We start from the raw sequence: 70,477 nt of genomic DNA, 5'->3' as shown, positions 1-70,477 counted from the left end.
CTGGCAGTGTCTGTCTGATTAGGATCTAATGTAATTGTGTGCAGGTCCAGTGGTGTTGGTAGACTTAGACTGCTCTTGTGGTGTGTTGACTATAATCCAGCTTTTTCTGAACTATGACATTTTAAAAAGTGGTTTTAGTAAATTGTGCTGTGTCAGGTGACTTTAGGTTAGCCCGTTCTTGATATACACATTACACTGTGTTTGGCAAAAAAAAAACACACCGTCTCGGATGAAGATGATGTACTGAAATGATTCTTGCACTTCTGGGGATCTACCTGGTTAAATCCAGCAGTTAGAATGAAACAGCTGCTATTCACACTGTTAATAAGCCATCACAGATGTCAGACATCACGCTGATACGTTCCTCGGTTCAGAACTGTGGAACTGACCCAAGATCACATCAATCTGACATCACTGTCAAATGGATTTTTCTGATCCTGGTTTTAAGGGTCTGTATACTGTAAAAAGGAAATGTTAAGCTTTAATGTCATATATTACGACATGTGTACCAGGATGAACTAATAGGAAGTGTTGTAGTAAAAAGGTGGAGAACTTGAAGCTGTCATGGCTTTATTGTGTCGACTGGATGAACTGGTGTGCTCCTGAACCCAAGAGGCACATTACCGGCTCGTGCTGGCTGGGCCTGCTCTCCATTTCACTCACATTACATCACATGTATTTGTGCTCAACTAAATCTCACGCGTACCCACGGCATCAACCAACTGAGATTAATGCACCCACATTTTACATTGTTGTAGCTGAATCTAAAGGTTAAGTCGTAGACTCTGTGAAGATTAAATCAAAGTTTCTCACAGCGTCTCCAATACGTCATTCTGATGAAGAATGAGACGACATAGTTTTTCAGTGATGTCCCCCACCCTCACCCTGAAGTAACAAGCCTGTATGCTGTCGTTCAGTCACTTTCTAACTTAGACTTGTAACAGTGTGACATGCTGAAACAGTGGCCGTGTACATGGAGGATACTGTTGATGTGATGTCAGTACTAATGAGCTCTCTTGCATCTGTCTCTTGTCGTTGTGCAGTATTTTGTTTGCAGACATAGTGGGCTTCACTCAGCTGTCGTCGTCCTGCAGCGCTCAGGAGCTGGTCAAACTGCTCAACGAGCTCTTTGCTCGCTTTGACAAACTGGCTGCAGTGAGTTTTACACTGTCATCTCACAACAGTGATTTCATGTCATTTAGATGTTCCAGTTATGTACATGTGTGAATTTCTGTGATGTTGTGATGTGAAATGATCAAATATTCTGATTGTTATGTAGACATTTAGAATTCATAAGCAGCTTTTAGGTGAATCATTTTGGGATCATTTGTCCTTACTCCCCAGCGTGACTGTCCTGGGAGTAAGGTAAGGTGTGAGTTGTAAGCATCTTCCTCTCAGTACTGGCTCTGAAGAGATGAAGAGGCTGCAAACGCTCTTAAGCCAAAGTTAACCTGAGCTAGGAGACAGTTAGCCTCTGTCGCTCCTACCAACCCATCTAAGGATCGCCAGCTACCCTGGGATAGGTTTTATTAGTGTTAAAACTATTTTTCACCAAACAACAGCATGCAGTAACTTCCTGGAGCCGGTGATAAGATGAATCACCAGTCCTTGGCCAATCACATATATGCAAGCACACTTTCCTGGCAGATTATTTTGTAGTGTGAATGCTGTGTTTCTTCTGTTAACCTCAAGATTGTGACGTCTTAGAACTGTTACAATTCATGTATCTGTAACTAAAAACGGGTCTGGATTGTATGTCATGGCTCAGCGGTGCCTGAAGCAACATGCCCCCACCAGTGCAGCCCGCATTTCAGCACAGGGCTGGTTACTGTCTGAACACCCCCTAAAGGTCCCCTGCTCTCACATTAAAGTATGCTTACTGTGGAGCTCGTGCAGGAAGTGATAACAGCAGTATTTTAATTCAGCAATATTAGCTTATCACAGCAATGTAGTGTCCACATCTGGCTGGTGTCCAACCTGCTAGTCAGTATCACAATCCAACAGACTGGATCTGTGCATCCCTAAAAACTATTACAAAATGTATTAGTGTCATTTTCCATAAGTGCGACAACAAGCCCGATGGATCAGGATGTAGACAGCCAGCCTGCTCTGTGCACATCTCTCTGAGTAAACCTAATCTTCCTCATTAGAAATATCACCAGCTAAGGATCAAGATCCTCGGAGACTGCTACTATTGTATCTGTGGGCTACCGGACTTCAGGGAGGACCACGCTGCCTGCTCCATCATGATGGGCCTGGCCATGGTGGAGGCCATCTCGTGAGTACAGGGGCGAGGGGGTCAGGAGCACAGAGCGATGACTCACATCTTCAGAAGAGGCCAACACCACTGTCTGCTACATTTGATGGGATGCAGTCAGTCAGTCACTCGGTCCACAGCGGGAAATTGATCCCTCTGATGGACGGTTATTGACTCTCTGTGGACTACGGCTGTGAAGTCCAGTGAATTGAGTGAATTGAACACTGGTTGACAATGAGAGGTCAAATCAATTGTGATACAACATTTTAGTCAGACTCCAAACGAGTGTGCGTGAATGGACTTACTTTGGTGTCTGCTGATGTTGTAAATCTGATATATCAGAGACACAAAGTTGGTCCGGTGGCACACGGAGAGGGGAAATATTTCATTGACACTTAATCCAGAAACTTTAGAAAGAAGCAGCTGGAATAAAAATCTGACGCTGTCGATCATTTGTATTGTTTTCGGAGAGAGTGAGACGCCTGCTTGTGTTGTGACATGCACAGGTACGTCAGAGAGAAAACCCAGACCGATGTTGACATGCGGGTCGGAGTGCACAGTGGTACGGTTCTGGGGGGAGTGCTGGGTCAGAAACGCTGGCAGTACGACGTCTGGTCCACAGATGTCACTGTGGCCAACAAAATGGAGGCCGGGGGGATACCAGGGTAAGAACCAACAGTAACTCCATGCAAAGCCTTTCTGTAGATCAAGTTTTAGTTTTAATGTATTATTTCTTTACTTTGGGCCACTGTACATTACAATACCTATGTCATGATGGTGTGTTGAAGCTTTCATTCTATTCATTTGGCTCCCTGAGCCAGGACCAGCAAGGAAAAATCTATTTTGAAAACAATTTTAAATCCATTCTTTTTTTGCTCTCTTTCTTTACTTACCACTTTGTATTTCCATCTCCTGGTCTGAGGAATAAGACATTTACCTGCCATCAATTTAGGTTTTACCTGAAATCGGTTCTACCAATTTTCCATGCATCAGCTCCACTGACTTTTCAGAAAAGCCCAATTTAATGGAATTTGATAATGTGAATGGAGCCAGCTAACTACCACTTGAATTATTACCTTAGAGAAACATAATGTTATTAATGCCCAGGAACATTGGGCTGAAAAACATCTGAAAAACATAGCCGACCTTCCTACTAGCATCCCCTCAGTGTGACAGCTTGGCTCTGTTTTTGAGGATGTTCCTATTTGCCCCTATGTTCTGTTTCCCTGGGCTGGAGGGGTCAGTTTTGGGTCACCTGTAACTGCAGGACTGGACTCTGTAACATCTGCCTCTTCACTCACTCAGGTGTATTTTAGAGGTAAAAGAGGAGACTGCACAGCTCCTGAATTCAAACACAAAAATGAAAATGTACACCTTTGTGTGATCATCCTGTTGCAGAATAACTCAGCATCTCCATCGTTGTTCTCCTGGTGTGTCCCACGTTGTCTGTGTCCACCCAACAAATCTAGGTCCAGTAATCACTTCCTTTCTCACTCACCGTGTCCACCAGCAGCTCTTTCCCTGTGCCGTTTGTTGCTGAGCAGTCATTGTACGCTGGACTTATTTTACTGAAAACAGCTGCCGGCTGCTTGAGCTAAGGTCAAAGGCTCTGCAGGGTGGTACAAACTGCACAGATGATACGATTCACTCGGCTCATCACTGTTAGTGACACGTTTTACATTACACTTGGTAATTTAAACTATTTTCAATATAAAACTACTGGTTAGTGCTGTGTTCAGCTAATCCGAAACAAAACACTATGACTGAACATGGACGTTCATTCTTTACCATCTGACAAAGGAACCCTTTATTCAATGTCTATTTACTAGCGTTTTTCAGAGCTTTCAACCACACGGCTGTTTTCATCAGCACGTGTAGTTTGCTGTGTGTTCATTTAGTATATTGTTCATCACTCTGTGGAAGAGCCTCAATGTAAATTCAGTTTGAGTGTATGTAACAGCAAACAGTGCACCAAGTTTTCAAATGATGAGATGAGAATGTGATACGGACAGTTCACAGGCATTCGTGGCTCTGCACAAGTCTACAGGAGCACCATCATGGTAGCTGGTACATCAATGACCTGTCTGATCTTTGACCCCACTGTGTGTGTGTGTGTGTGTGTGTGTGTGTGTGTGTGTGTGTGTGTGTGGACCAGTCGTGTCCACATCTCACAGTGCACCATGGAGTGTCTTCATGGTGAGTTTGATGTGGAGCCAGGGAATGGAGGCGACCGCTGTGACTACCTGAGGGAGCGGGGCATCGAAACCTACCTGGTGGTTGTACCTAAAGGGCCTGTGGGAAAGAATGGCATCAACGGTGTAGTGAGTTAAACCTGCCACGGAGCTACGCTGCTCCTATTTATTCAAATGCTTCTGGCATATTGAGCCAGCTGATGCACAGGGAGGGATCGAATGTAGCACGTAAAGTCACATATGAATCTTCTCCTGTCTCTAGATTTAAATACAGCTTCAACATTCAAAACAAAGTGATATGTTCAAAATGTCAAAAGGAAGAAAAAGGCTCTGTCATAGTCTTTGGTAGTAATCACTCAGCTCGGCCTGTTTGCTTGTTTCATGTTAGAAACTGTCTGTGACCTCTTCCAATGGAAACTCCCCGCTGCTGATCAACACCACAGAGTGTAACGGCAGTGTGAACACAGCCTGCACCACCCCAGAGGAACCAGAAGAACTGGACACGAGGGTAACCAGGAGCTCACGGCTCAGATTAGGGCGTCTTTACAACTCACCACAAGTGTTGAACCATCAAACTGAAGCTAAATACTGATCACTTAGTTGGTACTAGGGCTCAGTCACAGCAGCACTGAGAGAGTGACGGTTCAGACCAGCTGTGTTTAGTGGGATCAGTTCAGTTGTGAAGTGAAAGTAAATCCATGTGGAGCTTTGTTAGCATTAGCATGTTCTGTGTAGATAACATGTTGGTAATGATAATAATATAATAATCCTTTATTGATCCCCATGGGGGAAATTCAGGTGTTGCAACAGCCAATGTACAGGTATACAACATTAGAAATACAAAAATAAAAGCGTAATAGAAAAAAGTAACACACGTTAAAAAGAAAGCATCAGTTTCTGATATGAGAGTGAAGCTAGCTACAGTGGCGAGAGACTACATTAGAGACTGCTGCTGCTCTGATTGCTTCTTTTCATTCCTGGATTCCTGTAAATGAGTTTAGGAGCAGGGGGGGGGGAGCCACAGGAGCCGTTCACAGACGACCTGTCTCATGTTCTACTGTCAGGACACAGGAACAGTTTCAGCCATCCATCCATTATCTGAGCCACTTCTCCCTCAGGGTCGCAGGGGGGCCACAGCCAATCCCAGCTGACACTGGGCGAGAGGCGTGGGCACCCCCTGGTACAGCCAGTCACAGGGCTGACACATAGAGACAGACAACCATTCACACCCACGGGCAATTTAGAGCCACCCATTAGCCAACCAAAAAACCCACACCAGCATGCGAACTCCACACAGAAAGGTTCGAGGCCCGCAGGTCAGCGGATCCAAACCAGGAACCTTGTTGCTGTGAGGCAGCAGTGCTGCCCTCAGGTTCAGCTAATGAACTAAAAGATGTCTCCTGCTGTGAAAGAAGTGATAGAAGGGCCGACCAGCTGACTGAATTGCTGACCGTGCATTCATGTAGTAAACATCAGATTACTGACACTGGAATACATGGGTGTTCTATTCTCCACTTTTTTGTTTTTTTGTGGACTTCAGGTAGTCAACCCCTCCTTCCCTAACCCTCGGAGAAGGCTGCGGCTCAGAGACCTGGCTGAAAGGGTCATCGACGCTCAGGAGAACGAACAGGAGCTCAACAAACTGCTCAATGAGGCTCTGCTGGAGAGGGAGACAGTCCAAGCGTGAGTGGACTCCCACGCTGTTTGAACCACAAAGCACTTCTTCTGTCTAGATGCAGAACAGCTCAGGGACTCTGCCTTCATGTCATGCTAGTGGTTCACACTGAGCCAGGATCCTTCACTCTTCTTGCAGTCACTCGTGGCACTTTGCCGTACACTAGTTACACAGATCAGTGAGACCACGTAATGAACAAGTGACCAGATCTCACACAAAGAGCTAATATTGTTTTGCTTCCTGAGCAGCCTTTGCTTTCACTCGAGTGAAGAGTTAGCTAGACATTATGCAAGCCTCGGCTTCTGCTGAAAGAGCAGCCCCCTTCCTCCTACTGTGAACCTCAAATGAACAGAGCTTGGTTTTGTTTGACATTTTTTAGTCACTGGTGCAGATGTGATGACACCAATACCAAAATTACACTGACTGTTAAATGACTTTGTGAAAGATAGAAATCTTCTGTTCTCTGATGTTAAATGTTGTCAGAAATGACTTTAACTGACAAAGCATTTACCATTTTTGCCTCTCATTCACCAGTTTCACACAGACACACTCACATGCAGGTGTGGGATTAACCATCAGGAGCGATTTGGTGTTCAGTGTCCTGATCAAGGACTCTTGGACATGTGGACCGGATCAAACTGGGTTTCCAACCTCCACCTCAGCCACGTCCACCCAAACTTGCCTCATATTTGGACTTTGATTGGAGAGATCATGACTCTGACACCACCCCCCCCCCCCCCCCGTCTACATTTAGTGACACTAAAGCCAAACTTGCTCCCGATGGTTGGCCAGCGCCCTGCGTGGTAGTTGCTGCTGTTGGTGTGTGAGTGTCTGTGAATGTGTTAGTGAGTGTAACACGCTTTGTTTGATAAAAGCACTGCATAAATGTGGCCATCTACCATTCATGCTACATTATCTGGTAAGCTGTAGATAACGCCAATATTTCACATTTAATGTAAGTGAGCATTTCTTGTCTAGCCTGAAGGGGAAACACACCAACCGGCTCTCCCTGAGGTTTGTGGATCCAGACCTGGAGACTCGTTATTCAGTGGAGAAGGAGAAACAGAGCGGAGCTGCCTTCAGCTGCTCATGTGTGGTCCTGCTCTTCACTGCTGTCATGGAGGCCCTGATAGACCCCTGGTCAGTTCACAAGGCCACCAGTAATCTCCTCACACCTTGGTGTCCACAATGTGGCCGTGTTTGATTTATGTCACACTTCTGCAGTTTGTACAGTTTGTGCAGCCCAACTCACTGTAGAACTGTTTTCTGCCCCATATGCATGCAGCTGTTAATGACTGAACACGTGAGAGTCAGAACTTGGACAGTGAATCTGGACTTGTCGGCTGCCAGCAGTGCTCTACATCTCTCTGAGCGTTTTTCTGTGTGTTCATGTGTTGTGAAACAGGCTGATTGCAAACTACATCACCTTTGCGGTGGGAGAACTCCTGCTGCTCATCCTGACGGTCTGTTCTCTGGCCGCCATCTTTCCCAGAGTGAGTCCCATCACATTTGTATACTTTTACGCTTGAAAGTTTACTCTTGTTTTCCCTACCTGAGGTACCAGCTAGTAGCACTTTATCCAGATATGATGACTGCCAACAACTGTCAGGTCAGTCTGACCGAAGCCCAAAACCATTTTGCTACTGGCTTCCCTTCTGAGAGTCAGGAAACATGACTTGTGTTCTATTGTCAGAGAAACTGCATTCTCATATTCCCCAAAACAGAGAAACGCTCGTAAGCTTGCTGACGGCTCTGATTTCAAGATGACATTTTATTTATCTCACAGCGGGGAAATTCACTTGTAAAGTGTCAGGAACAGAAGTAGTGCAAGAACAAGGGATATGACAAATTTAAGAATAAATACAACACATAGACATGTGTGTATCGTACAGGATATTGCAAGTATCACACTGTAGTAAGAAAACAAATGAGTAGTGACAAAGTGCAGGACGTGGCTGTGATATTGTTGTTGGAGTTCCTTAAAATAAACAGCACCTTGAGTCATCTTTGTAGGAAATATCTTTATTTAGATTTATTATTATAAGTGTGTGTGTGTGTGTGTGTTTGGCATGGAGCAATGCTTCTGATTGTCCCTCGTCATGGAAATTCTGATGTATTTATAACCAGCATGCAGGCCAGTATTGACTGCTGCTGTCACAGGCCTCACTCACATGGCACGCATGCAGTCAGGTAGTCGATCACGTGTACTGAGGGAAAATGTAGAGTTGCTGTAAATAATGCCCGGGGCTCTTCGGTACTTATCACGTCAAATATCTCCATCTATCTCAGCCTACAGTTTCAGTTCCATTCACATGGCAGAGTCTACCAACAGAGAACAGAGGCACACTCACTTCTACCAGCCACAGAGCTTTTCCACAGCCGACTAGTCACAGTCTGCTTGCAAGTAGGCTTCAACGTATTCTACACCACAGAGTCACTAATCAAATGACGCTGGCTTAAATCAGAGGGGATGTTTGACACATCTCTGACTTAGAAGTAACTTCAAAGTAATGTACCAGATTCGTTACGAAAGAAAATGAATGTGACGAGCTTTGTTTTTCACAATGAGAATGAAACAATCACTGAGTAACAATGAACTCTGATATGAAAGAGGCAGTGGTCAGTAGTATTTATCTGATGCTGCTCATGTGGGGAGTCTTGAATCGTTGGGTCTCTCTCTAATTAAAGAGTTTGGTCTAGACCTGCTCTTTATGGAAAGAGTCTTGAGATAACGCTGTTGTGAATTGGTGCTCTATAAATAAAGATCGATTGATTGATGATTGATAGTATGAACAGCTAAACACGGCTCCTGACCTGCAGCTGCTGTCTGCACTCAAAGATTTAAAGAGTGAGTGAAAAGACACAGTATGGCCACCAGTGGACGGTCACCGGGGACAGAGTGGTGGCTCTCCTGGAGAAATGACTGGCAGACTACTTTATGATATACAATATGATATGATATATTAATATCATACATATGATGTAGATTTCTATTATGTCAACATTTAGCCCCATTGGAGTGAGTAGCTTGAGGCTAAGTGGAGAACAGCTGGTTACATTTAACCAGCGTTCCATAACGATACTGCTCACCTCGTTCTCAGGTTCTACACGCTCTAAACATCAACTAGGTTGCCACTAAAAACAGTCTTTGTGCTTTCTCAGCCAACAAATGGAGGTTTGAAAGGACTGGGATTGGAATGGTGTTAAACTGCATCCTTCTGTAGCACTGTAGCGTGGAAGTGAAATCATCTGGTTTATAGGCTGCTGCGAGAAATAGTGTCGTGTGACATTCTTATTTGGAATGGTATTTGTGTCAGGTCTTTCCCAAGAAGCTGGTGTCTTTCTCCACCTGGATTGACCACACCCGCTGGGCTCGCAACACCTGGGCCATGGCAGCCATCTTCATCCTCACCATGGCTGACATTATGGATATGGTGAGCTGCTGTCTGCTCGTTCTTCCAACTGCAAAAGGACAAAGCAATGTGGGGATTAGTGTTCATTTTCTGAACGGACTTTGTGAGGAATGTATCATGTACACAGGTTTCACTGAGGTGTGTCTAGTGCACAGGCTACCCATCCTGCCACTGAGAGTCACACTAAATGGTGTATGTAGAGCGCAGATTTGGAAAGAATAATAGTTCTAAGATCATGACTCTGTTTCTCTCCACTGTCTAGCTGAGTTGTCTGCCTCAAGTCCCAGACTCAGGCAGCCCCACAGTGGCACCCTCCTCTCCCTCCTCCTCCTCCTCCTCCTCCTCCAGGCCTGGCCCAGATGGTTGCCTGGATAACCCCAAATATTACAGCTACATCGCTGTCCTGGCACTGATGGCCACCACCATGCTGGTTCAGGTTAGTCACATGGTCAAGCTCACACTGATGCTGCTCATCACAGTGGCCAGCGGCATCGTTAACATCTACAGCTGGAGGGACATCTTCGACCGCTACGACATGGCCCGCTTCCAGGACTACAGGTGAGGCATAAACGAAGCCACGACCACCTGCGTAACACACTCTTAACCCAAATATAAAGACTAACAATTGGCTGAACAAACAGACCTGGGTGCATGTCTTGGTTTCATGTTATCATGTGTTTGATACCTCAACATTCAGTGCTTGTAGTGTCCAGTTGCAGCAGAAATTGTGAATATGTCAGCACGCTCTTCTTTGCAGGTCATACCTGGTGCCTTCCAAGTTCACAATGACAGTTATGATCTTCATTATGATGGTCAGCTTCTATTATTTCTCCCGACATGTAAGTGAATGCGTGTTGTGTTCGTTGTACTTTAACAGCATACAAAAAGATAAGACATTAATCAGTGTTGTAATGGTCCTAGAGTACCCAAAACAAGTGGGAAACTATTATAGTACAGAAATAGATGGTAATACACATCTTTCTAAATAGGGTTGCACCCATCCGACTTTTTCAGTCCTGGTACCGATTGCCATACCTGTCCTTTGGGTATCAGCCAAATGATCCCAGTGTTTAGCTGATAGGCTGTAGCCTCACTCTGTGGGGAAAGACTGAAGAGACAGGGTCCCTCTTTTATACATGGGAGGCAACATCAAGCTAAAAGCAGATAAACATTGCTTTCTGTCCTTTGCAAAACAAAACTCACCAAATAAATACACAGATATAAATTTACTGACTATTTATTATTGAAATAATGAATCATTGTGTTCCAGCAGTCTTCAGAATGAACAGGAATCACAGTTCAAGTGTTCAGACCTCTCATGCTCTTGGTGTATTCTTGTCCTGCTTTGTTGGACCGTTTTTGCATTTAACATGTGAGTTTTTGTAACGCTGGGATAGTCCCTAACACTGGGCAGCAGTCAGGAAGTCAGGAGAGAGGAGGAGGCGTGAGAGTCACCAGAGGTTATTATCCTAAAGTAAATGATGTTACAGTGCTGGGTGCAGCAGACGATCACAGAAAGCCCCACAGGCTGCTGTCACACTGACAGAATGGAACTACTGGAATGCCATTTCTGTTTAGTGCCCAAATACACCAAGATCCCAATCCTAAAATCTAACAAAGCTTTAAAGACAGCTGCAGTATGATGATGATAATGATGATGATCAGCTGAACAGAAGTTAGTTTGTCTTTATTTCATATTTATTTTAGTTAGTTTCAGTATCATATTTAAGCTCCAAACTCATTCAGATTAATGAATTATTCCTCTGTGTGTACCAGTGGTTCATGCATGAGGCCCATTGTAGGCAGCAATGACACAGTTTGATTGATCTTATTAATCATTATTGCCTGGGGGTGTCTATCACTTGAACTGTGGTAGAAATGCTCTTTGGAGACATCTTTGCTGACATTATGTTACTTGAGCTGTCGCCTGCAAAAGGCAGAATTTCTCACTGTAGAGATGTAGTCACGAACAGCAGTGCAAGGAAAGAATAATGAACAGAGGAGCACCATATGTTACAAATGTATTTATTAATTATAGTCAGGCAGCCCCAGGGGGTTGTTAATATATGTGTTATATATAATACATGTGGTGTTGATATATGTGTGTGTGTATATGCAACACATTTGATTTGTTTGTATACGCCGGCATTTGCTAATAAAGTTTCATTCACAAAAAGAAATGCTCTTTGGGAAGCTTTTCCAGAAATACACTTCAGAGTGACTCACTTGTTGCAGTGCTGTGTAAGTGTATCGGTTAGCAGCAAAATGCTTACATCAGTCCCTGTTGCCTGAAGGTGGAGAAGCTCGCCCGCACCCTGTTCTTGTGGAAGATTGAGGTCCATGAACAGAAAGAGAAGGTTTACGAGATGAGGCGCTGGAATGAAGCGCTGGTGACCAACATGCTGCCTGAACACGTCGCTCGACACTTTCTAGGCTCCAAAAAAAGGGATGAGGTAAGATCGTCGCATCCTTAGACACCAGCTCGGCCCTGTGGGTGTGTGTGTGTGTGTGTGTGTGTGTGTGTGTGTGTGTGTGTGTGTGTGTCTGTGTGTGTGTGTGTGTGTGTGTGTGTCTGTGTGTCTGTGTGTGTGTGTGTGTGTGTGTGTGTGTGTGTCTGTGTGTGTGTGTGTGTGTGTGTGTGTGTGTGTGTGTGTGTGTCTGTGTGTCTGTGTGTCTGTCTGTGTGTCTGTGTATGTCTGTGTGTCTGTGTATGTCTGTGTGTGTCTGTATGTGTCTGTGTGTGTGTGTCTGTATGTGTCTGTGTGTGTGTGTGTGTGTGTGTGTGTGTCTGTGTGTGTGTGTGTCTGTGTGTGTGTGTGTCTGTCTGTGTGTCTGTGTGTGTGTGTGTGTGTGTGTGTGTGTGTGTGTGTGTGTGTCTGTCTGTGTGTGTGTGTCTATGTGTGTCTCTGTGTGTCTGTGTGTGTCTGTGTGTGTCTGTGTGTGTCTGTGTGTGTGTGTCTGTGTGTCTCTTTGTGTGTGTGTGTGTGTGTGTGTGTGTGTGTGTGTGTCTCTGTGTGTCTCTGTGTGTGTGTGTGTGTGTCTGTGTGTGTGTGTGTGTCTGTGTGTGTGTGTCTGTGTGTGTGTGTGTCTGTGTGTGTGTGTCTCTGTGTGTCTCTGTGTGTCTCTGTGTGTGTGTGTGTGTGTGTGTGTCTCTGTGTGTGTGTGTGTGTGTGTGTGTGTGTGAGTTGATCTTGCTCGTCACTTTGAACACTCTTCTAAAACAGTCAGGAGAAGTCAGGATGTCTTTCTTCTCTTCTTCAGATTATTAGAAAGCTCAACATGTTTATTTGGACTCCTCTTGTCATCACTCCTTTATTATAAAATCATACGATGACATTTCTTTCATGTGATTGTACTTCTGTAGTGTTTCACTCCTGCTCTCTGACGTCTTCGTGTTAACTGTTCCAGGAGTTGTACAGCCAGTCCTACGATGAGATCGGAGTCATGTTTGCCTCCATCCCCAACTTCTCTGACTTCTACACAGAAGAGAGCATCAATAATGGAGGGATCGAATGCTTACGCTTCCTCAATGAGATCATCTCAGACTTTGACAGTGTAAGCTGCGTTCCTCATTTTTCTTCTGTGTTTTAGTGTGCTGGGGGGCACATTATGAGACTGCAATAGGCCTCAACATGCCACATTTGACAATTGCCATTCAGTCTCTTCAGAAGTCATTCAGAAGTAAAAGTCATGTAACATGTTTCTAGATTCTGTGCCAGTGGTGTGTGTGTGTGGTAGTGACCACAGTCCCATTCACTGTCCTGCTGTGTTTGAAATAAAGCCACTGTGAGTCTGTGTAAATGGGACCTTTCACCTGTATCCCCGTCAGCTGCTGGATGAGCCTCAGTTCCGCTGTATCACAAAAATCAAGACCATTGGCAGCACCTACATGGCAGCATCAGGCGTCACCCCAGACATCAGCAACGGCTTCACTTGCATGAAGGTCAGCATGGTCACATGACTTCCACAGGCTTCAGGGATTTTCCCTGACTAACTGACATGAACATTCACTCTGAAACTATAATAAAAGAATTCTGTATCACCATGCAATTTAGATTAGAACAGAATGTGGAAAAAAAAAGGCCAAATAACGCTGACATGACACAAAACAGAATTTTGGTCCTGGACATCACAAACGGTCTGTGTGCTGGAAAGCTGCTCATTTTGCCAGTTGTCTTAATGGTGGTGTTGATGTGTAGTTTAAGTTGTGTGGTTTCTGTGTGACAGAAGGAGGAGCAGTCTGACAGAGAGCGCTGGCAGCACCTGGCAGACCTGGCAGACTTTGCTCTGGCCATGAAGGTCACACTCATGAACATCAACTACCAGTCATTCAACAACTTCATGCTACGCATCGGTATGTCCTCACCTTTCACACATCCCTCTGTGAGTGCACACTGTTGTACCGCTGTCCTTGAAAGAATCAAGAGCAAAGTCTTCACGATTCTAGAAATGGAAATATGATTTTGACGTAAAGATGCAGAAATACCTTTTCAATACAGTCCAGTACTAAGAGCAGCCCGACGTGTGTAACCATTAGATGGCTGAATCCAGACCCTCCCACACACAAAACATGGTTTAAAAAGTAAGGGACCTTCATCAGAGGGAGCAGATTACATAAAGCTTTCAAATGTATTGTGTATGTGTATTGTGTGAAAGCTTTAGAATCAATGTCATCAATCAATCAATAAGTGTGTGTGTGTGTATCTATATCAGTGTATTCTCGTGACACTTGACATTCATTCTCTTCGTATTTACTGTTCTACGGTGTGCAGCTGTCACTGTAGTCCCTGTGCAGTAGAAGACAGTAGAACAAGTAAATCAGCAGAAAACAGGGAGGAGGGAGAGGCCGAGAGCAGAACACTGATCCAACAGAACAGCACGCTCATTTTTATCCACATTACATTAAGACAGACTTCAATTACAACCCTGACAAACTCCTCTTCTTCAGTTCATCTGTCTCTGATTCTGACAGCTCACATATTTTACAAATACATTGATTTCATCCTTTACGCCGCAGTGTTGAAGTCTGAGTGGAAAGCATTTTGCATTTGTTTGCTAATCAAAGTATGGGGGGTGTATGGAGTGTTGGTCAAGGTGCTTAGCTCATATTCTTTTATTTGGAATACTACAGAACCATTTACCCAGAGCTGCTGACACAGGTGCCACAGTAGTTACTGGGGTCTGATGTGTCCCACTCTTATGACGGGGGGGGGGGCATCCTGACTGAAATGTGATGTATCTCTGAACTGCTGCATACTGTGTGGACCACAAGCTTCCCTTGGCCGGAGAGATTTTGTCTGTGTGCTCAATTCTTCTCAAGTAATTGGCAAATCAAGGGGGGGGGTTGGTTGTTTTTAATTGTTGCTTTTGTTGCTTGGAGTTTTTCTGTGATATTACATTAATTAGATCTATTGGTAAATGTGCTCTCCACATAGCAGGAATGAGGTTGGGTAAGGCTTGTGTTCATGGTGTTTTTAATGTCTTTTAGTTTCATGGGGGTGTATTTTTGCTTTTTGTTCCTAATTGTAAGTTTATGTTTGTAGAAAATAGAATATTTTTTTGTATTTAAGGCGTAAGGCTGGTTGTTTGGGTGACAAAGTTGTGTGTTGGTTGGCGAGGTCTTCTGTCATGTGATCGAACCATTTGTCGGTTTTATCAGGCTTCCTGTTTTTCACAAGGTCAGCTTTAATAGCCTCCACAGGACAACCTCACAAGTCTGCAGCTAAGCCATGTGTTTGTTAGTAACAATGAAAGTGAACGTTAAAGGGATGCAGACACTTTGTGTGTTGTCACTTCCTGTTTCACGTCCAGATGAGTTTAGATCATTAAACTGGGGTTCTTGTTTTAACTACAAACCAGGTTTAGTTTTCCATTTTTGCCAAACCTTTCCAATTGTGTGTTTTTAGATTTTTAGACATATTTTACCTTCTGTTCAAGACATCCTTTGTTTTTATTCATTTCTGTATAATATGAAAATCACTTAGCAGGCTGTTGAAACTTGCTGGAGTTTTAGAATCCGTTACAGTGATGTGATGTGCAGGGTGATGCGGTGCACACCCTTCAAAACAATCTGCACTCAAACAGTATTTCCATGTTTCCAGAGTCTGCTACTGGATTTTCATAGGTATGATGTTAAGTATGTGACACATACTAAATATACTAAAACATGCTAATTCAGTCATATGATGTGTTTTTAAAGAACCTTCTCTGCCCACGTTGCTCGTCCATTTGGATTTTATAATAGACCTGGCCCCAGCTGTTTGTAAAAATGTAAGGGTTCATGGTGAGCCAGGATCTCATGAGTATAGTCTTAACAGTCACTGATCTCACATAACACAGCCCTGTGAATCTTACGTGTCATGTGTCAACACTCTCCTTCAGGTCTGAATAAGGGCGGAGTGTTAGCAGGCGTGATCGGTGCCCGAAAACCCCACTACGACATCTGGGGCAACACTGTGAACGTGGCCAGTCGCATGGAGTCCACAGGGGTTATGGGAAACATCCAGGTACAGCACTGGGCTTACTGCATGTCTGTGGATCGCTCAACACTGTTCACGCAAGATAGAAATAAATACTGTTGACAGTTTAAAGCTTTGGTGCAAGAAAGTGATAAAGATAAACCCTGTTTAAATCCAGGTCTATCTTATAAGGCATCTAAATGCTTTTTTATCTGTCTTCTATTTTGTTAACAGTATGTTTACATATAATGAATAGAAAACCTGTTCATGCTACTCTTTGAAAATGCATTTAGTTTGGATTTGTTTTGTCTAAAATCTGTGTGAAACTAAATCAAGAGGAATTTCAAGAACTGTATGGCTATCACCCCGGCATAGAGTTCAGCAAATGACAGCTGTGATGCAGTAAGTGAGGATGCTTGTGATGGTGCAGTGGTAGAAGCTCAGCGGAATCAGAGGACTGATGGAATAGAGACCAAAAGAGGTCTTCAGCTGAAGACATGTCCCACTGATATGGATGGGTGTGTGTGTGTGTGTGTGTGTGTGTGTGTGTGTGTGTGTGTGTCTTCGTGGTGTTGAAGGCCACCTAGTGGTGCTGGTCCTCCTCCCCGGGGGCAGACTCATCATTGGCACTGATGAGGCCAACCACTGTTGTGTCATCTGCAAACTTGATGTTGATATTGGAACTGTGTGCAGGCATGCAGATTAGTGCATCTTAATTTCTACATCACTGACAAGCAGCCTGAAAGCATTGTGATTCACTATGTGTGTGCGTGTGTTGCCCCCAGGTGGTAGAGGACTGCTACAACATCCTGAAGGAGTACGGCTTCCGCTTTGTGAGGAGGGGGCCCATCTTTGTGAAGGGGAAAGGGGAACTGCTCACTTATTTTCTTAAGGGAAGAGACAAACAAGGCTCCTTTATCAACAACTCGTCTGTCACTCTGCCGCACCAGGTGGTGGACAGCTAAGGATCACACACACTCACGTACCATGTGTTGCTATCTTTGTGGGGACTTCCCATAGACACAATGTATACTGTAACTAAAAAACACGAAGGTATCCCAGACCCTGACTCTGACCCTCACCCTAACCTTAACCATCACCACACTAATATTCTGACACTTTTAGTTTTGTCAATAACAGCATAGTTCAGAAAAACCCTGCTCTCCATCCAAATGACCCCACAAAACACTGTGAGCCCCAAACTGTGGGTGTTCTCTGGCCCCATCAAGTATGTAATACAAGAACACATGGTCACTGTCTGTGGAAAGATATATGTGCCAATAGAGATTGTCTTTAGAGCTGAATGTCACGTTGGACCAGGGAACTAAAAACATTGATCTTTGGGATGACTTAAATGAAAAGATCAGAAAGTCAGTGCATCACAATAAAAGGCAGGCGCCTTACAAATACAGACTATATAAGATTAAAACAATAGAAATAAAACCTATTGGATTAGAGCACATGAAGGCCAGTCTAGACAGAATGGGCTGGTCATCATGTAGTGAAGAAATACTTCTTGATGTTGCAAATCCTGGACTTGTGCCGCCAAGAATCACCTGTTTACCTGTTTGTTGGCCGTTGATTGAACATTTCACAAAATGTAATTAAAGTCTGAGATATCCTGCTAACTAACAGATGAACTGGATCTAAAACATAACCCGTTTACTGGAGTGATGGAGTCACGTGTGGTATCACGTCGTGCAGGTAGTTCCAGCTGTTTGGGTGATGCCCTTTAACGTGCAGCTTTCCTGTAATTGTGCCAATCCACAAACTGACTGCACAGGCATGTTTAAACGTGCTCCACATCTTTAGGAAATCAACCTCTTGTGTCCTCTTTTGTACGTGCTGCATCATTCTCTCAAACAAAGCTTTGAAATCAAAGAACCTAATTGCGAAGTCACTTTCACAAAGCTGAACGATGTTAAAGTTGATTTCTCTTTAGGGCCTTTGTGTCTTTTTCTGATAGCAGACAGGAAATGAGGGGAGATCAAACCAGGGGTTATGTGGTTATGTGGTATGCTTCGTGACCATTCAACCAGCAAAACCCCCATAATAAACTCAACTGCAACCACATTCATTCATTTCATTCTAGTGGAAAAAACACTGGGTGCTGTGGTTAGCAATGTTGCCTCACAGCAAGAAGGTTCCAGGTTTGAATTCAGGTTGGAACCTGGGGGTCTTTCTGTGTGGAGTTCTCATGTTCTCCCTGTGCCTGAGTGGGTTTTCTCTGGGTTCTCTGGCTTCCTCCCACAGTCCAAAGACACGCAGGTTAGGTTAATCTGTGGTTCTAAATTGCCCGTAGGTGTGAGTGTGTGCGTGAGAGGTTGTCTGTCTCCTGGGATTGGCTCCAGCTCCCCCGCGACCCTGATGGATGAGCGGTACAGATAATGGATGGATGGATGGATGGATGGATGGATATATGTGTGTGTGTGTGTGTGTGTGTGGATTTTAAACTGGACCAATGAGAGGCCAGAGTGTGACAGTACAGATGCATGTGCCACCTGCTGCCGTCCATGAGTGGTCGTAGGTGTGTATAAGAGTGTTTGCATTCCTCAATGTATATTTTTCCACAGTGGAAATATAGGGAGCTGTCCTCTGTGTTCCCAGAGCTCAAGTATCACACACACACACACACACACACACACACACCACTGGCCTCTGGCATTTCTGTGCCTCGGAGCTGTGCTGAACATGAAGGATAACAGACGTCTGGGTGCTTTAGGTGGGGGGGCGACAGTGTCCAGAGGGGAGCACACATGGCAGAAATATTTCAACTGATTTGTCAAACTGATTGTAGATTGATGGAAGTGCCTATCACAGCTGTGATCGCCATGTTTTCATTTAATGGGATTCCACGGGCCTCTACAACACTGTGAAAGGACAATTCCAGTTTATTACGACAAGGGTTTGATTTGGGCAGGTGGGACTGTAGGGTCCGTCTTCAGGTAGGATGGCTTAGATGATCTGATTCAAGCGCTGGTTTGGTTTGTCTGACTTTCCTGAACCAGTGTAGCCATGCTACCATGATATATGATCTTAGCATCACATGGTGAGCACAGTAATAGAAAAAGCCAAAAATCTGTAATAAACTGGAATTTTCTTTGAACTGCATGGCAGTCATGGAAAAATGAGGCTATAACAAAAGAAATTCCATTAAATTGAGAAAGTAGTACATTTCATGATGTAAAATGATTTGAGCAACAAAAAGTTCAAATACACTAAGTTGAACTTGTTTCAGCCTTTTCATGTTGTTTGCACAAGATTTGGATCAACCCCATTTCCACCTGGTCCGAACTAGCAGCCTGAGTCTGGATAAAGAGATCCAACCACAAGGGATATTCACACCTGGAACAGATACATGTTCTCTTTATCTCAACTCTGCCTGCACTGTGGTCAGGTCTTAACTCATAGCTTAGGTTGTGTAGGTGAGTCAGCCCACTGACAGTGCTGTCCACCCACTGTGCTATTAGGCTCTGGGTTCCATCTCGTTTCGTGGGCAAGTGTCATCCATTTTTAAATAACTACTTGTGGTGGAACGTATGCCAGATGCCACCTGTAGATTTTTGATGGGCATCTTGCGAAAGCATGAATTGGCCAGTGAGTGAAGTCAGGTGACCTTTCGGCTTGTTTTGCCAGAACGTGGTCAAACGGCACACTTTATTTACACCTGTCTGATCACAATGTGAGCGGAACCACCTCCAGATGAGGCGTCTGTGTACATCTACAGATACACTGACATGTTCCCTTATCTAGATGAGGTACAAAGACAATGATCTTCTGTTAATCCTGTGTGGAAATGGGGTCTCACTTTTCTAGTGAATTCTGACCTGATGTTGGTTATCAGTGTGTCTTTTTATTCTCTGCTTGCTTAGTCGTGTGAAGGGCTGCATATTCCAAAATGAACAAGGGCATATACATATTCTAATGTGTTACACTGCTATGGTCTGGGGGGGGTCAGACGGGTGTTTTGGGACGCGTCCTCTCACAGCTTCAACAGGTGTGACCACCAACCGACATGTCTTGGTCCGTCTAGCCAAGGCGGAAGGCGAGGACACCTAACTGGACAGATCCACTAGAAAAGTGTGTCAGGAGTCATTTGAAGCTTAAAACACACAACAGACACTGACCTAACTGCACGACATTTTGGACCAATTAGAGGCTGTACTGTACTGTACTGAACTGTTCTGTACTGTACTGTACTGTGCTGAACTGTATTGGCGAACAAGGCTGCACAGAATGTATCGCCAGGTCTAAGTGACCAGCCTGCTTACACGCAGGGATGAAGCCATTCTCTGTGCTTCTTGTCAGTCACAAACCTGCCATTTGGCTTGTGACAACACTAAATTTGATTGCATTTGGGGAACTTGTGACGTAACTCCTTCTAAAAGTTTGTGTTTCGGATGCAGGAGGCTTGGACACGACAGCCAGGACAGCAGGAGAATGAGCTCGCCCACCTGGCAGGAAGCAGCTGTACTCTGTTTTTTCTGGGGGGGGAGTATTTACACTGGTGTTTCCTTTGCCGACTGTAAAGCCCATTAGTGTTGCTGTAGAATGGGATGAAAGTGCAATAGTTTCTTCTTCTACAAACCTGATGCTCTCCTCTCTTAAGGAAAGTCTAATTATTCCTTCCCCTTTAATTTAGATTTTTTAAATCTAAGGTACGTTTTGCTCTATTTGAAGAAAGGGAACGGGGGCTGAATGGGTCCTCATTGTACATACGTTTTAGACAGTGTTTATTGGTCAGATTTAGTATTGGAAATGACAGGAACATAGTTTTTGTTTTCTTTCACAGATGTGAAAGTGCCAATGGTAAGGGATGGTCTCAGATGTAAAAACCAAAACATGGACCACGGCTCTTTCCTGATTTGTATTTAAAAGAATCTCAGGCTTGGGAAAAAAATAGCACTTTGAGTATTGTGTCTGGAGTCCAGGTTTTTGTCACAAAAAGATTTTTTTTAGCTAAGTACCAACACAAGAACACTGAAATGCCATCTGGTGAGCCAATGCTAGCAGGACCGGCTGATGGCATCAAAAGGATTCAGTCCTGTGGTTCTAGTTGTTGTCATTCATCATTGAGAACTGTTATTCCTTTTTCTCCGTTTCTGTGGATTGAATCAGACATATTGTACTGTACCTACAGTGCTCAGCCTGTTCTGAGCAGTTGATTCCAATCTTGGTTTTTAAGTTGAGGAATTTCTCAGTGTACCTTCTTTCATTTCAGTTGTTTGTCATCATGATGTGAGTTGATTAAAAAAAATCTTCTAAAGAGGAGCCCCAGTGTGATGATTACTGCACAGCCAGTGGAAACTATGGCACGTTGGTTCTGAAGGATCTCCAACATCTCAACATCTCTGCAGGTTGGCTGAGTTTGGCTGATAAGGACCCAGCTGATGAATCGAACACTAAAATGGTTACACGAGGCCAACCAAAAATTCAGACCATACTCACTGTACACAGATATGATGACAGTATATCTTGTACATTGTAATGTAATCTTGTTCACTGCCATCCACATGTAACTCTACATGAACACGAGGAGCTCAAACACTACACAGATGAGTGTAGGGATATCAGATGGCAAGCAATAATAATAATAAGTACCAAAATGTGCAGATTTTAAAGTGCAGTTAATACATTTTCAGCACTGAAGCTGAATATCAAACTTCTGCATGTGAACTTAAACGCGTGCAACTGAGGAGTTCATCTGATTATAGTAAAGGTGAGTGCAGGCCAAGCTAGAGACCGACCGACCGACAGATAGACAGACAGACAGACAGCGCCCCCTAACGGCGACGCAGCGCGCGTAAAAGACGTGAAGGAATTTCCGCTGACGTCACGGCGTATGTCCCTAACAGGGCTGCAGCTGTCTGAGAGCAACAATAACAAGCTCTACCAACTACTTCACCGCGGCTCCGACAGCAGCTGACAGCGTCGAAAACCTCCGAGCTCCACAGAATGCGGCTGTTGAAATAACCCCCACCTCCGTCTCTTCGTCGTCCGAGTCGAAAACCAGGTTGTCGTCGCGGTGACCGCGACGAAACAAGCACGGAGCCTCGGCCGCAGGGGGAGCAGGGCATTTCGGGGCTTCATCTGGGTCAGTGGGCCCGTCGGCGGCTGTAACCGAGGCTCGTTCTCCCCGCAGAGCTCCGTCGCGCCTGTCATTCGGTTCTGTGCTCGTCGCGTGCTGCGCTCTCACCGGGGGAACATGCAGGCTAACGGGGCAGGACGGGACCGAGATTCAGAACTGTCCTGCCGGAACGGTGCGCAGAACGGAGAGTCGTCCTCCGCCAGCGGGGTAGCTCACTCCAACGGACTGGTGTCAGTCAGCAACAATGGAAACACTGTCAGCAACAACAACAACGGAGTGTCAGCGCAGCCCGCCTCCAACAACAGCAGCGGCGCCGCGGACGCCAACTCGGGCGTCAAGAAGAAGAAGCGGCTGTCTCAGTCCGAGGAGGATGTCATCAGGCTCATCGGACAGCATTTACACGATTTAGGGCTCAAGTAAGTCATCCTCAGCCAGCTGGCAGATGATTTCATAACACAGTGGGGACACTTGTACTGAGCTGTACCAGTGCTGGGGGAGGCGGGGGGGGGGACATCGCACACCTCACCTCACAACCAGGCACCGTGATGCTGTCCTGTGCATCAGATCTGAGCACCAGTCAGCGATCTGCAGGCCTCGCAGGTGGATCTGGCCTCTAAATATCTCACTTAGCACAAAGTCCCCATCTGATTGGTCCGCAGTGGACCAGACGGAGTCCAAGTTTCACACTGAACCAGAACTGGCTTCAGTAGCTCTACTATGAGTTTGTGTGGTGTACACACGCCAAATATAGAGATCTGATAGATATATAGGTATATATAATATAAAGTTAGCGTATATATAATTAAATAATATTACTGAACAAATGCAGAGATGCTGGAATTAGTATGGAATAATTCTACAGCATGCTCAGGTTTGCAGTGACAATGATAATATGTACATTAGGCTACATGTTTAAAAGAACCTACAAATGATGCAGTACAGAGGATGTTTGCTGACACTATGACTGATTTAACTGTCACATATTTTTGTTTAACAGAACATTCCCGAGGACGGTAACAGTAAGTGCTTTGTGAAACATGCTCACCACAATGAAGAATTACTCCTCGACATTAACAGTCAGTTCTCAAGTTTGGGCATAAAGTAATCAGCTCAAAATTGCTTGACTGTTGAGCAGAGTTTGGCCTGTGTTCTCTCCCACGTGTCAGGGGGCTACAGTGCGTTGGTTGTGGATTAGTTTTGTAACTGGAACACGATGGGAGTGGACCACATACTGTATGTTTACAGGTCTAAGGAAAGGATGACATGAAGGGGAAACTAGCTACCCACCCCTCATGACCCAAATTCCTGTTATCATATACTGTCAGTTCATACCAAACCATGCGCTTTTGCTTTTGCTTGATGAATAACTAATAAAAGTAAAGAATAAATAGCAAAACGATATGAATTTTCTAACGGTTGAATTACATAATAAAGTTCTCATGAGCTCTTGGTCAGCTCTCCCGTTGTCCTCATCTCTGTCACTGCTTCTAGATAGTAGTGACTAAAGTGAGCTAAAATTGAAATCTGTGGGTCGGCCCACGTTGTGCACAGCATCACGCTCTCTATAGTCATCACAGTCTGTTATTTATCAGTTGTTCACATGACAAGATTGCACCATGACAAATTGATCGTAAGGGCTGAGGCATCCCAAGGTCATTGATTCTGACACTGACTGATTTGTACTCTGATGTGTGTGTTGTTGACAGTCAGACGGTGGACATCCTGATGCAGGAGTCTGGCTGCAGGCTGGAGCACCCCTCTGCCACCAAGTTCCGCAATCATGTCATGGAAGGAGAGTGGGACAAGGTGGGACTAAGTTATCTGAAATACATACCCATGATCCTCGGAGTCTTTTCCAACAGTAATCCGTGCACTCTGTTTAGACCATGTCGAGGACATCATATGGATTTAATCTGCCAAAAAAAGATTGTTTCTTTGCTTGAAACCTCTAGTATTCAGTGTTTGTCTAGTAATGGGTTCATCAATAGTGAAACCTGCCTCAGTGTGTGTTATTTATGCCCCCACTCTCTCTTAACTCAGGCTGAGAGTGACCTGAATGAGTTGAAGGCATTGATGCATTCTCCAAGTGCTATAGTGGTAAGTGGCAAGCCCAGCAGTACTATTTGTGATGCCGTGTTGTGTCATCAACAAATGCCCAAACACTGCACCCATGAGCACACAGCTCTGGCTGCTGGGACAAAGTGCAATAAACCAACAGGAAGTAGTGCTTGAGTTCATCTATTTGCGAATCCTGCAACTGTTTGGCATGAGTTGTGAAGTAATCCATTATATTTTATAGCTCAGCTTATTATTCACATTTTTTTCTTCACTCTGCCTGTTTTCAGTTTACTGCTGGTTCTTTTTATTTCATTTCATCTCAAAATGTACCTTTGTTTTTATTTCATACACAATTTTTACCTAGTGATTGTATTTCATAACTCAACAATGTAGACACTGATGGATAGATAGGTGAAAATGTGATTTGATATCATGCCACATTTGCAACTTTTGGAGCAAAGACTGGTTAGATGTGTGTTTACAGTTTTATTGACTGATGGACTCCTTCATAAACAGAACAGAACACAGTAGGTGAATGTTACACAAATATAGAAGGTGTACAGTCATGCATGTTGCTGATGAAGTAGTGGAACTTTGATGTCTAGTTGTCATATGGTCAGTGTTGCAGAACATGCAGCCTGTAATGACTAATGTCCTCGTTTGTCATTATTGGCCTTGTCCTCTCCTTGTCTTCCTGCACAGCGGATGAAGTTCCTGCTGCTGCAGCAGAAGTATCTGGAGTACCTGGAGGATGGGAAGGTCTTGGAGGCCCTGCAGGTCCTCAGAGCCGAGCTCACTCCTCTCAAGTACAACACGGAGCGTATCCACATCCTGAGTGGGTCAGTTCACAAGCAGACAGGGAAGCTGGGACATAATCTGGAGTATCAATGGAATTTGTAATATCTTTTATAGAGATTTTTTTTACTGCACTCAGTGTGAATGTTCCTTGTTTTTAAGTTTATGTTTAGTGAATGTGCGCTTTGATTGACAGGGCCTTTTGGAGGCCACTTTCAAACAATACTGAAGCTGTCAATAACCTTTGTGACAGAAGTTCATGATTCCATCCTCGTTAAGATGGAGAAATGTCTGTCTCTGCCTCTGAGGACAGACATGACTGTCAGAGATGCTTACACACTGCTGACGTCTTGCTTTTGATGAGGAATTCCGAGTAAGGCTGTGCTTAGGCTAACCACTGTGTTGGTGCAGTGGGGTGCACCCACAGAAGGCTCCTGCAACCAACGGCGGTAGATTGTAAAAAGTCAGTAGGAAAAACAAGGTGATACTGGTGCTGGTCTAGTATGTTTTTTTATGCCGTCATGGTGAGGGGGAAGCCGTAGTCGCATGAGATGAGATCAATACATTAGTGTAAACTGACTGTAAAACAGTTGTGAGTGTAACAGTAGCTGAGAAAATGTCATCATGTGTTCTGAAGGTACCTGATGTGCAGTCATGCAGAGGACCTGCGAGCCAAAGCAGAGTGGGAAGGCAAAGGCATGGCATCACGCACAAAGCTGCTGGACAAGCTCCAGAGTGAGTGTCGTGTGACTTACAGCCCATAGTTATTTCACTCTGCTCCCTTTGTGGTGTCATTGCCATGTATTGTATGTCTGTGTACTGACTTGACGGCAGTAAGTAATTATCATAGAATGTGTTTGAAATTGTTGCTTCTCTTGCCCACGTACATGCACTCCTTAAGATAATCTCTGTCACACATTGAAATCAGATTTTCAATTCAATTCAGTTTTTTTTTTCAATTCAATTTATTTGTATAGCCCAATATCACAACAGAGTGTCTCACAGTGCTTTACAAAGTTCACTGAAGTTCACTCAGTTACATTTTGACCTTTGTGAATAAGAACATGTAGTAGTATGTTGGTCTTGGTGTACAGTGTCATCTTGACTGTATGTATCACAGAATTCTCCGAAATGACACAGATGTCTCTGCAGAGAAGGGTATTATGGGTAACTGTAGGTTGCAGAAGCTCTCAGGGGAGCAGACACACACACACACACACACACACACACACACACACACACACACACACACACACACACACACACACACAGACACCTTCCAAATCTCAACAAGCATTGTGCAGATGCGTCTCAAGCAAGTTGGGAGGTTCAAAAAGGAGCTCAAAACAAAGAGCGTCTGAGCGTGTACGGCTGTGCTCAGCCCGTAGAGGCAGAATTCTAGCTTAAGTGAATATCTGCTGGATGTGTGTCAAATTTGTCTCTCTGGTTAATTCCCTACTCAGATGTTTGTCACTGTAGCAGGTCACTATATGTTCTGAAGTGCTCTGACGCTTTCTGTGTGTGCGCAGCATACCTGCCTCCATCGGTGATGCTGCCACCTCGCCGGCTGCAGACTCTGCTGAAGCAGGCGGTGGAGTTGCAGAGGGAGCGCTGTCTCTACCACAACACCAAGCTGGACAGCGGACTGGACTCAGTGTCCCTGCTGCTGGACCACGCCTGCAGCCGGTAAGAGTCCACGCATCCTGTATCACAGCAGGCTGATGGGACCTCTCTCTGCTTTGAAAAATACAAAGATTGTCATTTGCTACTGTGGGACACTACTGCTTTACACTGTGTGGCCCATAGAAGTGACTTCTGTCTGGATGGGAACAGTGTTAAGTCACTGAATGCTCTCTATAATCATCTCCATGATGGTGTTTGCATATATACCAGTAGAATCAGTTCAGATCAGGGTTTTCCCATTGCCAGTAAGTGTACTATTGTCTACTGTCTGTCTGTTAAATCTGAAATAAATCTCATTATTATCATAATATATTATCATAATCCACAGTATAGCCAGTCATATGAGATATTTGGCAAACCAATGTATGTGACCATATGTGTTGTCATGTTTTATTTGCATATGAAGCTTGATGTGTGTTTGTGTTCCTAATCTTTAGGAAACAGTTCCCTTGCTACACTCAGCAAATTCTCACTGAACACTGCAATGAAGTCTGGTTCTGCAAGTTCTCCAATGACGGCACAAAACTGGCAACCGGGTCCAAAGACACCACAGTCATTGTGTGGCGTGTCGACATGGTAATCGATCATTTATTTGTCATTGATTTCAGTGGGGTGCAGGAAAAATGAGTAGGTGTATGAGAGCTGAAATAACTGGATTATGGACTGGTTTGTCTGTGCGTGTACAGGAAACTCAGCAGCTGAAGTTGATGAAGACTCTGGAGGGTCATGCTTATGGTGTTTCATACCTGGCGTGGAGTCCTGATGATGCCTATCTGATAGCCTGTGGTCCTGATGACTGCTCTGAGCTGTGGCTGTGGAACGTACAGGTACAGCATCTCTCACAGTGACAGCTGCTGTCAGCTCTGTGCTGAATATAAATGAGCAGCAGGCCATCAGCCAAGACTCACAGACTCTCTGACTCTCTGAGAGAAGGCTGTTATAAGCTGGAGGGTCCCTGCAAGAAAAAGCAGCTTTTTATCAAAGACCGTAACCGTGTAATGATGATTAAAAAGTGTACTTAGATTTTTGATATCAGTGTACACTTTTTGGTCCTTTGGATTGTTCGCTTTCACTATTTACATGTTTACTTAAAATGATATGATTAAAAAGTTTTTGGCCATAAGATAATGTTGAATGTCAGATAGCACAGCTCCATCCTCTGTGCTCACTGTATGACATCCATACTCTGCAGCTCAAATCAAGGAAGAAAAGGAACTGAGGGAAAATTGGTCTATGTAATTAATTAATTGATTAATTCAAGCATGTGGACCTCTTGCTTGAACTAAAAACGTGTTATTCGAGTATTGGCAAATTCTGACGTGCTTATTGACGTAACAAAAGAAAACAAATATTATCTAATTATCTGCAATTAACTCTGCAGCTGTAGCTCAAATGTATTTTTTGCTCATAAGTAGAAACAGTGGGTTGTGGAACCACCAGCCAACCAACTTCTCCATGACAACCAGCTGTCGTAGCCCGTCCATGTGTCACATGCTTCGCACAAACTGTACTCCAAAGGAACAACTACCAGTCTTTGGAGCAGTGCCTACGGGGTATTTGTTGCTGTTGAATTGTTAAATGGCACTGGTTATTACTAATTAAAAAAAAAAAAAAAAAAGAGTAGTGCTTTAAACAAGTACCTCGTCAAAGAAGCCACAGTGCTGCTGCTCCGGTCACTTTGATGCAAAAAGGCACATGGACCGTGTGGATGCACATGTACTGTATTCTCCCTCCATCAAGTCTTCTTCAAACCCATTCAAACCTGAAGATCAGTAATTAGAGGGTCACATGACAAAAAAGATCAAACGAGTGATGTAGAGAGTGTCGTGTCTGGTGTTTGTAGTCATGTTTCTCTCTCCTTGTCTGTGTTGTGTAGACGGGGGAGTTGCGTACAAAGATGAGTCAGTCTCACGAGGATAGCCTGACCAGCGTGGCCTGGAATCCAGATGGCAAACGTTTTGTCACTGGTGGCCAGAGAGGACAGTTCTACCAGTGTGTGAGTATTCACAGCACTCACTCTGTGCTGTCAGCGCCCACAGGCTGTGAGGATCACATACAGTGCCTTTACATCACACTCTCTTACAGTTGCACTCAAAATGATTCAACCCCCATTGCAAATTTGGTATATTGTCAGAATTCACAAAATTTCAGCTGTGCTCAATGAACAATTCAAACAAGAACAATTTAAATGGCTCAACACAGCTAATATTACAAGTAGTTTCTCCACATTCAACACAATATTCCACTTTTACTGACTACTGCAGTCTCAATAATTCAACCCTCTGAATAGAATCCTTCATAGCAGCACTCATTTGCTAATCAGGTGTTGTCTCAAGCACATCTGATGCAACTAATCAGGGGCCTCATTAGATGCATCAGGTGTGCTTGAGATAGAACACATCAAATACCTGGACAGGCTGGGGAGGTTTGTTCACTGTGACGTGTGGTTGTATGTTAGAAATATGGGTAATTCAGTCAAAAGAACTGTCCAAACAGTTAAGATAGGAGATCATTGCTTTGCACAAACAAGGAAAATGATAGAAAAAGACAGCAAAGGCACTGAATGTTCCAAGAGATGCTGTAAGAAGCAAAGTTCACACGGTCAAAGCTAAAGGATCACTGGCTGCACTACCTGCATTGGCAGAAAGAGGAAGATATCAACAGCTGCCACCAGATTTCTGAGGAGGCAGGAGGCCAAAAACCCTGGAGTGACTGTAAAAGACCTGCAGTAAGACTTGGTGGCAGCAGTGACTGAGGTTTCAGTTTCTACAGTGAGGAGCACACTAAACACTGAAGGCCTCCATGCCTGAACTCCAAGACCTACACCACTACTGACCCAAAAGCACAAGACAAGTCTCCTCCAATAATGAGACAGATGCTGAAAGGAACACCCTTACAGCGTTTGGAGGACCAGATGGATTCAAACAAGTATCATTAAAACTTAGGAGAAAACCTCAGGCCGTCTGAGGAAGCTGAAGTTGGGGCGTCATTGGACTGCAGGAGTCAGTAAAAGTGGAATATTGTGTTGAATTGGGAGAAACCACCTGTAATATGAGCTGTTTTAAGCTATTTAAATTGATCTTGTTGAAGTTGTTCATTGAACACAGCTGAAAGAAATCAGAAGGTCGGGGGTTCGATCCCCAGCTCCTATGGGTCAACATGTCGAAGTGTCCTTGGGCAAGACACTGAACCCCAACCTGCTCCTGAAGCAGCTTCAGTGTGTGAATGAGTATGAAAGAATAGTCTCCTCCAAATGAGATCCCTCCTGTATGAATGATGTGTGAATGGGTGAATGAGGATGTGATGTAAAAGCGCTTTGAGTAGTTGAAATAACTAGAAAGGTTCTATACAAATACAGACCATTTACCATTTTGCCAACACTCCCAATTTGCAATGGAGTTTGAATCATTTTGAGTGCTACGGTACATCACACACGTTTAACAGAGATGCAGTTGTCCTGATATTGCTATTTTGATGACATGCACTTTGAAAACGTATTGTACATTTTTTTTTCTGTGTTTCACCTGAGTTCAATGCTGAAATGCTGCATGTTTGTTCCCAAGAGGAACCCTGGATATATAGTATCAAACACTGAGTCTCCAGTGAAGTAGACTAGTTTGATCTGGTTTTGTAAAAGAGCCAGTCCAAACTTTAACTTTTGACCTCAAGTAACTCTGAGTGAAAAGATCTTTGTATAAAGAAACTAAAAGTGGCTTTCAGCAAACTCTTCATGTGTGGAGCAGCAGGACTCCAAAGGTCATTTTGATTCTATATATACCTTATCATGATGACTCCTTCTGTAAGCCATATCATCGCACTCACTGTCTTCGAAGTCTTTATTCTCTTTTTCCTCTATTACCATGAAACATAACAGACATTTCAAACTTCCAGCATCACACAACTCAAACAAACAATGCCAGGCTTAAAGGCCATCTATGAGTCCATCTATGGGAGGAAGCGCTGTAACTAGTCATTAGCTCACTTTATCAAAACCAAGGGATCCAACCTTACACATAATCAGTCTTTAACCCGGTCTCCAGTCACACAAACTCTACTGGGTGACTAATGCATCACCCCTCATAGGGGATATTCAGTTCACAGAGAACTTATCATGTCGCAGTGTCTTTTATAAATCCAGGTACTATTCTTCATGCTAAGCACGTCTACATATTGCTGCGAGCGTCTCTTGAAAAAGTGGCTGTTTTTTGTTTTCTAATGTAGAAGAATGATTGTTTTCATTGAAAAGGAAGTCCGTGTCCACAGCCTAACAGTCACACTGCCATCCCCCTCAGTCTCTGTGTTCAACATTACACTGCATTATTTTGAAACGTGAGAGCTTTGAGCTGAATCAAGCAGTCGACTTATCAAAGTTGACATCTGTTTTACAACATAATGAATTAATTATTTAATCATTGAAGTGACGTTTTTAAGTAAAAATGCCAAAAACGTTCTGCTTCCAGCCTGTCTAATGGGAATATTTGCTGGTTTTCTTAGTCTTTGATCAGTACATTGTTGAGTTGTGGACTGTGGGTCACACAAAATTAGACATTTGAAAACATCTAATTTGCCACTATTTTCTGACTTTTTTTTTTTGGACAAATGATTGAGAAAATAATTAGCATACTCTAATTCTAATTGAGGCATTGAAGGATAGATAATCATGTATGTTTGAATTTTTGTGTTCATGGCCATTCATTAAGTAGTGACACTGGATCAGATCAGAAAGTGCTGTAGACATAACATTGAGTATTACAGACAGACAGAAAAAGGAAATAATGGCTAAAACTTTTGCAATATTTGTAAACTGACTGATGTGGGATTTCCCTGCAGCTGGTGTTGGTGGTGTTCTGAATGCATTTCGTTTCCTCCTAACTCATAGGACTTGGATGGAAACCTGCTGGACTCATGGGAAGGAGTTCGGGTGCAGTGCCTGTGGTGTCTGAGTGATGGCCGGACTGTTCTTGCATCAGACACTCACCAACGCATCCGCGGATACAACTTTGAAGACCTGACGGACAGAAACATGTAAGTGACCACACTGTCTGGGCTGAACCCCCTCTTTTTGACCTGTACCAAACCTGTGAAAACAATGATCCCAAACATTCCTCAAAGTCCACCAAGGCTTCAGAAAAAGTCCTGGAAGATACTAGAGTGGTCGTCACAGTCGCCTGACTTGAATCCCATAGATGGGTGGGATTTGAAGAAGGTGGTTGCAGCACACAAACCCAAGAACATCAGAGAGCTGGAGGCTGTTGTCCATGAGGAATGGGCTCAGATTCCTCAGGAACACTGTCAGAACCTGGTGTCTGCTGAACGTGATGCAAATGTGATGCATAGACAGTTTCAATTGTTCTTGCTTGAGTTGTTCATTGACCACAGTTGAAAGTTTGTACATTTTGCCAATACACCTAATTTGCAATGGGAGGTTGAATAATTTAGAACTGTACAAGCACACGGTGCTCAGTGGTGATACTTGAGGCCTTTAGTCCCATCCAAAGAACGTTTTTAAATTTACAAGCAGTCTTAATGTAATAAAATCAACAAAAGTATCAAACCATTGAGAGGGCATGGCCAGTTCCTGTTACAGGACACATGTATCAGCCACAAGTCCTGTGCTTTCACCCAGCAGCATTGTTTGGATGGACATGTCTGGTGAATTGAATGAGCAGCATGTGGGTGTGCCTGATTCATGTGCCGGTTACATGTGATCCAAACACTGTCTTGGAGTAGCTGGCCTCTTGCCCTGCATGTGGATGATGTTGTGTGTTGTATCGTTCCAGAGTGCAGGAGGACCACCCCATTATGTCTTTCACTGTTTCCAAAAATGGAAGGTTAGCTCTGCTCAACGTTGCGACTCAGGTGAGCAGCTTGTTACTTCCTTACATTTCATATCACAATATACCCTCCTTAATTTGAACTTAAGCTAGTTGCTACAGTAGCAGTTCAGTTAAACGTTGATATTGAAATGTGTGTCTCACTAAATGCTGTGTGTTTATAGGGAGTGCACCTATGGGACCTGCAGGACCGTGTGCTGGTGAGAAAGTACCAAGGGGTAACCCAGGGCTTCTACACCATCCACTCCTGCTTCGGAGGGCACAATGAAGACTTTATCGCTAGTGGCAGTGAAGGCAAGACAACTTGATGTTTAGTAGAAAGCTCAGCTGCTTTCTGTTGTGAAGTGAGTCAGCAGACAGAAAAAAAAACTTGGAGCTAGATCCAAATGAAAAGAGCTTCACTATGTTCACTATGTTGACGATCACTATCTTGATCGTCGGAGCTACTTCTCAGACTTGACAGACTCCAGACAGTATGCTTTTTACATAAATATCTCTGCAGTCCCACACGAGACGTTCTGGGTGTCCCTAGGTCACAGGGGCCCGCAGAGGTGTACATTTACCTCAACTTCACCTCATGGGGACATGCATGTCAAGCAAGTTAAAAGCTGAAAAAGTAAGCATCATGAAAACGGTGTGGCACAGTTAAAAAACAGCCACATGATCGTCTCTGACTAACCCTGGTGTATGATCGCCTACGTGCAGCCTGGAGAAATCCCCCATGTGATGAGTAAAGAGACTTTCATTTGTAAAACTGGTGAGGTTGCTTTTTAAGTCTAATTCAACAAACTGATCACAGCTGATGAGGTGTCCTGTCTCCTGTCAGACCACAAAGTTTACATCTGGCACCGGCGCAGTGAGTTGCCCATCGCAGAGCTGACTGGTCACACCCGCACGGTCAACTGTGTGAGCTGGAACCCTGTCCTGCCCGGACTACTGGCCAGCGCCTCTGACGACGGGACCGTCCGAATCTGGGGACCCGCCCCCTTTCTGGATGTCCAGGATGCAGAAGGGCTCAATGGTACGAGCATGAAAACAAGTATGTGTAGGTGTTTGAAAGGCTGTGCAGGTCATCAGTGTATGACATCACAACACTGAGGGCCTACTGTTGTATTTGTTTTTTCAGCCACGCTCTAATCAGGTTCCTCAACAGTTTTCATTTAAGATGGAAATCCAGTGTCCGTTTCTTGAACCTTTGCTAGCCCTGTAGTTGGTCTCACTGGCCGGCCACCAGAGTTAAGAAAGGTACGTTAGTGACAGGGAACTCCATCACAGGTGAAAGAAACTTGCAGCAGCTGTCAACGAGACTATGCTAGCACTAGCATGGAGTGACATGTGATGCGTTAACAGTGAGCAGATGTCTTAGTCTGCAGCTGCGAAGCAGTCAGCACAAGCCATCATCACACTGGTTATCCAGGTTGTGCTGAAAGAGGTTAAACAGGTAATGCTGGGCTAGACTAGGTTAAACTAACTAGGCTACTCCAGCAACAAGATCAGTTCAAAATAAACATGTCAAGTCTAAAGTGATCTAGACTGGGCAGCTTAAAGTGAGCTCTGGTAATCTGGAACCAGTGAAAATTCAAACAAAGAAAGATGGACACATTCAAAAAGCAGCCACATCACTGGCTGAAGTCATGGTGGGCCACGCCCCCACCTGTCAATCACACTCAAGTGGTCAGCTGTATCAAAAACCACTGTAGGATCTAAAATAATCAAACATGTCTGCTCGCTGTCAGCTACTAAAAGAATTATATCCAGAACACTAAGAAGTGCTGTAACTGTTAGCTTAGCACTGACCGATTCAAATGCTACGAGGGTGCACTGTATGTTGTCTGGGAAAGTCCCACCAACCTGAACCTGATTAGAGGAAGAAAAACTCTTCACACTTATCAGCTGAGGGGGCGATGAAGGGTGCTGTGATGAATAAAGAGACAGCTAGAGATGTCTTTGTTTCTGGGAAATACTAAGGCTTGTCTAACTTCATGAGTTCCACAGGTTCAGAGTTTTTAGCCTGCTTTGTGCTTTGCAATAAGTTTTGTTTAAAGAATGGATTTCATGATGTAGTCATGGCTGTGGGGATGTTGGTATTGGGCCTAGGAGGAGGATAGTAACACCAGAGGGTTTGTCTTTTCAAACCCCACAGTACACTGCAGTCTGAGCACATGTAGCCCATCACGGCACATTTGGTGAAGGCACCCCCACACTAACCTCTCTAAAATCACACACACGACTTCATCCTTTGCTCTCCTGCTCCACTGATTTTACAGAGGTAATAGATGTCATTAATGCTAGTGTGACAGAATAAGGACTACTGAGTGATTCTTACAGGCATCTGTCATCCAGCTAGCTCTTCCTAATATTCAGTGTACCATCACGGACATGCACAGCTGGACAAAATATTAGGAACACCTCACAGGATGACGCCATGCAGCTCAACAGACACACAAACCACAGCCTCCAAAAGGTGCATCAAGTTCAACACTAAGCACTAAAATACTACAAACACTCAAACCTCTGTGAAGGAAAATGTATTGGACTGCCCCTGAAGCCATAGAACAGTCAAAGCAAAGTGTTGCTGCGCTGCTGCCAAGACTTTCAGCTGGTCAATAAAGTTCAGGTTATTGACTGAAGACAGCTGACGTAGCCTTCAGCACCACTGCACGTGTTTCTGGCTGGTTCTCACTAATGAGTGTGAGTGTGGACGTTAACGGGCCACTTCAGTGAGCGGCTTCATGTCTAAACAGACAGCAGGTGAAGATGATGATGATGAAGGAAGGTGTGTGACCTGTGTTTCTCCTCTCCTGTCAGAATGTTGCAGCATGGACAGCTGATGGCGTGCTGCTGCTGCGAACCTGAGGAACATTAAGACTCATAGACACTTGAATGGATGAAGCGGGGAAAGCTTTGGTGATTGGACAGCAGCTTCCTGGAGGCGGGGCCAGCAGTGCTGTCAGGATATTACAACACAGAGACGTCAGACTCATTGTTGAGAGCAGAGCTGGCCGGCAAGGTGAAGCTAGGCTATGTAACCCCCCCTCCTCCTGTGTGGGCTCCTTCCCTCAGCACCATCCGGAACCACCCACCTCCTCTTATTTATTATCACCGGCATTATTTATTCGTGAGTAGTTCACTGACTTGTGCTAGGCTGTGACATAGCAGCGTTTGGGAACGGGGTGGGGGCTGCTGAGCTGCTCACATGAAGAAGCTTCAACTTTTATTCTCTCTGACCTCCTGAGCGTCTGAAGAGATTTTACCCACAGGAACATTTGATGGATGTAATACCCACTTGAAGAGTATCTTTTAAATGCAGATTGCTATGTTACCTTGTCATTTTTAATGCAGAAGACAGTTTTTCCCTTCAGCCTCCCTGCTTGTAGTCAGAGAAAGAGTAGTATCTGATGGGCACATTGCATAGGATTGCACAGGATGAGGTATTGATGGCTAACCCCTGGTTGAGACCCTGGCAGTGTGTCCTGCTGCTTGTGTGAACGTACGCCGAGTGGTTGGCTGCCCTCTGAGAGTATACAGCAGCTGATGTGTGGAAACGATGAGTTCACAGGATTATCTGACACCCCTTACCCCTGCACAGGGATTATGTGAGTGTAGTTTGCTTCATGCTGTCAGTGTGGATTCCCTTTTTGTTTTGCTGTTAAATCTTTGCTCTGGCTTCACTCTCTGCTCTGTATTTCTGTTTCCAGCCTGTTGCCATGTCTCCCTGCAAAGAAACAGCAGTCCTCATATCATTTTTGGTTTGGTTTAGTTGTTACATGAAGTTTTACTAATCACCTTGTTTGTTTTTTATTCACTACAAGTGGAGCTGTAACACTTAAGACACTCCCTGATTTCTTACGTACCTTGTAAACCCCACTAAAGCCAAGCATCTGTGAATTGTTTTAAAGGATAAGGCTGTAGTTCTCATCAAGCGTAACTCTAACAGGAGAAAAGAATTCATTTGCTGGGGACTATTTTCAGTGGAGGATTAATCTACATGTGGTGCTGTAGTGGGTGCTTACGGCAGCAGGACAGTGTGTGTGGCACTGAGTCAGAAGAAACTCCAGTGGTGATGAAGGGACAGGAGCTCTGAGGCTCAGAGAGAGCACACACACCAGGCTGTGACACACACACACACACACACACACACACACACTCAGCAACAAAATGGAGTGTGTCTTTAACAATCAATGGCTAACACATTTGTACACAAGTGTAACATAAAGTTATAATGAAATTCTACAAAGTGTCTCCTTTCAGAGTCAAAAGAACAATCTTGAACAATGATATGATGGTCTATGTAATATGTGCTGTATATTTGTATGTTATGGCATATATTAAGAGGCTGTGGACACACAGACAGGATGACGGGTGTTTCAGGGTTCCCACGCTGATCGTTAGTCAAATTAAAAGAGGTTTCAGTTGCTCTCTGACAGCTTCATACCAAATTTTCTTGACTGCACTACTTTTGTAATTTAAAGCAGCAAGTTCACGTTTACAACTGCAAACACAGGACAAACTTCAGTGCAGCCAAACTCACACTTCATCCTTTCTTTGTGACATTTCTCCAAACTGCCTCTACAGATTCTATTGACTAGTTTTTCCAGAACCTCTGTAGTCCTGCACGATAACCGTAGGACTGTCAGGACTGTGGGAACCCACGTTTATCTGCCCAGACACCATCGCAGCCAGCACCAGCTTCATCTTTCATCACAGAACACACACGCTCGTGGTACACAACAGTAGATGTCACACAATCACAGATGTGGTGTTCTAGTTTCTGCTTCTGTGATTTTCTTCAGTTTTAGTTTCTTCTGAGTGTTTCAGGCTTCTCTTTTCTCTTCTAGCCGTAAGAAGCCAAAGTAGGAACTTTGATTGCTTGCAGGCAGTTTCTGCCAGAAACCATTTTACATTTTAAATGTTATTACAAAAAGTGATTGTACTGTTCTGTATTGTTCTGTAGGAGAAGTGTTATGTATGCATATTTTAAATAAAGCATTCAGGGTTGCAAAATGGAATTTATTTTGAAATGTCCTTCACTGCTACTTAGTGCAGTACGTTTCTGTGTCTGACCAACATCTGAGCAACACCCACTCAGACACCAGCTCAGACACACACATCAGTTTAATATTAGCAGATTTACTGTCTGATATAAATTGTTAAGTTGAAGATATTTTCAGTGTAGAGAACTTGTGAAGTTCATGCTCCAATAATCCAGACTAACATGATTCTGGTGATTCTCTGCCAGCTCACTTCTTTGAACATTGAGTTTTTCCAGACTGACTGGCAGAGGTGGAAGAACTGCTCAGGTCCTTCCCTTCAGTAAAAGTATCTGTCCAGCGATGGAAACATGCTCCACTACCAGTAAAGCTCCTGCATAGATAACAGTCCACAGTAAGTGTTAGTAGTCCTGCTGTACTTAAAGTCTAAAAGTCAAAGTGTTGGTTTGGTCCCTCTCACTGACCTTTTCTGTATGTGGCTTCATTCAGTGAAGCATCTGTGTCAGAGCAGCGTGGTATTGGTGGAGCTGATGGAGGGTGAGCTGGGGTTGGACTACTCTGGTCCCTCAGTGTGGGGGTAAGGCTCCTCTAAAGGGTCAACAGATGACACCTCTGTTCTCATTTTCTGGGCTTTTCTCTAATCTATTATTGTTGGTGTAATGGTGATGATCTGAGCGATTATTGAAATGAAACCATGAGAAGTTCAAAGTGAAATCTCACTGTTGAAGCGACACACTGCTGTTTACAGGATGGCAGAAGCCAAAAAGGTTCTTACCAGTGGATTCATCTCTAACAATGTGATTTTTTTAAAGCTTGTTTTTATCCATTTTGTCAAATCTTCATCTGAAAAGTAACTAAAGCCGTCGATAAATACCACATTTCCCTCTGAAATGTTGAGGAGTGGAAGTATAAAGGAGCCTAAAATGGAAATGCTGAAGTGAAATCCAACACAGTGGAGCGCTGAGCATCTTAGGAGCCAGGTCAGAATAACAGGCTTCAGCCATCAGGACACAAACACCAGTCCACAGGAAGGATCATGCTGCACACGAGCTGAACTTAACTCAGGTAGTATCCTACTGTAATATTCTCTGGTAAAGCACGAGGGGCACTGGATCACTGTGACTGATCACTTTTGGTTGATCTGTTGATCCACAGATGTCAGGCCCTTAATAATGAGCAAATCAAGATGTGACTTTTATCTCTTCATTGTATTTTCACCAACGGAAAATATCAAATGGAACAAGTGCAGCATGTTACTACTCACTCACACACACACACACACACACACACACTCACACACACACACACACACACACACACACACACACACACTCACACACACACTCTCACACACACACTCTCACACACACAGTTTCCAGTTCAATTCAATCCAGTTTTAAGGTATATTTTCTAATACACTTTTAGAGCACATGTGACATCCTCAGCTAGCACGACTGCCCCCCCCCCCCCCCCCCCCCCCGCTGAGGGACTCCCAGCCGCCTCCTCCACCTCCCCTCATCGTCCCACAGCTCACTAACGCTGCCTCCTCCCGCCGTACCTGGGGGCTCCTCCCGCCGTACCTGGGGGCTCCTCCCGCCGTACCCGAGGGCTCCTCCTGCCGCTGTTCCCGCTGATATCATGGGACAGATTCCCACCATCCTGGCCGAGCACTTTGTCCTCCACATGGACTGACTCCTCATCCACACCTGGTCTCCACTGGTCATCACCGGCAAAACTCTCTCTCCCCCACAGACCACCGTAGCTCCCCCTTGTGGTCAGGAGTGCTAACTACAATGTCTGCCGTTCCTGTGTTGGCCAGTAGCAGAACTTGATGCCACTTTATGGAATGATCCTTACCACTGCAAACAATCCTCATATGGAACATCTGCCTCCTTTGAACATGTTGCACTCCAGCTGAGATCCTCCTGTTGTATAATACTGGTGACCATTTCCAGACCCCTAAAATATAGTGCACACTTCTTTGAGGACTGCTGTCGGCAGTCTGTGTGTAGTTTTAGTAGGTGATTTTAATATTCACTTTGATAATCCCAAAGATGGCAGTGATAAAGAACTTCTGTTTATCCTTGACAACTTTCTCAGCATGTATCAGAGTCAACACACTGATTATTTCCAATAATAGAGCTACATAACTTCTTTTAGTTTGTAACTATTTATGCATATATATATCTATATCTAAATATATATCATTGTATTGTCTTTTAATGCATCTTCTCTTAAGCTTTAACTATTCATTTTCTTGTTTTTATTTTACATTTACATCTTTTACATGCAATGTAATGTTTGTGTCTTGTCTTTATCGTGTTTTATGTCCCTGTAAAGCACTTTGACTTGCCTTGTGTCTAAAAGGGTAACCACTGATTATTCACACTGACAGAGGCCAATGTTCAGGTGTTCTCCTCCTCCTCCTCCTCCTCCTCTCACTCACACAGGAGAGGCAGATAAGAGCTTACCTTTCATTGCTAGGGCAACATGTGCTGTTCCACTGTTGGGTCAGTGACTGAACACAAACTACATGGCATTTTTATAATATGTCATCTAATCTATTGGATTACAAAAAGAATGGAATCACATCTGAATATGTTTGGACCCCCCCAACCACATAGTGGAGCACCTGTCTAAGAAACACTGTGTGTCAGACACACTCATCAGGAGTTCATAGCTTTGGTTTTAATGCATCTAAAGTGGTTATCATGAAAACAAGACTCTTTATCATGAGAACGTTTCAGAATGATGTCACATTTCAAAGACATAACCACAACAAGCTCAGTGCAACATGGGAGGAAATAAGTAGACAAGCAAATAGTCCCAGCAGAGGCAGAACTCCTCTTCTAAAGAATAATTTAACATCTGTCGAGTGTCATTACAGGCATGATGCCACATATTCATCATGTCACACAATATGTGGCAGATGTGTTTGCTTCTTCGGGGGCAAAGACTCATTCTAGGGCTGATTAAGACTTTCTTTCATTTTTATTTATCAAACACCACATTTGCTCCAAAAAGGAAGAAACTTACAAACTGCACAAGAGAGTTTAGAGTTTAGAGAGGATCAGACGTGAACTTGTCCAGCAGCAGTCCCCAGTTGACCCTCAGTGAAGACAGAAATGGCTCCAGAGCATCTGCACATGTGGCTCACACAGAAGGCCTGTCCCATCACACACACTTCACCAAGTACAGCGGAGTGTACGGACACACCCAGCGTCCCAGTGAAAAGCTGGGACGCCCGCGGATGTGGGGAATGTCACACTTGAGCATACAGTGTGTGTTCAGCACAAACATCGCTCAGTAAACACAGCATCAGTGCAAAATTGAGGTCAACTCCAATTGTTCAAATTCAAACTGCCACTCACAGTAAGAATACAACAGCCATTAGTTACATACAGTAAAATACACCACCACCACCACCACCAACCCCCCCACCCCACCCTCCAGCCATCCTCCCAGCAAAGCAGACAATGGCCCAACACACTGATGTGTGTGCTTTAATGTGATTACTGCAGCAGACCGACTGTGTAATCTGCTGCACACACACTCACAATGAGGCAAATATGGATTTTAATCAACTTCAAATCAGCTGTGTGTGTGTGTGTGTGTGTCTGTGTGTGTCTCTGTGTGTGTGTGTGTGTGTGTGTGTGTGTGTGTAGGCTGACATGAGCCTGTGATCAGTAGTAGTGTGATGTTAGAAGTCTGGCTGGTCTCGTGTGCATAAAGAGTCTCAGAACAGGGTGAGTGAGCCCCCACCTTTAGGTCGCTGGTGTTAATGATAGCTTCAGGAGTTCAGACAAATGATGGAGCAACAGCAGCGTTGGGCTGACTGAGTGCAGGGGGGCCACCATAAAGACCCCACCCACAGTCTGTGTAGGAACATATCCCCCCACCCCAGCTATCCTGGGGTGTGTGTTCACATACAGACTGGTGACAGAGGAAAACACTGTGAATAACGGGTGACTGTTTCTTACTGCAGGGCTATCAGCTGTGTATCTGGTCATTTCTGCCCAAAGAACATAGAGGAGTGACAAACACACAAACTAGTCCACCACTTTCACACCAGTCTTCTCCGTCTGGATTCAAAAGGAAAATATGTCAGAGGACAACTTGCATAAAACATTACTTTACTTAAACCTGAAAAGGCACACGTGGTAAAAAAGAAAAGCCTGGAGCGAAGGGCTCAGACACTACAAGTGACAGCAGTGTCCCTCAGTCTGCTTCCTGATGGCACAACGCTGCGATCACACAGGTAAAAACACTTAACAGGGCACCGTGGCTTCATAAACTCAAACATGGAGCTTCACACGTCCTTCAGAGGTGGCAGACACACAACTGACCTCTGAATCACAACATGACACACAATCTAGGAGGAATGTTTCCAGCACCTTGTTGAATTCATGCCACGAAGAACCCCAGCTGCTCTGGGGGCAAAGGGTCCCCACCAGAACACACATGGACCAAATTAAGTGGTCACTGAGTGTAGCTGCAGGTTTTAATAATCACCTAAACAATAAAACTAAGCAGTTGCGTCATGATGTTATGGAAGAGTTAAATATTAACCTTCACGCTGGATAAAAGTCAAAACTCTGGGATTCTGATTAAACAAGTAATCGTGTGAAGCACAGCAATGGTGAGCTTCTCTCCACTGTTCTGAAAGACTGTATGCACGCAGGATGGCGGGGGGGACAGCAAACCCTGGAGTTTAGAATTTGGCAGCTGGGGTCAGAGGGCTCGCTGGGGGCTTCAGTCGTTGATCAGAGCCAAGATCATGCTGGAAAAGAGGAAGGGGGGGGTATGTGTTAATGGAGAACTGGCTGTAAAATACACACACACACACACACACACACACACACACACTTCAGCAGGTGTGAAGAGGAGCAGCCCCAGACTAGCCAGGACCCTCCATCAGCTTTTTGGCCACAAACCTCCCCATGAAGACCACTTGTGGCCAGACTACCACTTTTGAAGGGAAGCAAACATAATGTGTCTTTGTTTCCTTCCTAGAGGAGCTGGTGCTGAAGGCAAAGGATGGTCACACCATTTTTCTTCTGTTCGCTCACTTTGCATTTTGTAAACTGATAAAAAATAAACAATCAAATTCTCTCTCTCTCTCTCTTGTAAGAAAACAGACTGGGGTAAGAACAGAATAGTGAGGTAGGAGGTAGGTCTACAGTGAAGTCCTTGAACGTGTCACTAAATGTCAGTGTGTCTGTAGATGATGTTGCTCTCACCTGTACAAATAAATGAAGAAACAGAGCAGGTGGTACCCCAGTTTGATCATAGCCTCCTTCATGTGGGACTTGAGCTGACCTCGGTTGTGGATCTCAGTGGGGTCGAACACGCCCATGTTTCCCATCGGAACCTTCACGTACCTGCAGGGACAAGAGCAGCCTCACTGAACCATGGACCATGTGGGAGATGTGGATAGAATCTTCGTTCTATGTGTCGTTTTAAATTGCAGTATCAATATACAAGATGCTGTTGTGTATTTCCTGGTAATTCAACTGAGAGACCAGATTGGAATGTCTGTCTTTTGGCCAAAGCAGTGTATGAAACACCTGAAAGATCTAATACCACCATGACGAAGTCCTGCTCATTGATTTGCAACACTGCTTTAAATAATCTACCTCACCCAGACATATTAAAGGAACAATGCCTGCAGCATAAACTGTATCGCTACATCTCTGCTGTCTCACAGTACATGTTGTCACATCAGCCAACCCCACAGGAGAGCACGTTCTCTCACACACACTGGCAGCATGAGCATACCTATAGATGTTCCAGGCTGCTACAGGCAGGTTGAGAAGAGAGATGAACCAGTGCATCGAGACCAACATCAGCATAGTGGAGAGGCATTGGCCAACCATCTCTGGAATCACCCACTGGAATCAAAACATCAAAAGTCCATCACCCGAGGAAGTAATAAAGTCTTTTGCTCTATAGTATCTATACAAACATACACCACTAACAGCAGCCTGAGCAGTCACTGTGTGCACATGTGGCCTGATGATGATGATGGCCACACTACCGTGACCTGATGATGATGATGGCCACACTACCGTGACCTGATGATGATGATGGCCACACTACCGTGACCTGATGATGATGATGGCCACACTACCGTGACCTGATGATGACCACACTACCGTGACCTGATGATGATGATGACCACACTACCATGACCTGATGATGATGATGATGATGATGATGATGATGATGATCACACTACCGTCACTTACTTTGTTGAGCTTGGAGCAGCAGGCTCGAGCATTGATGTAGTCACACTCCAGGTCCGACAGGGTGATAATCTGAGCTCCAGGTCAAAGGTCAACATCTGGGGACGGACTCACAAGTGCTCAACAGAGAAGATATACACATCACTATTGTCTGACCCTTCACTAAAGTCCCGCCTCCAGCAAAAAGGGAGCCCCCACTTGCTGACTCACAGGGAGACACCGCCAGTGACGGCAGCACGGCTCATTTCGCTCAGTAAGCTAAGTAAAGCCTGCCTGTTGTTACCTCACACTAAAGCCACGTAGTGTCCACACACTCCGTGGGACGTTTAGTTTCGGGCTGGCCGTCTTGTGACACACCTCGCCGCACCGTGCCTCTGCCGCTAAACCCCCCCTCAGCCCGTCACTGTCAGTGGGAACGAGGCGGCTAACCGGCTAACCGGCTAGCCGCTGCTCCGCGCTGCTAATGTGCTAATGGAGAGAAAGGGCTTCCTAAGAGCTTCCGGGCAGCAGGGCGGTTTGATGAATACGTCCCACAGCCACCAGAAAACAGAGCCGAAAAGGATACAAAGTAGACCGAGAGGAAAATCAGTGCACAGCAGTCCACAAGTGACAGAATGAACACTACCGCCTCCATTTTTCTTTTTCCGTCAGCGGTTTGTCATGGTTTCCGGCCGGTTCGCCACACAGTGACAGTTATTCTGGTGCTGTACTGCCATCTAGCGGGGGGGCTGATGAGAGCACAGCCACCGGACAGCTTGAATGAAAGCACACGCTGATTGTCTGAAGGGGTTGCTCTGAGGACACAGGCCTGCTTCAGTCCTCTCTCAGTCCAACGTTCCACTGACACCAGTGTTCTAGCTGTGGGCGGGAAGAGATCAGGAAAAGCCCCCAGCACTGAGATAATGTATGAACAAAGGGTCCGTCTGCTTTCCGCTGTGGATGTGTGTCATCAGCTCCTGCAGCTGTCTGTGTGTTCACCTTCAGGACCAGTGCACACACCACCACCACCACCACACAGTCCACAGGACACAAAGACACTGGTCCAGACTGCTGATGCCCACGCACTATTCACCGTCTACATTCCAGTACTGAAAATATTAGCTGTCATCCATTAGCAGAAAATAGAGAGTAAATATTTTTGGTCATCCGTCAATCATTCAAGTCATTTATCAGGCAAAAACACAAATCATTCTCTGGTCGAAGCATCTCTAGTGTGACGTTTTACACTTCTTGTCTCATCCATCATGGCCAACAGAATCTTTTTATTTGCTTAAACTGTGATGGTCAGTTTCTCTCCTTTTTGACATTTTAGGCTGAATCATTTATTCACTGTTTGAAAAACAATCAACAGACTACTTAATTGTATTTGATGCCATATTTCCAGTGAACACACAGTGTGTGCTGTGTATTCAGTATGGTTTATTACCACAAATTATTGGTCATTAGTTCTGTTGTATCAATCATTAATATGTGATCTACTGTATGACTAGAATTATCCAGTACACGAGGTAGTTCCTGTCCTAACTGACACAGTATTCGATATGAAAAACACTTAAAGGTATCATTAGTACCAACAGGTCATTATCATATCATTTAGCATATCATTTCCCACACTACTAAGTGTTACCCAGAACACAAAGGATGTGCTCGTGTGTAAAGTGAGTGACAGTGCATGTGTTTGCAGGGTGTGTTACTGCAAATTGTTTCCAAGACAAAAGGTTTTGTGTCCCATAATCTGATTTTCAATCAGCGCAGAAAGAAAAAAGTGCTCATGCATTGCCACAAATGTGAAAAATGCTGCTTCTGCAGTGACTCACCCTGCTGTCACTCATGAAGAAGTGGGCAGGGCTGCAGGGAGGAATATGAGAATAGTAAACTATGAAGGAGGAAGTAAGGGGGAATTTTCTTTTAGCTTAGTGCAGATGTTTCAAGAGGATAGTATCACAGTGCTGGAGGTGAAGAACCGGAGAGAGGGCAGAGAGGGAGAGAGAGCTTAGAGCCCAAACCAAGGGGGGCAGCAGACAGCAGCATGGCCTGGGCTGCTCTTCAAATCTTTTTGCACATCACACTTTTCCTTATTATTCTACAAATAGGACATGCCATTGAAAGAGGGAGCAGAGTTCAGGGAGCTACAGCCCCAGGAGATATCATCATCGGAGGGATCTTTTCCATTCATGAAGATGTCGACAAAGAGAACAAGTCCTTTGCGCCCCACCTGCAGCCATGTATCGGGTGAGCTCATTCAGTCTAATGCAATGAATGATAAACAGCTAGTGTTTTTTACTTTGTCACATCAAGTCTGTATTCATCCTGTTTGATCCGCTCTCTCTTCGGATGCAATTATCCAAAGAACCAAGAATCGTATGAGGTTTAGTCCTATAAGTAACCAGGTGATATTCAGTGTTCTTTAGTGGTGGAAAAGTCACAACACCATACACACAAAGCATGAAGTTAATAAAGTGTTTGATACTCACACACACACACACACACACACACACACACACACACACACAGGAGGTTATTTCTGTAAGCTGGTGTAGTCGAGACAGCAGCTCCCTGCCTGTCTCTAAACTCCCCACAATGTGAGGTGAGTAGCTGTAGTGGGTACAAATTTTAACTACTCTATAATTTCACAAAATAATGTTAACTCATCATCCTCTTACTTGCTTTAATTCTGAGCATTTCGACCACATTTCATGCTTTTCATTAGTGGCTGAAGTTTATTCAGAGCAAAGATGAAAAACATGTTGTGCTCAGTACTCTGGGGCACCAATAAATGTTGGTACACTGTACCATTTCTGGGATTCAATTTGGAAATAATCATTAAGAATTAATTATATTGATAAGTCCACCTCAATTGGGGCACCACCTAGCCACCTAGTCTCATTAAAATAACTATAAATTTGGTATTATGATCAATAATTAATTCTATAACTAAAACTAAAATGACCACGTTGACAGTTAGTTGAAGGATTTCAGAGTTCTTGACAGAGTAGAGGTTGGCAGTATTCACTCTTGTACAACAATAAAGAAGACAGCATGTGTAGAAAACATTTATTAAAATATGACCTATTCAAACATACAAACGACAAAATGGCCAGCTGGCAGACTTTGGGTCATACCTGCTGGTGCTGAGGAACTTGGTTCAGACAGGACTTTGTGTCGCTAACATGAAAAAGGTGGGCTGGTCAGAGGTCCCGGTGAGATGAGGCGTAAGGTTGAGCTGGTTTCCAGCAGAGCCCAAGGTGAAACAGAGCTGGACCGTCAGGTGGGAGTGGGGGAGCCCTGTTTTTTTAGGGTCATGTAAATGGTCTGTATCTGTACAGCTCCTTTCTAGTCATTTCAACTACTCAAAGCACTTTTACATCACTTCCTCATTCACCCATCATTCATACAGGAGGACATCTATTCTTTCACACTCATTCATTCACACACCGAAGCCATGCTTCAGTGTCTTGCCCAAGGACACTTCGACATGCTGACCCATAGGAGCTGGGGATCGAACCCCCGGCCTTCTGATTGAGGGACAACTCTACCGCTGAGCCACAGCCGCCCCCTGTCACACATTGACCAATGGTGGCCATGAAGCTGGGTTCAGGGGTGCGTTTAACACATATGTGTGAAAGTAAAGGACTCTGGGAAGCTGAGTTCAGAGAGGGAGCCCTTTGTTCAAAAGACAGAGAAACATGCATTTTCGGTGGATGTGGATAATTATGTCAAACTACAATTTCCAAGGTCAAAAATGACACTCACACTCCTTTTATACTGTCAGGTAGTTTAATCTATGATGTGTAGAATGTATAGCTCCTTTTTCATAAATTGAGGTTTAATATATCCTAATATATAAAGTAATTAGAAGCTATTACCATCAGAATTGGAAGAAGGTAAAAGTGTGGGATATTGTTTTGGAATAATTCAGCCTTGATCTTATATTTAGAAGTTTGAAGTAAAAGCTTGACTTGAAATGGTTCTCAACTCTCAGTCTCTCACATCTGCCCTGTATTCATATTCATATATGATGACACTGTGCTATTCACACAGGTTTACGGACAGACGCCTGGTGACGGCGCTGGCTATGATCAATGCCATAGAGGTCATGAACAAATCCCCTCTGTTGGCTGATGTTAACGTGACTCTGGGCTACCAGATCCTGGACTCATGCTCTGATGTCAGCACAGCTCTGAGAGCCACAGCAGACTTCACTCAGAAGCCCAACTGCCACACAGAGAGCAACACCTCCACCTGTGGCCAGCCAGTCATCGCTGTTATAGGGGCCTCTTACTCTGAAATATCCATCGCCATTGCCAGGCAACTGACTCTCAAGATGATTCCCCAAGTAAGTAGAAAGAAACAGTTTGTCATTTCAGTAAGGGGGTAGGACTTCTGGACACAGCTGTGACTGTTACAGGAAACTGGAGTAGCAGAACAGGTTTACAGCCGGATCTATTATGATCATAAATTGTCTGCTGATGCATGACTGACTGTGTAATGAAATAACACTTGCTGGGACAGTATTAAGGTGTGGCACCACAGATGGACAGGAACATAAGCAGTTACATCCTTTCTGAGTGGAACTTTAACAGATGAACAAAATGAACAGAGAAAAACAGAGAAAAGTTATTACATTACATAGATAGTTAGCATACAGTTAATAATCGTATAATAATAATAATAATCATATAAACACTGTAGTCTGTTGTGACCACTGCTGGCTTTAGAGTGTTGGAGATGTTTTGCATGTTCTGGGAGGTAGGTTTTGCATTTATTACACAGCCATTAATAGAGAAGACAGGAAAATGAGGAGAAAATGTATAGTGAAATGTAAAGAGAGGGACTTGTACTTTTTATTTTTATGCACATTTGTCACATGACACATCCCTTGAAATAACAGCATTGTTTTGCTTTTCTCCAGATCAGTTATTCATCAACCGCTGTCATTTTGAGCGATAAGAGCCGCTTCCCTGCCTTCATGAGGACCATTCCAAATGACGAGCATCAGACAGCTGCCATGGTCAGCCTGCTCAGCACCTATGGCTGGAACTGGGTGGGAATAGTTACTACAGATGGAAATTACGGCCAGTCAGCTCTTGACCACTTTGTGTCCCATGCCTCTGAAAAAGGGATCTGTGTGGCCTTCAAATCGATTCTGCCTCAGTCTGTATCCAGCCAGGATGTCTCCTCTGCTATCACACAGACAGCCAAAACCATCTACAAGAATCCCAAAGCAAAGGTGATCGTGTCATTTGCCAAGCCGACTCACATGAAGTACCTTTACAAGGAGCTCAACAATCAGGCACTGAGAACAGGTCAGAGCATGTCAATGAGAAGAGTGTGGGTGGCCAGTGACAGCTGGTCGTCCTCCAGCTCTGTGATGGCTAACTTCAGTCTGAAGGACATAGGACACGTTGTTGGCTTCACCTTCAAAAGTGGAGACCTGTCATCATTCAATGAGTACCTGAACAGGCTGAAGGCAGCTGAGCATGACGACAAAGGGAATAACCCCTTCATGCAGGAGCTCCTTATGCAGCAAAGTCCTAATGAAGGTTCTGGAGACACTGAGCTGCTGTCTAACGCTGTGAACACCCTCCGAGAAAACATTCATGCCGACCAGGTCTTCAGTGTAGAGATGGCTGTGAGCGCCATCGCTCATGCTGTGGCGTCTGTCTGCAAGGGGAGAGACTGCAAAACACCAGGCACAGTGCAACCCTGGGAGGTATTCACATACAGTGCCAGTAAAACGATTGGACACACCTTCTCATTCAAAGTTTTTCATTTATTTCTAGTATGCTCTACATTGTAGATTAATATTGAAGACATCAAAACTATGAAGGAACACATATGGAATTATGTAGTAAACAAAAACCAGTAAACAAACCAGAATATGTTTTATATTTGAGATTCTTCACAGTAGCCACCTTTTGCTGTGATGACAGCTTTGCACCCTCTCAGCATTCTCTCTATCAGCTTCATGACGTCGTCACCTGGATGGTTTTCCAACAGTCTTGAAGGAGCTCCCAGAGGTGCTGAGCACCTGCTGGCTGCTTCTCCTTCAAAAAAAGACAAACACTTTTGCATTCTTTTAAGAGACTTCAGCGATCAGTCAACTTTTCATTTAATGTCAATGCATCAAACAATGGAGCACACACATCAGTAGGAGAGGTGCAGCTCTTTAGTCCAACACATCTTACTTGCCTTAAAGAGAACTCTTCTGGGATCCAACATCTGGCTGTGGTTCAGCAGTAGAGTCGTCCCTCAATCAGAAGGCCGGGGGTTCGATCCCCAGCTCCATCCATCACTCGGGGGTCCAACCCCTCCCAAACCATCTCAGTTGGGTCGGGTGATTGCAGAGGCCAGGTCATCTGACACAGCCCTCCATCCCTCTCCTCCTTGGTCCAATAGCCCTTACACATCCTGGAGGTGTTTGGACTCATTGTTCTGTTGAAAAACAGATGATGGTCCCACTAAGCTCAATCAATCAATCAATCAATCAATCAGTCTTTATTTATATAGTGCCAATTCATAACAGCGTTATCTCAAGACGCTTTCCATAAAGAGCAGGTCTAGACCAAACTCTTTAATTAGAGAGAGACCCAACGATTCAGGAATTCAACATTAAGGATTCAAGAATCCCCACATGAGCAGCATCAGGTATTATATTAGGAAACAGTGGCAGGAAGAACTCCCCTTTAACGGGAAGAAACCTGGAACAGAACTAGGGGGGGGGGCTTTCTGTCAGGGTCTGTGTTGATTGAAGGTTGGACAGAGAGAGAGAGAGAGAGAGAGAGAGAACAAAGAACAAACAGCAACCAACATACTAACAGCAGCTATAGCACTGACAATAGGAGTGTGACTAATAAATTAGCATTGAAAAAAAACATGACAAGTGGCCGACGATCCACAGCAGTGATTCATGAAGCCAGAGAACCACAGCAGGAGAACCAGGACCAGGATCCACAGGAACCAGAGAAACACAGCAGGCGAACCAGAACCAGGATCCATAGGAACCAGATAATCACAGCAGGAGAACCAGGACCAGGATCCACATGAACCAGAGAACCACAGCAGGAGAACCAGGACCAGGATCCACAGGAACCAGAGATGTGAGAAAAGCTCAGAAAGGCTCTGGGGAAGATACCAAGTTAGTAACAGACATTAAGCTTTAAGCTCAAACCAGATGAGATGGCATGTCACTGCAGAATGCTTTGGTAGCCACGCCATCACCTCCTCCTCCATGCTTCATGATGGGAACCACACATGTAGAAACCATCTGCTCACATTTTCTGCTTCTCACAAAGACATGGGGTGTGTAACCACAAATCTCAAATGTGGACTCATCAGACCAAAGTCCAGATTTCCACTGGTCTAATGTCCAGTCTTTGTGTTTCTTGGCCCAAGCAGTTCTCTTCTTCTTCTTGTTCTTCCTCAGTAGTGGCTTCACAGTCTCCTCTGAACAGCTGATGTTGAGATGTGCCTGCTACTTGAACTCTGTGAAGCATCTCTGTGGCTCTAATCTGAGGTGCTGTTAATTTACAATTTCTGAGGCTGGAAACTCTAATGAACTTATCCTCTGCAGCAGAGCTAACTATTGGTCCTCATGAAAGCCAGTTTCTTGAACTTTTCCAGACAGACTAACCTTCATCTATTGAAATAATGACGGACTGTCGTTTCTCTGTACTTAGTTGAGTGGTTCTTCCCAAAACATGGATTAGAGCAGTAGTGGAATAAGGCTGTTCACTGTATAGAACTGATGCTGTCAGACACATTAAGAAGGCAAGAAACTCCACAAAAGAACTCTTGACAAAGCACAAGTGTTAATGGAAAACCATCCAGGTGACGACCTCATGAAGCTGACTGAGAGAACGCCAAGAGTGCAAAGCTGTCATCACAGCAAAAGGAGGTGACTGTGAAGAATCTCAAATTCTGGTTTTACACTTCTTGGTTACTACATCATTCCATATTTGTTCCTTCATAGTCTTGATGTCTTCAATATTAATCTAACAAAAACTATAGACTGGTATGGTCTACCACTGTGTGTTTGTTGTTGTGTTGTCTTCATAAGGTCCACATGGGTTCATTTTAGGGTGCGATTTACGGTTACAGGCAGCTGTGATTAGGGTTAAAGGTTCGATGCAGATAACAGCTGAGGGTTGGCTTTTGGCAGATCATCGTTACATTAAATACCCTCCCTTATTATACCTACCAATAGAGACAATTGGCAGTCTCTGTGAAGGTGTTGGACCAAATGTTTTTCTATATTAAGACCTGATTTCCCACAAAACCTGTTGCTATCCACAACTTTACCCCTCAAAATTGAAAGAAAGTACATCAAAACACAACATGAAAAAAAAAAAAATAAATAAAATTACATTTTCTCTTCTGCAAGCAGACATGGGGGAGAAAAAATAGATGGGTGAAAAAAAGACAAACACTTTTGCATTCTTTTAAGAGACTTCAGCGATCAGTCAACTTTTCATTTAATGTCAATGCATCAAACAATGGAGCACACACATCAGTAGGAGAGGTGCAGCTCTTTAGTCCAACACATCTTACTTGCCTTAAAGAGAACTCTTCTGGGATCCAACATCTAGCACACATCCTCTTTCCTCACATCTTCTCCGTATTCTCTGCATTTGGTGTACACCCACCAGAACCTGTGAGAGTGTCCAGAGCACTGTAGCTGGTTTAGCAGGACACCAGGTCAGAGTCCACTATGCATCCTCTTCAGATGTCTCATGTCTATGAAAATCCTGCCTAATGCCAAGCACTGATCTAATATCTTTATATTTATATTCAAAATAAAATCTAAAGATTTTTTCCCATCTCACCCAGGAAGTACATTGACCGAAATGGAAATGTTTTTTAAAAAGTAGTTATGGCTTTTTTTTAACCATCTGTTCTTTTCTCCTCCGCGTTGCTTTAGGAGCTCTGAAGAAAACCTTCTTGAAGTGCATAAAGTTATTTTTCATAAAGAGTCCTGAAGGGTCAGTTGCAGTCTGAAAGGATAAGAACACCTGTGAAGCAGTTACATGGAACTGAGTAATACTGAATCCATTTGATTTTCTCCCACCTGAGCCATCCATTCCCACCATCATGCCAATGTGTTTGCTGTAGACAAAGGCCTGTTATAACACACCGCACGATCAGAGCCGATAGAGTCCGCATAGATCCACTTGGCTATCAGACATATTGGCACACACGTCTCAGACCTATGGCAGTACAACTGGACCACAGCTGATCCAATTTGAATATACTGTCACTTGGACTGGGCCTGAGAAACAAGGTCAGAGGGATTTTTCTTTCTGTCTCTTCCTTGCACCATCCAAAACAGCTTTGCTCAGTAAGGACTCCTGTCTCTTCCTGATGTGTGCTGTAGCGCTGTGTGCTGTCTTGTTTGTTTATAATAATTTTATTCTAATGTATCAAAATCTTTGTGATTCTAATTTGTTGATGACAGGATACTATGCAGCAGTTTAATATTAAACTAGGGAACGGGGACCTGATGCAATTACCCATCTTTGCTCAGCTTTGTGGTCTTGTGTGGTTTTCAGCTGAATGTCTTCTTTCTGTCTTCCTGTAAATTGTTCTTGGAATGTTAAGAGCAAGTTAAAGCTGGAGTCAACTTTTGCATGTGTACACATGGTTGGCGATTAAAGCTGATTCAGATGCGGATCTCATTGATCTATCAATCAATCAATCAATCTTGATTTATATACAGTATTCAGAACAGCGTTATCTCAAGAGCAGGTCTAGACCAAACTCTTTAAGAGAGAGACCCAAAGATTCAGGAATTCAACATTAAGGATTCAAGAATCCCCACATGAGCAGCATCAGATATTAGATTAGGACACAGTGGCAATGCATGCAGGACAGCATGCTCCTACAGAAAGTGTGGTTTAAAAGACGTATCCAAGGTAGAGGCTTGATAACTAAAATGTCTCATGTCCTGTAGGTGCTGAAAGCTCTGAGGACGCAGGAGTTTAAAGTTAGGGACAAGAGCTATAAGTTTGACAACAGAGGAGACCTCAACCTGGGCTACGATGTCACAATGTGGAAGCCAAATGGAACGAAAGTCGATGTTCATGATGTTGTGGCTGAGTACCACCCACACGACAACACGTTCACCCACACCAACCATAGCTCCACCCTTCTCCACGACCTGAAGGTAGGCCTCATTCTGCCCTCATTTCATTTCATGTATAAGCACAAACAGGAACTCGCACACAGATACTGCAGAGTGTTTACTGAAAACATTCAGACCATTTCCAGTATATCCAGGATGAATCCTCAAAAAAAGCACAAGTTGTGTAGAACACAGTAAAAATATAATACAGTTCATTTAATATATGGAACTGAATGGCCAATAATCATGCTTTTCCCCCACTTTCCTCAGCATATCATCTCAAAATGCTCCACTAGTTGCAGCCCTGGAGAGTTCAAGAAAACCCCTGAGGGTCAACACACTTGTTGTTATGACTGCATCAACTGTACTGAGAACTACTACTCTAATAGCACAGGCAAGACACTCCCCTCTTTCCACACTGGATTCATTTACATGCACAATGACTAATAGCCATCCTCTGGAGAAAGGAGACACATTCTGCTCTGTATATCTGGGGTCCTACTGGGATATGTTTACAGGTTACATGTTTTCAATGTGAAGTCAGTTACATACAGCCGGTATTGATCCATTCTGGAGCTCAGACCATTATTAGCCCTTGTTAAGAAAGCAGTGCTCAGTAAAATAACGTCACACACACAGCAGATGGACTTTGCTCTGCAGGAGTCTGACTCAGGTTCATTTGTATGACTCCATTTTCACTTGACATTAAGGCGATCTTACATATAACTCTGTCTAATGTGATTACATCCAACATGCAATAAAGAAATAAAAGAAATGGACGACAGTAAATGATCGGTGTACTGTCAGGGATCACACCACGCAAGGATGGGTAAATGGATGTGAGGAAGTGGATGAACGTGGGGGACAATGTTGTCCATGCACAGCGTGGGGGAATACATCTTTGGAGTCACCTGAGCCAATTACAGGCCCCCAGACAGTCCATGGAAAATGATGGATGGAAGAGGCATGCATTGGATCCAGTAGGAGGGGACAAAGGACAGAGAAAAGGGTCGATGGACGTGAACAGGATTAGGGGAAGGGAAGAGTAGGAAAACAGAGACAAACTGGCCAGAAAGTAAAGTGTTGGCGACCACTTTGATGTACGACACTGCCAAGGGCAGTCTTGTCTTTGACTTCTAGCTGCTCCAGTTGTTCTCAACTTGTGAACCCAGAGTCAGGTTAGCTAAACACTCAGGTTAGACTTGGAATCCTTTGTGCACAGAGTCAAATCTCTGTGAGCCCATGTCTGATGTTTTATTGTGTGCCTGTGCTCCTTCATCCCTGCAGATATGGACCAGTGTCTGAGCTGTGATGCAGACACAGAGTGGTCACCTAAAGGCAGCTCCAGCTGCACTCCCAAAGACCTGGTCTTCTTCTCCTGGCAGGACGGCTTCGCTGTGGTGCTCCTGACCTTTTCTGCCCTGGGTATCCTCCTGACTCTGCTGGTTTCAGCTCTATTTCTGCATCAGCGTGACACTCCGGTCGTGAGGGCTGCCGGAGGGCCTCTCAGCCAGACCATCCTGTTCTCTCTGGTCATTAGTTACATCAGCGCCATGCTGTTTGTAGGCCAGCCCAACAGTTTCCAGTGTAAAGCTCGGCAGGTGCTCTTTGGCCTCAGTTTCACCCTGTGTGTCTCTTGCATCCTGGTCAAGACCCTGCAGATCCTACTAGCCTTCCAATTTGACCCTGAGCTGCAGGAGCTTCTCCGGAGGCTCTACCAGCCATACGTCATCATCAGCATCTGTGTGGCCTTACAGGCAGCTACCTGCATCAGCTGGCTGGTTCTCAAAAGCCCCTTTAACCACATCATCAGGCATCCAACCACTCTGCTGAGAGACTGTCATGAGGGCTCATATTTAGCCTTCGGGGTGATGTTGGCCTACATAGCTGTCCTGGCTTTTGTGTGTTTTATCTGCGCATTTAAAGGACGCAAACTGCCACAGAAGTACAACGAGGCAAAGTTCATCACCTTCAGCATGCTGCTGTACCTCATCTCCTGGCTGCTCTTTGTTCCCGTCTATGTCACCACTTCAGGAGTGTACCTGCCAGCTGTGGAGATGGTGGTCATTCTAATCTCCAATTATGGCATTCTTAGCTGTCATTTCTTCCCAAAGTGCTATGTAATCCTTTTTAAGAAGGAGCAGAACACCAAGAGTGCTTTCAGAAAGAATCTGTATGAATATTCCTGCAAAAGCAGAGATTCTGTCTCTGTGTGTGAGAGCTCAGTGTCGGCGCAACACTTCAGCGGTCAGCACATCATCACCGGTGCTTCGTCCGTCTTTGTGCCTGCAGCCAATCCTCTCGAACCTGCTGTAGAGACCAACTGCAGAGACAAGACAAGCTGCACAAGTTTGCACAGTGGTTCAAGCACACGACACTGCCTCAGGAGAAGCACCAGCATATGAAATGGGTTGTCTGACATTATTACTATTGAACTGTACATTTTGCTTATGTTATTATTATAAAGATTATACATTTTAAGTCTCCATTTCTGTGTTTTCAGAAATAACTAGTATTTTTGCTTACATTCCATTTGCCTTATAACTATGGATATCTTAAAGGGAAATATGCCGCACTCACACTAGAAAGTCATGGCAACCCAAGCCAGAAACCACAGCGGCAGAGTCATGGTCCTCTACCTGATGCTTTTCATCTCTCCCGGTGGCTTTGACTTCGAGACACTTTACAAAAAGTCTGGGGGAATCCCATCATTATAAAAATGAATTTAAAAAAAGTCATGAAAGACTCCGCACCAATTCCAGTTTTGAATAATAAATTAAATACATTTTAAAATTCATGTTTTGAATTTTCATGTGTTTTGGAATCGGTATCATTCCTGAAGCTGCAGCATGCCCCTCCTGATGGAAACGCTTTGGGCTGTTGTCGTGGATTTGCCCATGTTGGGTATCATAAAACCAATCCCAACAATGGAACACACACATCAGTAGGTGCCAAATGAAGTTCAGCAGCTCTGCAGTCCAACACATCTTACTCGCCTTAATGACAACTCCTCTGGGATCCAGCTCCTTCAACGTCAAGCGTGCATCCTCTTTCTGTGTTATCTCATCACATCTATCATCACATAGTGTAAATATTACATGATGAATTGATCAATAATGTATTGATCTAAATGTGTAACCTAATAATCTAGTTAACCTAGTATGAATTGATTAGGATATGTAACACAATGACTTAGTATGACATGAGGTGTGCTAATCAATAACAGGTGTGATGGAATATGTAAGCAACCGAAATGAGTGTGATACGATGTACCCAAATATATAATTTTACACTTGTTTTTAAGAAATGCAGTAAGAAGAAACCAGAATCTAATGGTGTAAATTGGAGAGAGTACTTTGTTTAGAGGAGTTTTGACTCTGCCTGGACATCTGGGTAGATTGTGGAGAATTCGGCTCCAATAGTGTAAAACTGGCAACTTTTTGGGGTGATTGATTTTGGGCTATAAAATAAGTGACCATGTATTGAGTGTTAGAACTGTTCAAGATCTTGTTCAGGTCTCTGGCTTTGTTGTCGACAATAAACCTTTACTGCGCTGAAACCTGAAGTCTCCTGCTGCCTTTTTGAACAACCTGATTTTTGATTTTTGAAAACTTTGGGCCAAAAGTGTTCTCCATGTTCTCCTCATTTGGTGTACACCAACTAGAACCTGTGAAAGTGTCCAGAGCACTGGAGCTGGTTTGCCTGAGTCCACTATGCATCCTCTTCAGATGTCTCTCATGCCTAATGCCAAGCACTGATCTAATAATTATATTCACCCACATGTCCCTTTAGGGACTCCGTAGTTACCACCAAGCCTTATTTACAAGGTTGTAGGAACATCAACAAAGTCGTTTGCATCACTTATCTACACTGATGAATTGTGAATGTCATCCAACAATATTTTTAAAATAGAATGATTGACAATATCGTCATTATTCCCAGTATTATTATGTATTATTAACCTTTTCTATGGCTACAGAACTGTTTTTCTGTCAAATACAATGGCCTTGTTGTGGAATTCTGTAAGAGGCAAATCATTATTTTACTCCTCCTTAAGGAGCACGCTTACAGTAAGGAGTCTTTTCCCCATCACTGACTGTTCGGCTAGAAAGACAATCTTCCATCCAGACTTAAGTTACCATGAAGATGAGTGGGCCTTTGTTAGAGGATGTGTGTCTTCATGAAAAAACATCAACATAAAAAATTGATTTTATTTCCATTTTGTGGTGTCATGCGTTCATGAATAGACAATGAGCTCCTCGGTGTGTAGTGCCATGACGATCGACTCCAAGTGTACAGCCAGCACAGGGTTAAATATCTGCACATGGTCGTATGCAGAGTTTTACAAATAGGCAGATCTGGACCTGATGGACCTGCTCACCTTGTGTTCTAGCCTGTCACAGAGATGGGGGGGTGAGGGTGGAGTTGCAATTTTGGAACAACTGAATAGTTGACATTCTTACACACTGTGAAATGAGCTTCATCTTTTGAAAGGCACCATTCTCTGAAGCACTGAGGGGATTTGGCCACAGGGTCGTATGCATCAGAGAACCTGAATGTTTTCTGTTATGATGCTGAAGTCTGAAGACATGTAAGAATGAGGAAGAACTAAGAAAACCTGTGCAACAGTCTAGACATACAGCCAAAAGTGGAGTCTTGAGTCACTAGTCACTGCTGCATCACGTCAATTTACAAAGAACTCTTTTTCTCTGCCGTGGTATCTAATCAGACAGATTCAATTATATGTGATTCATTCATATACATCTCTGCAATATCTTTCTCCACCATAAAACAGTGGAGGTCAAAGGAACTTGATTGGTCCAAAAATGTAAACTTTCCATTTGAACAATTCAGTACTACCATGTCATTCTAAAAACAATGTGCTGGTGCTAGAAAAGTCATTGGGTTTGGATGGAGAATGAGTCTCACATCACATTTAAAATGTAATTAATTCATCACAGCCTTCCTCCAATATCCCATAATATGGTACAACTCATTTTGCTACTTAAACACAAACAAGGCATAAACAAGTTAAGGTGGCATGATTGTAATGGGACTTTGTTCGGTCAGTGACGGTGAATATAAGAAGATATTAGAAATAGTGAGGTATCCCAACAGAGGCAGGGAGCAGGCAGGAATGATCTCGTATCTCCTGGACTTGATCTGATCTGTTCTGACAGCTCTGGACACTCTCCTAGCATGTGTTTTAGCATGTGTCATACTGGCAGAGACAAAATAAGGCCACCATTTCATCAGGTGCTTCATGCACTGCACAACTTAGGAGGACATTGAAGACAATGAATGAAAATGAGTGTGGGCAGCCTGTGGAGAGGACGAGAGGGTAAACAGCCTCAGGTGCCATTTGTCACTGAGTTTCATCCACACTGAAAATCCCCAGCTCTGAACTTGTCAGTCTGGTTGGGCAACATAAATCAAGAAGGGGGGGGGGGGCAAGGAGAACCATAACAACTTAATATCTAGTGGCATCCCAGCTCCCTTTAGATCCATTTCAGTGCATCACTACCCTTGTTATGACAAACAGAAGGATTGTGGGAAATGGTCAGCTGAAATGACACTGGGTCTCCATTTGTTGCACAATAAGCTCCCAAGACCACCATTTTTTAGTGGCTGCAGGAGAAACAGGAGAAACTTGACAGTTTCACAGCTGTGTGGAACGCCAACTGCAGCCTGGCCCCGAGAAAGAATGCTACACTGTAACTGGATACAAGAGCTGACGTTCCCCAGTCTAGTTATCCATTGTTGTTTATACCGAGGGATGTAATTAAGTTTGACCGTAAACAGCTCAACACGGTTTCCCTCTGTTTCGTGCATTCATTCTCCTGCATACAGTTTGGCAGATTTGGATTTAAAGTGAAAGAAGAGAAGAGCAGAGGTGTTGGTGTTCATGGCAGGATTTCACAGGTTGGAAGTTGTCATTCTGCTGCTGTTCTGCTCTTCTAATAATATAACATGGTAAACAGTGGGTTATTCAGCACTAAAGTGACCATATAAGGTCTCCTTTCAGGTCCTGTCACCCCCTGAAACCAGTGATCACTGAGCACTAACTAGACCAACTCAAACTGATTCGGCTTCTTTCATGCTCCGTCAAACTGCTGAACACTGGACTGACAAGTTTCAACCAAAGTGAATGCATTTATATAAGGCTGACAGTTTGATGAAATGTCACCTCATCATCCACTAATTAGCATTAGGTTAGTTATCCCACATTAGAACATCTTTTTAAACAGGTTAACTTAGCCTCTGGAAAGAATGGGCTTCACTGAACCAATCAGCCTTTCTTAGGGGGCAATTTATTTCTTACTCAGTGAATATGGAAGGCAACTAGATTTGGCCAATCAAATTAAATATTTATTTAAACAGCTCAGGTATACGCTCATGCTGGAGACCCAGAGCTATATAAAAGAGTGGAGCTTCAAACTCAAACATGGTGTAAACTCAAACTTGACACGTCCATTTGAACGTCAGCTTTTGAGGAAAGAAATGTTGCTTACATCCATTGTGAAAAATCTGGTAAGCTGTTGGCTAGTTGAGGCTTTAGGGCCAAACAGTTCACACAAATTGCAAAAGAGGAGATAGATAGAAAGATAGATAGATAGATAGATAGATAGATAGATAGATAGATAGATAGATAGACAGACAGACAGACAGACAGACAGACAGACTTTATTGATCCCCGGGGGGAAATTCTGGTGTTACAATAGTCAAGAAGTAAAAGTGACCACCACCATGAGTACAAACAATAAATAAGCAAAATAAAAATGTACAAAAATAAAAACAGTATGTGCAAACCAGATGTAATGTGCAGAGTAAACCAGTACCAGATGTAATGTGCAGAGTAAAACCAAAGTGCAAGTTAAATAAAAACTGTAGTGCAAGTTTAAAGTCCAGTAGTAACATGTTCATGTTAAATAGCAGAGGGTGCTGAGAGCTCTCTGCCAGTCAGAGTAGAGTTGTTAAACAGTGTTATGGCTGTTGGCAGAAAAGATTTCCTGAATCTGTCCTTGTGACAGCGGGGCTGAACCAGCCTGTTTGAGAAGCTGCTCCACTGTCTACCCAGCAGTGGGTGAAGTGGGTGGTCAGGATCGTCCAGAATGGACAACAGTTTGTTCATGGTCCTCCTTTCCACCACCACAAGTTTACCGAAATACCACACCGAAATGAATGACACATTTAGGAGCCTCTATTCCAGACATTACCCCTCTGAATTTCTAAATGATAACAATTCATTGGAGGACTTCCCAAGTCATTTAAACACCCCCACTCTCTCCTGATAAAGGCTAGATGAACCTATAATCACAAAATGAAATAGCTGCAGCTATCTCTCTACAGCCCGATGGATTCCCTGCAGGGTTTTTTTAAAGCATTTTCTTCCTTGATTTCTGCTCAAGTTTAGGTCTCTCAGACTCATTTAAACTAAGCAAACTTCCACATTCATTTTGCCACTCTTACTTTAATACCTGCCTTCTATTCAATATTTTGTACTCACCCTGTGGGGGGATTCCTGAGTGTGTCATTTCATTAGATGCAGAAAAAGTTTTTGAGCCTGTGGAGTGGATGCATTTATTTGTAATTTTAGAGAAATTTAATTTCAGGCCAAGTTTCATCACTTGGATAAATTTGTCCTTGTTACGACCAGAAGCACATACAGGACTCAAAAGCCCAACATGCGGCAAAACAGATTGTAAAAAAAAAAAAACAAGACTCCAAAAAACAGACCATCAAAAGATACTAATAGAACTACTATATATGTATATATACTATAATATAATCGTTACAAGCCTGACTAGACTGAAAAACACAAGATACTAACACTGACTATGGACCCTGGTACACTCGACACAAGGATATATCTGGCACAGGACAGGAGGGAAAAAAATCAGACAAAATACATAGAGGAGAAGGAAGCATAGATGGAAACAATCAGGGCGGGGCCGACAATCACTGGAGCGGGAAACACACCAGGAAGTCAACAGACCTGAAACGAGAGGGAAAAGTTGAACGCCACAATAAAACAGGAAATGCATGATGAGACATAACAGTCCTACAGCTTCAATCCTGTGAAAGCGCTTCAAACTCCTGCAAGGTACTCATAAAGGTTGCCCTTAAAGCCCACTGCTTTTTGGTCATAGAGCCGTTAGCATTGCATTTCTCCAGGAATCTGGAGGATTGGAACATTAAGTGTCCCTCTACGCAGATGATCTCTTGCTGATAGTATCAAACCCAGCTACCTCTTTACCCATCATGTTGTCAATATTCACCCAATTCAGCCAGTTTTCAGGGTACAAGCTGAATTTGCACAAAAGTGAAGTTTTCCCTGTAAATGGGGAGGCGCTTTAGAGTGTACTACCCTTCCTTTTAAGATTGTGGATAAGCATTTTACTTATCTTGGTATTACTGTCACAAGGAAACCCAAAGGTCTTTCTAGAGAAATTTTCACTGCCTAGCACAGTGGTCACCCGAATAAACTCTAAGTGAATATTCTTCCTAAATGTATCTATTTCAATCTATCCCGTTTCAAATCTGTAAATCCTTTTATGACTCACTAAACTCAGTTATATCGTCCTATATCTGGAGGGGCAAGCGCTCCCGCCTGAACAATGTCCATCTTCAAAGATCTAAAAATGATGGCATGTTGCTGTCCAATTTCTGTTTTCAATATTGGGCAGCTGACATACACTGTATCACATTTTGGACAGACTGCCCATCATTGGTGGCAATGGAGTTGAGTTCCTTTTAAGAACTTTACATTTCAGCACTGCTTGGGTTTTCACTTCCTCTCCCTCCAAGTGACTCAGTTGATAACCTTATTGAGTGTAACTGTGTTAGACATGCAGTGAGAGCGAAGGGACCAGTTCAGAAAATACTTCAGTTTTCATGGTTTTTCTCTTTCAAGTCCTATTCTATCCATCCACCTCTTCCAACCGACTTTACTCAGCATTTCATACAATGCACTTTTTATTCATATTTTGTACGGTGACCTTGAGAGCCTTGAAAGGCGCCCTCACATAAAATGTATTATTATTATTATTTCAGGAATGGCAAAAGAGGGATATCATATGTAACATTTGAGCAGCTTACGAAAAAGTTTAACCTTCCAAACACTAATTTGCTTTTTCTCCACTCTAGGATACCATTGCCTTGAGGCCCCTGAGGCGAACACTGCTGTGGTGTTTCTTAGACTCCACCCATTGCGCAAAGGTCTAATTTCAGGTATCTATAATAAGCTAACAGCTTTAAGGCGTACCATTCTCAAAAAAATTAAAGCTGCCTGGGAGCAGTATCGAAATCTTTCACTATCTTTCACTGGGTGACGTCACTGTCTGCTACAGTTTAAAGTTGTGCATAGGGCCCATATGTCCCAAGCCAGGCTGTTACGTACTTACCCTGATGTGGAGTGCTATCTTGACAGATGTAGAATAGGTGAGGCTTCTCTTAGACGCGTGTAGTGGACATATCCTAGCCTAGGGAAAATACTATAGTTGTACTCATAAGAGCACTCATTTTCAAATCAGGTGTTGTCTCAAGCACATCTGATGTAACTAATCAGGGGCCTCATTAGTTGCATCAGGTGTGCTTGAGACAGAACACATCAAATACCTGGACAGGTTTGTTCACAGTGACGTGTGGTTGTATGTTAGAAATATGGGTCAATCAAGAGAATTGTCCAAACAGTTAAGAGAGGAGATCATTGCTTTGCACAAACAAGGAAAATGATAGAAAAAGACAGCAAAGGCACTGAATGTTCCAAGAGATGCTGTAAGAAGCAAAGTTCACACGGTCAAAGCTAAAGGATCACTGGCTGCACTACCTGCATCGGCAGAAAGAGGAAGATATCAACAGCTGCCACCAGATTTCTGAGGAGGCAGGAGGCCAAAAACCCTGGAGTGACTGTAAAAGACCTGCAGTAAGACTTGGTGGCAGCAGTGACTGAGGTTTCAGTTTCTACAGTGAGGAGCACACTAAACACTGAAGGCCTCCATGCCTGAACTCCAAGACCTACACCACTACTGACCCAAAAGCACAACACAAGTCTGCTCCAATAATGAGACAGATGCTGATAAGAACCCCCTGCCTACAGTGAAGCATGGAGGTGGCTCAGTGATGCTCTGGGGCTGATTTGCTTGATTCAAACAAGTATCATTAAAACTTAGGAGAAAACGTCAGGCCGTCTGAGGAAGCTGAAGCTTGGGCATCACTGGACCTTCCAACAGGACAATGATCCCAAACATACCTCCTAATGTCTAACCTCCTAAGTCACCTCCTGGCAGTGTTCATTACAAGTAAAGACATTTAATTCAGAATATTACCAGAGTACAGATCCTTTTGAAAGTATTTATCATATCATTGGGGCAAATTTGACCTACTTTACACCATTTCATCGTGGGTTCTTAAAAGTCTGACAGTTCCTTATCATTTTAGAAACTGATGCTGTGTTGAGTGATAAAAGCTGCTATATACATACAGTGGAGTTAAAAGCACATTTTCCTTCGAAAAGTAATGAAGACTAAAAGTAATATGTAAATACTTTTAAAAGCGTATGATCTGAGTACTTCTTTACTTTTCTCTGACAGCAACTCAATTCCACAATAAAAGTGACGGCCACCCGGAGTGAGAACTTAAGGACAAGTACGAGACAAGGACGAGTAATGGAAGTGTATTTGGTTTGTATCCAACTGACCAATTTATTAAGCCTTCTTCCACAATATCAGTGTGCATCCCCACAGTCAGACCTGCCATACGGTCAGCGTCAGGAACCACAGACAGGCTGCATACAGTAATTCCCTCCTGTACACAGGCTGCTGGAGCTCCAACACACAAGTTCTACTGAGAGCCACAAGTACACGGCAAATTAATTCCTTAACAGGAGCAAACAAACAAAAACACTATCAAAGTCTAAAAAAGTATATACAATCATACAAACCAGAAACGTTAGAAAACTATACACGATTGAATGTGCTTGGTGTAATTTCTGCATTACAAATATTTGTCATTTCACATAAATATTGATTCATTTCATGTTTGGTTCTCCACCACTTCACGTTTCTGTACTCAAACATGCATGTCTCGAAAAACTGTCAAATCATGGTTGAGGGCTGAGCCAAAAGTAGGAAAACAGCACATGGCTTCCATCTCAATACTTCAGCCACAAAATCTGAGCACAAAAAAAAAGAAAAAAAATCAAAGTGTAGGAGACAAACCTCCTCAAAATAAAACTGTCAGGATGCATGAAGGAGAAGCAGTGACAGACTGAAAACCCCCCCGCTGCATATCAGTCCACAAACACATTTGCATCAAAAGATCCCACAGCCACTTAAAACACTTTCCTTCCACTTTCTTATACATGTATATATAATATACAAAGCGCTCCATCCCCCCATTAGTCAGTCGACTAACTCCATCACATCAAGGAAATGACTGCACGTAGGAAAATAAGTTAAGATATTTTATGTTGCCAGTTAAGAATGATAAGCTAGAAAACAGAGCAAGAACCTCATTTGACTAGCAAGATCTTTGCACACACTGCATCATGTAACAGACAGCATCTGTCTCACCCTGATACCGCTCTCTGGAGTAAAGAACACAATGAGCAGCAAATACACTAGTGAGCAGCCAACACTGTTACAGATTCCAGACCGCCTGGTGGGTTACATAATCCAGGAGGCAGTTGCCTTCAGTCCGAGCTGAGGGTGGAGAAGAGGAAGAGGAGCTCCTCCACAGCTCTCAGAAGACAAATAAATAAGAGTCTCCACGTGCTCGTCAAGTCCTTTCAAACCGACAGGAGAGGAGAGAGAACTGAGAGGGCACGTGCAGCTGCTTCACACTGTAAGTATGGCACCACCAGGGTGTGCAGTATTTACATCCACCGCCTGCCTCCCAGGTCAGCCACTACACCCTCATCATGGATCTCACCAGGATCTTACTCCAGACTGGATTTTAGCCATAATTAAAGAAAAAAAAATCCATCAGCTTTATCTGTTCATGTAGGCCCTTTCTCTCCTTCCTGCTGAAGACTGAAGAGGTAGTTTCACATTGAACAAGGGATGAATGATGATCACTTTCCAATTAGAATACAAATATCATTTTGGATGATAAAACTAATATCAAAGGGACATCTTACTGTGTCACTGAAGAAAAAAAAGAGGGTTCTTTCTTTAACATTAGTTGGCTTTCCATAGCATAGACCTCTCACGAGCAGGATGGAAACCAGCAGAGTGGAGCTTCCACTCAGGCTCCCACAGGCTCCCACAGGCTCCCACAGCATCAATGAGCCACATGTGAGCTCACGTTTCATCCCCAGATTCACAAATCTCCCTCCGTCTCTCCACGCAGGTGTTGTTGTGAGGACACAGCAGAAGTGAGGGTCTGGGGTGGAGTGGCCAGCAGAGATGAGGCTGCCGTCTCTAGCAGAGCTTCAGAGCTTAGGAAGAAGACAGGGCTGTGTGGCTGAGGCGGGGTTAAAGCTGGAAGCCCTCCATGGGTCCTTCCTGTTGCTGAAAGACGAACTGGCCCTGACTCTGGTCCACCTGTGGAGCCAGGCTGGCGTCCTCCTCCTCCACGCCGAAATAGTGTTCGATCAGGTCGAAAGCCTTCTGGTAGATCTCCTGGTTCTCGTGGCTCTGCAGGAACTCGATCTTGTCCAGGCCTGAAAGGATGCAGCCACATATGCACAGCTCATTCTATTTCTTTATCATACTACACACAACAACGTGGCAAAAAAAAAGCAACAGCTGAAGTCGGCTCGAGTGACGTCAGCACTGTGTTTTCAGCGTCTAGTTTTTGACTCTAACTTGTCTGAGGAGATAATTCTCCTGGTGGAACATATTCACTGCTGGTGATTGTTTGTTACAGGACCTGGACTAGGCTGCACCACATGTCCTGACCACTAAGTCCGTCCGTTACGTCCTACCTAAGTTATTAGTAGCTACTGTAGTGTGTGTTGGATTGCACCAGTCAAATATAAAGGATGACTTAGCGAGTAAAGCATTCAGTTAAATGTTGAACGGTTGCCAGGTAGCATCCAATTAGAGAGAAGGTTTGAGGTTTGTGCTGCATTAACCATATAAAGTGGGAGTGGATGCATTAGACCTCAGACATGTATGTACCACTATGATAAAATAAGTGTGTGTGTGTGTGTGTGTGTGTGTGTGTGTGTGTGTGTGTGTGTGTGTGTGTGTGTGTGTATATATATATATATATATATATATATATACACACACACACATACACTGAACAAAAATATAAACGCAACACTTTTGATTTTGCTCCCATTTTTCATGAGCTGAACTCAAAGATCTAAAACATTTTCTATATACAAAAAACAACCATTTCTCTCAAATATTGTTCACAAATCTGTCTAACTCTGTGTTAGTGAGCACTTCTCCTATGCAGAGATAATCCATCCCACCTCACGGGTGTGGCATATCAAGGTGCTGATTAGACAGCATGATTACTGCACAGGTGAGCCTGAGGCTGGCCACAAGAAAAGGCAGTTTTGCTTTATTATTGAACGTGCTGGATGTGGAGGTCCTGGGCTGGTGTGGTTACACGTGGTCTGCAGTTGTGAGGCCGGTTGGACGTACTGCCAAATTGTCTGAAACACCTTTGGAGACGGCTTATGGTAGAGAAATGAACATTCAATTCACGGGCAACAGCTCTGGTGGACATTCCTGCAGTGAGCATGCCTCTGTGGCATTGTGCTGTGTGGTAAAAGTGAACATTTCACAGTGGCCTTTTCTTGTGGCCAGCCTAAGGCACACCTGTGTAATAATCATGCTGTCTAATCAGCACCTTGATATGCCACACCCGTGAGGTGGGACGGATTATCTCGGCAAAGGAGAAGTGCTCACTAACACAGATTCAGACAGATTTGTGAACAATATCAGAGAAATGGGTTTTTTTTGTATATAGAAAATGTTTTAGATCTTTGAGCTCATGAAAAATGGGAGCAAAAACAAAAGTGTTGCGTTTATATTTTGGTTCAGTGTATATTGAGGTTGATCAGGCTCAGGTAGATTTCTGGTATGGAGTTATGGGGGGGGTTGCTTTATCTTGTAGTGTTGACGTGCTAGCTGACATGTTAGCTGTGTGATGTGTAGAGGAGCCGTACCGTAAGCCTCCTCAATGAGAGCACAGTACGGGTTGATGCCTGATCCGTTCTGTTTGGCCTCCTGTTCTCCCAGTCGGAGGATGTTCTCCAGACCGTTCAGAGACACCTGCACGATCTTGGAGTCCATCACTGTCAGGAGGTCACACATGGGTTTGATGGCATTCAGAGACACCAGGTACCTGATCACACACAGAGAAATGAAGTCAATAAAGTGAAATGCATTTATTACTTGGTTATGAAAAGGTTGCAAAACTATTTAAACTGATTACTCAACTTTCATACTGTAAATCCAAGCCTGTTTCATTTCAAAATATTACCGACAAACAGATCAAACTGTCTGCACTCCCAGCGGGGACACTGCCCTAGCTGCAGCTGTGGATCTAGTGCAACAAATGAGTGGTAGTGTTCCCAGTTATCCATGAGGCCATCATCAGACTCCCAGTGTGGTCCTACCTTCAGTGCATTGTAGTTTCTGTGTGCTGAACATACCTTATCTGTGCAGGAGTGCCCCCTGAGGTGGCGTTGGTAATAGCCCATGCTGCCTCCTTCCTCGTGCGGAACTCTGCCTTCTGGAGAATCTCAATCAGTACTGGGAAGATGTTGGCATCAATCACATTCTGACAAAAAGAAATACGGTCAGCTCCACACACACAGAGCAGCAGCTCCCCCTCAGACGACACAGTGAACCCTGGTGATCCAGCCTTTACCTGAATCTGAGCTCGGTTACCCGCTGTGATGTTGGACACTGTCCAGCACGCCTCCTTTTTGATGGACTCCTTGGGACTGCTGAGGAGGTGGAGTAAACATGGTAGTGCTGAACAGTTCAAGATTACCTGAGATGACAAACATACAAACAGACATCAGCCAGCATTTACATTAATACTGTGTGGAAGTCATTTCAAATAAATCAAGGACGACATCAAGTGAGCAAATGTGACTCTATTGTGAGTGTCCACCTGAGTCTGGATGTCATCTCCCGTTACAATGTTGCCCACTGCACGCAGCGCTGGAGAGACGACCTTATAGTCGCTGTGCCTACAAAAGGAGGCACACAGAAACACAGTGTTGTTACTGCTGGTGAAAATTGTATTCAAATTCAGTGTTCATGTCAAAACATTGACAAACTGAAACCATTTAATTGAAGATGTTTAGGTGTCCATTACTCCAAAACAACTTGATCATTTTCTCACTGCACGGAGCTGCTCAAAACGGAGTACATGTGAGTTCAGGGATTATTCCCTGGCCCACTGGGGTCTGTCCCCGTATGTCATAAGGCCACAACACCACAGCTGCAGACCGCTGATTGGTCACTTGGGCAACATTTTTTAAATAGCTAAGCTCCCATGAATAGCAACCACAACTTTTTTTTTATTCACTCGACCGAGATTTGAAAAAAAATATTCTATTCTAGGCGATTCGAGGCTTCAAATCAATTCTAAGCCTGACGTTTGGACAGTGAAGGGCATGGTTGGTGTGTCAGCCTGGCAGCAGTGTTCTGTACAAGCAATAGTCGAGTCAGTAGATAAAGCATGGACAACCTTTTCTGTATCTGCACAGGGAAGGAACGGACATAGCAGGAGGGCCTCACTTTGGTCACGTGAGCATCAAAAGACAACTGTGAGTCAGAAGTGACACCTTGGAGCGCGTTGCTAGGCAACTGGTTGCAACACACGCCACAGGCGGCAACCATCACCGGTTTGCTGGAGATCTTCACTGCATGTGATACCCACCAAGACAGACGAACTTACAGACAGACAAGACAGACGGATTTACATGTGTCCACGGATGAGAAATCCCAGATTTGTAGCCGACTCACAACAAATGAATTTGTGGCTCTAACGGTCATCCTGCTGACTGCGTTGCCTCAAAATCAACTGGAAGAAAAGCCTGAGGCCGGCTGGCCCAAAAGCTCAGCTCTCCGTATGGTGATTGACTGTGATCCACCATTACATTCATCATGTTAGAAAAGTAACTAAGCGACCCCAGACGCAGATCCCTGCGTGGACATGGCCATTCGAGGAGCCTACCGCCTGAGTCGGACTCACAGACAAGTATTTAAAATCATTCATGTAAAAATCTGACGTAGAAATGTATGTAGTAGGTATGGGAGACTTGCAAGACCTCATTTCCCCAAATCTCTACAGGTGGCAAACTGCAAAGTTGCTCATATGACCAAAAAAGTCACAATTAAGGGAACTCAACGGGTACAACATTGTTTTTCTTTAAATATAGTTCCAGTCCATACTTAAATCACCATCAGCGTGAAAGGTGCATTAAACTGCAGGTGGCCACAGCAGCACCACACTGCTTCACAAGAGAATCCAATGGACTCACCTCTACCTTGCCCATCATTTTACAGTAATAGGACACCTGGACATGCATGTCAGCCTGATATTTTGACAGTTGTGATTGGCCTGTTCTTCCTCTGATGAATCAGGAAATGGCCTGTCAGTTCCTTACATGAGCAGCTCCACCAGTCTGCGGCAGACCCCCGAGTCAATGACCATCTGGATCTTTTCATTGGGGCCGTCTGACAGGTA

The 70,477-nt window shown here is 44.0% G+C and overlaps 5 protein-coding genes across 7 annotated transcripts in view; 3 read left to right on the top strand and 2 right to left on the bottom strand.

The window, feature by feature from the left end:
* Window positions 1-18,259, top strand: part of adcy3a (adenylate cyclase 3a) — a 36,904-nt gene extending 18,645 nt beyond the window's left edge. The window contains exons 5-21 of the mRNA XM_070836210.1: window positions 1,044-1,155; window positions 2,151-2,278; window positions 2,764-2,922; window positions 4,413-4,578; window positions 4,838-4,957; window positions 5,990-6,132; window positions 7,103-7,264; window positions 7,530-7,617; window positions 9,442-9,558; window positions 9,800-10,095; window positions 10,295-10,376; window positions 11,832-11,990; window positions 12,946-13,092; window positions 13,367-13,480; window positions 13,765-13,891; window positions 15,919-16,043; window positions 16,781-18,259. Of these exons, the coding sequence (XP_070692311.1) occupies window positions 1,044-1,155; window positions 2,151-2,278; window positions 2,764-2,922; window positions 4,413-4,578; window positions 4,838-4,957; window positions 5,990-6,132; window positions 7,103-7,264; window positions 7,530-7,617; window positions 9,442-9,558; window positions 9,800-10,095; window positions 10,295-10,376; window positions 11,832-11,990; window positions 12,946-13,092; window positions 13,367-13,480; window positions 13,765-13,891; window positions 15,919-16,043; window positions 16,781-16,960 (2,425 nt within the window). The 3' untranslated portion in view covers window positions 16,961-18,259. The remainder of the gene's footprint in view (window positions 1-1,043; window positions 1,156-2,150; window positions 2,279-2,763; window positions 2,923-4,412; window positions 4,579-4,837; window positions 4,958-5,989; window positions 6,133-7,102; window positions 7,265-7,529; window positions 7,618-9,441; window positions 9,559-9,799; window positions 10,096-10,294; window positions 10,377-11,831; window positions 11,991-12,945; window positions 13,093-13,366; window positions 13,481-13,764; window positions 13,892-15,918; window positions 16,044-16,780) is intronic.
* Window positions 18,260-21,853: 3,594 nt separating this feature from the next.
* On the top strand, window positions 21,854-37,452 carry wdr26a (WD repeat domain 26a). Of its 2 annotated transcripts, none has more exons than XM_070835333.1 (14): window positions 21,854-22,499; window positions 23,790-23,889; window positions 24,124-24,180; window positions 24,844-24,980; window positions 25,574-25,671; window positions 26,466-26,622; window positions 27,057-27,195; window positions 27,306-27,446; window positions 28,496-28,615; window positions 31,499-31,644; window positions 32,400-32,478; window positions 32,618-32,747; window positions 33,280-33,474; window positions 35,262-37,452. In XM_070835333.1, the coding sequence occupies exons 1-14, from the start codon at window positions 22,201-22,203 to the stop codon at window positions 35,282-35,284; spliced, it is 1,821 nt and encodes a 606-aa protein (XP_070691434.1). In that variant the 5' UTR covers window positions 21,854-22,200; the 3' UTR covers window positions 35,285-37,452. The 2 variants fall into 2 exon arrangements, with proteins under 2 accessions (XP_070691434.1, XP_070691433.1); XM_070835332.1 differs by having other exon boundaries at window positions 33,280-33,492.
* Window positions 37,453-40,416: 2,964 nt separating this feature from the next.
* Window positions 40,417-44,330, bottom strand: cnih4 (cornichon family member 4). The gene is made up of 5 exons (XM_070836139.1): window positions 44,255-44,330; window positions 43,693-43,761; window positions 43,223-43,335; window positions 42,685-42,825; window positions 40,417-42,224 (listed from the first exon to the last, which is right to left on the bottom strand). Exons 1-5 carry the CDS (start codon window positions 44,321-44,323, stop codon window positions 42,197-42,199), a joined length of 420 nt encoding a protein of 139 aa, XP_070692240.1. The 5' UTR covers window positions 44,324-44,330; the 3' UTR covers window positions 40,417-42,196.
* A 1,388-nt stretch (window positions 44,331-45,718) lies between these two features.
* gprc6a (G protein-coupled receptor, class C, group 6, member A) lies at window positions 45,719-57,357 on the top strand. The gene is made up of 6 exons (XM_070834923.1): window positions 45,719-45,921; window positions 47,731-48,025; window positions 48,602-49,402; window positions 53,639-53,851; window positions 54,080-54,203; window positions 55,097-57,357. The coding sequence occupies exons 1-6, from the start codon at window positions 45,719-45,721 to the stop codon at window positions 56,212-56,214; spliced, it is 2,754 nt and encodes a 917-aa protein (XP_070691024.1). The 3' UTR covers window positions 56,215-57,357.
* A 7,130-nt stretch (window positions 57,358-64,487) lies between these two features.
* Window positions 64,488-70,477, bottom strand: part of kpna5 (karyopherin alpha 5 (importin alpha 6)) — a 10,357-nt gene continuing 4,367 nt past the window's right edge. For both annotated transcript variants that reach the window (XM_070836213.1, XM_070836212.1), the window contains exons 9-14: window positions 70,398-70,477; window positions 68,894-68,972; window positions 68,645-68,770; window positions 68,427-68,554; window positions 67,938-68,116; window positions 64,488-66,473 (exon numbers count right to left, since the gene is read on the bottom strand). The exon at window positions 70,398-70,477 is cut by the window's right edge and continues 84 nt beyond it. In XM_070836213.1, coding sequence (XP_070692314.1) covers window positions 66,286-66,473; window positions 67,938-68,116; window positions 68,427-68,554; window positions 68,645-68,770; window positions 68,894-68,972; window positions 70,398-70,477 — 780 coding nt within the window. In that variant the 3' untranslated portion in view covers window positions 64,488-66,285. The remainder of the gene's footprint in view (window positions 66,474-67,937; window positions 68,117-68,426; window positions 68,555-68,644; window positions 68,771-68,893; window positions 68,973-70,397) is intronic.

Source organism: Pempheris klunzingeri, chromosome 8 (genome assembly GCF_042242105.1).
Source record: "Pempheris klunzingeri isolate RE-2024b chromosome 8, fPemKlu1.hap1, whole genome shotgun sequence".
NCBI classification, from domain to species: domain Eukaryota; kingdom Metazoa; phylum Chordata; class Actinopteri; order Acropomatiformes; family Pempheridae; genus Pempheris; species Pempheris klunzingeri.
This window is presented reverse-complemented; position numbering and strand designations above follow the sequence as displayed.

What these genes read in the sequence shown, in the direction of transcription:
- wdr26a (XM_070835332.1), top strand. Translation starts at nt 22,201, where the DNA reads ATGCAGGCTAACGGGGCAGGACGGGACCGAGATTCAGAACTGTCCTGC. An exon ending in GAGGACAGTTCTACCAGTGT is followed by an intron (nt 28,616 to 31,498) that starts GTGAGTATTCAC and finishes CCTAACTCATAG; the next exon opens with GACTTGGATGGAAACCTGCT. An exon ending in TATCGCTAGTGGCAGTGAAG is followed by an intron (nt 32,748 to 33,279) that starts GCAAGACAACTT and finishes GTCTCCTGTCAG; the next exon opens with ACCACAAAGTTTACATCTGG.
- cnih4 (XM_070836139.1), bottom strand. Translation starts at nt 44,323, where the DNA reads ATGGAGGCGGTAGTGTTCATTCTGTCACTTGTGGACTGCTGTGCACTG. An exon ending in TTTTCCTCTCGGTCTACTTT is followed by an intron (nt 43,762 to 44,254) that starts GTATCCTTTTCG and finishes CCTGGAGCTCAG; the next exon opens with ATTATCACCCTGTCGGACCT. An exon ending in GCTGCTCCAAGCTCAACAAA is followed by an intron (nt 43,336 to 43,692) that starts GTAAGTGACGGT and finishes TTTTGATTCCAG; the next exon opens with TGGGTGATTCCAGAGATGGT.
- gprc6a (XM_070834923.1), top strand. Translation starts at nt 45,719, where the DNA reads ATGGCCTGGGCTGCTCTTCAAATCTTTTTGCACATCACACTTTTCCTT. An exon ending in CTCTCAAGATGATTCCCCAA is followed by an intron (nt 48,026 to 48,601) that starts GTAAGTAGAAAG and finishes GCTTTTCTCCAG; the next exon opens with ATCAGTTATTCATCAACCGC. An exon ending in GCACAGTGCAACCCTGGGAG is followed by an intron (nt 49,403 to 53,638) that starts GTATTCACATAC and finishes CATGTCCTGTAG; the next exon opens with GTGCTGAAAGCTCTGAGGAC.